General features: G+C 38.4%; 6 protein-coding genes and 5 long non-coding RNA genes across 23 annotated transcripts; 4 read left to right on the top strand and 7 right to left on the bottom strand.

The window, feature by feature from the left end:
- Positions 1-12886: 12886 nt before the first annotated feature.
- On the bottom strand, positions 12887-16560 carry LOC129744314 (lon protease homolog, mitochondrial). Of its 2 annotated transcripts, none has more exons than XM_055736787.1 (8): positions 15989-16560; positions 15601-15865; positions 15203-15527; positions 15009-15138; positions 14637-14941; positions 14147-14569; positions 13898-14085; positions 12887-13833 (listed from the first exon to the last, which is right to left on the bottom strand). In XM_055736787.1, the coding sequence occupies exons 1-8, from the start codon at positions 16409-16411 to the stop codon at positions 12962-12964; spliced, it is 2931 nt and encodes a 976-aa protein (XP_055592762.1). In that variant the 5' UTR covers positions 16412-16560; the 3' UTR covers positions 12887-12961. The 2 variants fall into 2 exon arrangements, with proteins under 2 accessions (XP_055592762.1, XP_055592763.1); XM_055736788.1 differs by having other exon boundaries at positions 15203-15479.
- A 544-nt stretch (positions 16561-17104) lies between these two features.
- On the top strand, positions 17105-23504 carry LOC129744313 (uncharacterized). 3 transcript variants are annotated; one of them, XM_055736784.1, is made up of 12 exons: positions 17105-17251; positions 17392-17537; positions 18233-18667; positions 18966-19069; positions 19149-19322; positions 19714-19898; positions 19957-20126; positions 20202-20304; positions 20516-20657; positions 20724-21130; positions 21452-21764; positions 21828-23504. In XM_055736784.1, the coding sequence occupies exons 3-12, from the start codon at positions 18466-18468 to the stop codon at positions 22980-22982; spliced, it is 2955 nt and encodes a 984-aa protein (XP_055592759.1). In that variant the 5' UTR covers positions 17105-17251; positions 17392-17537; positions 18233-18465; the 3' UTR covers positions 22983-23504. The 3 variants fall into 3 exon arrangements, with proteins under 3 accessions (XP_055592759.1, XP_055592758.1, XP_055592761.1); XM_055736783.1 differs by having other exon boundaries at positions 19957-20304; XM_055736786.1 differs by lacking the exons at positions 20516-20657; positions 20724-21130 and having other exon boundaries at positions 19957-20304.
- Positions 23505-24723: 1219 nt separating this feature from the next.
- LOC129744327 (uncharacterized) lies at positions 24724-29321 on the top strand. 4 transcript variants are annotated; one of them, XR_008736889.1, is made up of 8 exons: positions 24724-24874; positions 25226-25631; positions 25696-25834; positions 25893-26005; positions 26065-26351; positions 28518-28711; positions 28775-28995; positions 29062-29321. It is a non-coding gene; the product is annotated as an uncharacterized LOC129744327 (long non-coding RNA). The 4 variants fall into 4 exon arrangements; XR_008736888.1 differs by having other exon boundaries at positions 26065-28428; XR_008736887.1 differs by having other exon boundaries at positions 25269-25631; positions 26065-28711.
- A 1723-nt stretch (positions 29322-31044) lies between these two features.
- Positions 31045-32526, bottom strand: LOC129744319 (gamma-glutamylcyclotransferase-like). The gene is made up of 4 exons (XM_055736797.1): positions 32231-32526; positions 32134-32165; positions 31879-31994; positions 31045-31609 (listed from the first exon to the last, which is right to left on the bottom strand). The coding sequence occupies exons 2-4, from the start codon at positions 32135-32137 to the stop codon at positions 31175-31177; spliced, it is 555 nt and encodes a 184-aa protein (XP_055592772.1). The 5' UTR covers positions 32138-32165; positions 32231-32526; the 3' UTR covers positions 31045-31174.
- Positions 32527-36547: 4021 nt separating this feature from the next.
- Positions 36548-37475, bottom strand: LOC129744322 (uncharacterized). Its single transcript, XM_055736801.1, has 2 exons — positions 36974-37475; positions 36548-36897 (listed from the first exon to the last, which is right to left on the bottom strand). Exons 1-2 carry the CDS (start codon positions 37155-37157, stop codon positions 36668-36670), a joined length of 414 nt encoding a protein of 137 aa, XP_055592776.1. The 5' UTR covers positions 37158-37475; the 3' UTR covers positions 36548-36667.
- Positions 37476-38332: 857 nt separating this feature from the next.
- Positions 38333-39014, top strand: LOC129744326 (uncharacterized). The gene is made up of 3 exons (XR_008736885.1): positions 38333-38600; positions 38667-38767; positions 38833-39014. It is a non-coding gene; the product is annotated as an uncharacterized LOC129744326 (long non-coding RNA).
- Positions 39015-40885: 1871 nt separating this feature from the next.
- On the top strand, positions 40886-42014 carry LOC129744317 (39S ribosomal protein L2, mitochondrial). The gene is made up of 2 exons (XM_055736795.1): positions 40886-41484; positions 41559-42014. Exons 1-2 carry the CDS (start codon positions 41010-41012, stop codon positions 41975-41977), a joined length of 894 nt encoding a protein of 297 aa, XP_055592770.1. The 5' UTR covers positions 40886-41009; the 3' UTR covers positions 41978-42014.
- Positions 42015-43495: 1481 nt separating this feature from the next.
- Positions 43496-50148, bottom strand: LOC129744324 (uncharacterized). 6 transcript variants are annotated; one of them, XR_008736880.1, is made up of 12 exons: positions 49642-50140; positions 49277-49586; positions 49093-49202; positions 48557-49035; positions 48151-48329; positions 46316-46717; positions 46113-46260; positions 45942-46054; positions 45596-45882; positions 44213-44418; positions 43929-44149; positions 43496-43862 (listed from the first exon to the last, which is right to left on the bottom strand). It is a non-coding gene; the product is annotated as an uncharacterized LOC129744324 (long non-coding RNA). The 6 variants fall into 6 exon arrangements; XR_008736881.1 differs by having other exon boundaries at positions 44508-45882; positions 49277-50148; XR_008736884.1 differs by having other exon boundaries at positions 45942-46044; positions 49277-50139.
- Positions 50149-50936: 788 nt separating this feature from the next.
- LOC129744328 (uncharacterized) lies at positions 50937-52919 on the bottom strand. Its single transcript, XR_008736891.1, has 3 exons — positions 52631-52919; positions 52491-52570; positions 50937-52429 (listed from the first exon to the last, which is right to left on the bottom strand). It is a non-coding gene; the product is annotated as an uncharacterized LOC129744328 (long non-coding RNA).
- Positions 52920-56579: 3660 nt separating this feature from the next.
- LOC129744320 (uncharacterized) lies at positions 56580-62124 on the bottom strand. 2 transcript variants are annotated; one of them, XR_008736878.1, is made up of 5 exons: positions 61946-62124; positions 61830-61882; positions 61340-61434; positions 56763-56930; positions 56580-56702 (listed from the first exon to the last, which is right to left on the bottom strand). XR_008736878.1 is itself a non-coding variant. In XM_055736799.1 (4 exons), exons 1-4 carry the CDS (start codon positions 62071-62073, stop codon positions 57454-57456), a joined length of 552 nt encoding a protein of 183 aa, XP_055592774.1. In that variant the 5' UTR covers positions 62074-62124; the 3' UTR covers positions 57435-57453. The 2 variants fall into 2 exon arrangements, 1 of the variants encoding a protein (XP_055592774.1); XM_055736799.1 differs by lacking the exons at positions 56580-56702; positions 56763-56930 and adding an exon at positions 57435-57729.
- A 489-nt stretch (positions 62125-62613) lies between these two features.
- On the bottom strand, positions 62614-63402 carry LOC129744329 (uncharacterized). The gene is made up of 3 exons (XR_008736892.1): positions 62996-63402; positions 62807-62923; positions 62614-62738 (listed from the first exon to the last, which is right to left on the bottom strand). It is a non-coding gene; the product is annotated as an uncharacterized LOC129744329 (long non-coding RNA).
- Between the last annotated feature and the right edge of the window lie 5454 nt (positions 63403-68856).

Below are 68856 nucleotides of genomic sequence, written 5' to 3'. Positions count from 1 at the left end.
ATTGTTCAAATTTGTATAAGCTTTTATCGGAGATAGTGTTTGATTCTAAGTATTTCAATAATCAATACAGCTTTCCAGATAAATTTTTTCAATATAATTTTACGCGACTGCATTCACAACTCGAAAATTCCAACAAACCGTCAAACGGGGCATCATGCAAAAGCAGGGTTAGATGTAGCATTTGTATACCACAACACTCATTAAATTTTTATTTAAATATGGTGTAGTAAAGTTATTATTGAATGATTACAAATTGATGATGACATAGCTTTTAACATCGTGAAAGAGTTTTTAAAAGTTTCTGATTCTCATAAAAAATTTAAAAAATCGAGCAATAAATGTACAAATTTTAACATTTTTTGATGCCGAAAAAAAACTTTACCCAGTATGACGGATTAGCTTAATGATATCACCTACAAAATTTATATTGCTTTGAATATCCTGTACTCTGTTGGTGCAAAAATATTTTTCGAACAATCACCAATTATTTTCAAATAAATATTTTTATAATCCACTTACCTTTCTGGGGCAAAATGCAACAAAATGAAAAACCTCATGAATCTCGTTTCCATATGCTGGGATTTGATTGTTTTGCATTAAGTGTTTGTTAACATTAAAATTTCATCCATCCTGAGATTTATTTCCATGATTTATGCTAATAGAATATTTGTAGTACTTTTTTACCCCTTACTGTATGCAGCAAATTTACACTTTTTCCTTAAAAACATTTTTTATAGAAAAATGTAAAATTCAATTCGAACAAAACAAAAAAATACTGCAATTGGTGCTTTATGCGTTATGACATCACAAATGTATCAAAAACTATAAATTTCTAAACGTTTTCATATGATTTTTCATTAATAACAGAGTTTGTTGCAACTTACCCCTTTTTCTCAGTAGGGTGAAAATCGCATGTTTTTGAAAATTTAAAAATAACTAGTAAAACCAATAATTTTTTCTGACCACGTCAATTTGGTGTCCCATCAACCTTAAAACTTTTGATGTACGAGAGGTATGATTATCTGAAGGCATTAAGATTTTAGAAGCCATTGAAGTTGAAAAGTGTTGCATGTTGCCCCAGTTGACGCCGGTACCAACTTGACGGTACCTTTTAAAAATTTAAGCTGGTAGCGGTAAGCTATTAAATTAGGAGGAAATTTGTAAAATGATGATAAACAGCGAATCGGAAAATTAAAAAAACTTTGTAACTTTATTGTTTTATTGTGAAACCGGGACAATACTAGGAAAATTCAGCACATGTCCAAAACAAATTATCATGTTTTGAAAATCTTATACAGAATAGGACAAACTAAAGTACGCACTCGCCATCAAAATTTGCAAATCCCCTATCTTTTTTTCGCATAAGGAATATTATTTAATTCAAGATATTCTGACGAATTGTAGTATTTTTGTCAAAAAAAATTAATATGTTCTTCACACTTAAGCATAGTTAGGCAAAATAAAGTACGCACTCTTAATAACATAACCAGATTGCCATTTCTTTGCTTAGAAAATGCTACCGTCTTTTTTGAAGTCAAAAAGGATTCAATTCCCTGCACCAGTCGAAACTTTTTATTTTATTAACATGGTTTTCCGTTTCACGACATCAGCTGATGAACATAATTCCTCCAATTCACTCGGTCCATGGCAAACGTTCTCCAATTTCTCGGGCATCCCACATTCGCCAGATCACGCTCCATACTTGGTCTAACCACCTCGCTCGTTGCGTCCCTGCTCGTCTCGTTCCCAACGTATTCGAGGCGAACACCTGTTTTGCATGACAGTCGTCCGACATTCTCGCAACATGTCCTGCACAGTGTATCCGTCCAGCCTCAGCCACCTTCTGGATATTGGGTTCGCCGTAGAGTTCCGCGAGCTCGTAGTTCATCCTTCGCCTTCGCGTTCTTCTGCACGCCGCCAAAGATGGACAATCGGTCTAATGAGCGTCATGTACAGGTTACACTTCGTGCGAAAACTAAATCTTCTCGACCCCAGTTTCTTGTAAAAACCATAGTGTAGAAACTCCCTCCCACCAGTATGTTGTGCTCTGTTATAGAACTGATTCCGTTCGCTTCTCGCAGTCAACTGCCTGTAATATTTCACTCTCTTCGGTTTAACAAATTCTCTCTTTCTTCGAATATCTCACGGCCGCGAGCGGTAAAATACAAAGTCTCGCATAACATTTGATATCGACTCTACATCTCATCTCTCCTCCAAAAAAAATATGAACTCACGGATTTAAGATTATTCATATGCTCAATAAAAATAGAACAAGTTTCCAGTGTATGCTTCAAAGGAAAATTCAAACATTTTTCAAATGTTATTCTTGATTAAATTTGTCAATTTATGTATCACCCAGTCTGAGCGTGCAGAGATCCTCAAATGTAAACAAACCAAACCAGAAACAAAGTTGAGGAGAAATCTCCTACCAAGTTACGGAGTTTTGCTGATTATGCCGTTTCGAAAACGCACAAACCAATTTCGGACTCACTGGATCTGGTCAACTGAATTCTAAGGGCCCTCCCAACGGTTCAGGCGTAAATATTGGTTTTAAGTATACCAGTTTAAGCACAATTTGAAATTTTAGAATCGGCTAAAACACCCACTCCCCACCGGTGTAGGAGCAAATTTAAAACGGGAACACTTTCATTGCAGACACTCAATAATTGAGAAGAAAAAACCCATTTTATTAGAAAAATTGCATAAGTTTTGAGTTTCACGATTAATTGTCTTAAAATTATTTCTACGAATATTCTTTTTGGCTGAACAATGATTTCAACGATTCTACCAGGATTACATTAATTTAAAAGCAAACATGACTACACAACGAGGAAAAAAGCTCAATTGAAACAATTCTTCAATTAATTCAATCAAATTGCTTTGAATCAATGGAATAAGGTTTTGTTAAAATGAAATGAAAAAGCAATTTTTTTTTCAAGTTATTGCTGACATTGATAAAGGAAATGAGAAATGTTTATCCCAAAGTCAAAGGAAATTTTCCTTTGATTTGTCGACATTTTTGTTTGACAAAAACTTGTTTCACTTAGTAAATTTATGTATGGATACAGAAAAATATGCTGCTATTGACGAAAACTCCGAGCAATCTATACAAAACTAAAAATCTCTCAATATCTCAAATAAAACAAAAATTATAGAACAAACAATAAACATAAACAATTAAATATTTAATTTACCTCATCGAAAAAGTATTGAAATTTTCTTTTCGTTTTTTTTTTCAAATTTTAGAACGCTGACTGGATTCACTAATTCGTCGAGCCCAAATGAAAAGCTTTTTATTTAATTATATTTAATCGAGAATAATGTGACATCTATTATTTATACTTTGTATGGTTTTTATAAACATCTATTCTCAATTTATGTTACGTATAGGCTGGTTGAAGCGAAAAAAACATTCAAATAATATCTCAAAAAGAAACTATTATCACACCCAATGTTACCCAAACATGTGTGAAAGAAATCATTGTTGGCTAAAATTTTCTCACCGTGAACTAAATCGGTCTGTCGTATATTTTGAAATCCTGTTCCAAATTTGCATGAATTTGGAACAAAGGCGTATAACTGTTGGGAATTTTGAAATCGATAACTGTGCTAAAACAGCAATTTACGCCACCGGTGCCAGCCGAAATGTTTTAGCGTGGTCGAAAACCGTGTTTTGCATCTACCGTTGGGACAGCCCTAAGAGGTGTAGGTTGGAAACCATCTAAGATGCATGCATCTATCCATAGTGGCAACATGTTTGAACCAACAAGAGAGGTATTCTCACTTTAACCAACCCTCGTGTCACCTCCAGTAAACCATCACACGTCGGATTCAGTGTGAACCTCTCAGCAGAACGACATGGACAGTTTTCTCAAAGGAACACCACCGATTGATAGGAACTCTTTAACCTCGGAAAATAAAGCATCCAAACGATACGCAACTGTGAAAAAGCAACAACAACTCTTGAACATATTCCTGACATCGCCCTCAATGAGAGCCACACATTAAGGCTAGTATATTCTTGCACTATGCACGTTGCTACCACTGCGCAACACCACAGATGTAAATCACCACAGCAGAAAAAATACAAGAAAAGAAATGTGCACCACTGGAAAACAATCACGTTTCCCATCAGGGTATGGTGATCAATACACTCTACGAAAATCTGCTTGATAATTCTTTTAATTCCAGGACTACTCGTACCACTCTGGCGCTCCCATCGACCTGATACATGTCTAAATTGTCGAACCACTTCACACTATCATTGGATCAAAGATAACTACGATCCCTCCCCTTGGACAGCATGCTTCATCGTAGATTCAACCTATGTTCCAGTGTCAGCAGTATATTCACCTTTTCCAAGGGCTTCCGGTGCTTCGTCCCTGTAAGCCAAAATTTTTCAATAGGCCATGCCAAACGCTGCCTTGCATAGCAAAACTATGCCAACCCATTGCTTGATGATACCCTGTCAAAGGCTAACTCCAATTGCCAAGCATTGATATCACCTCTCGAACCAACCAAGTCAAATGACTTCGGAACCTTTCCGAATGCCCTGAAAAAAATGGCATGCAGATCCAGTGAGCTGCGACCCAGCCCTCCAGAATTCCTCAAACGCATCCTTTTCAGACCAGTTTGAAAGAACTACACCAATGAATGATCTACTAATTTCAATTAGAACCTATATGGCATCATCCATCTGGGATTGTTCAGGCAAGACTGAATAAAGAAAATAAGGACCTTAAAGGGGCGCTTTCGGAATTACACATTACAGTTGCTCATTTTTCATCGTTTGTAGAACCGACAAAACTGTTTTTTGTAAGATTTCAGCGAAGCTAAAAACTATTCTAGTTCCTCTCGAAGTTAACAGTTATAAAAAAAATACTTTTAACAACCTGGAACATAAATACACCCACTTGGAATATTCGCTATTTCTAAGCAAATAATTTCAAAGTACAAGTTTCTCAGAGGATTAAAGATAGTTTCAAATCCCACACTCAAATACCGGAGCTTATTAGCTGAACTATCTATCATTGATCAGTTTCTTAAATTTGCTGAAATACAACATCAAATATAGTTTATTTATCTGGGGAAAGAATGTCAGCACTTTACTAAAAAGGCTTGGAACTCATCACCTCATTGAGCCTGACATCAAAGAGAGCATTCAGTCTACATGCTAAATATGATGCAATCATATCATGGCACCAATTCTCATTAACATAACAATACATCCTTTCTTCATTTAGTTTGTTAGCAAAGCAACCTCATTCAATCATGATATGTATCTCCTTTCTGACTTCTACAATACACATATCCACCATGTTTCCATCCTTCTCATTCGAACTAATTCAAATCAGTCATCTTTCAGTCATCATTCGGATTCGAAACTGTTCATCAAACCTTCTCTTTTCGCACAACTATGGGTTGTCAAATTGGCATCTTATTTCTTATTTCGTTACTCACTTCTAGCGCTTCTTTGTTTTGCTGCTACGGCCCTCAGCCGGACTCTTTCTCTTTTCTAATTTGCCGCTTCGGTCTTCAACCGGACTCGGATCTTTTATTTTACCTCAAGCACTTTGCTCTCCTCAGTTTTCTTTTTGTGTGCCGCTTCGGTCTTCAACCGGACTCGGATCTTTTCCTCAAGCATTTTGCTTTTCTTTTCTTTTCTTGCCTCTTTTACTGTGCCGCTTCGGTCTTCAGCCGGACTCGGATCTTTTTTTTTTTTTCTCACGTCAAGCTTTGATTTTGTTCTAACCTCTTTTTTTTATTTTGCCGCTTCGGCCTTCAACCGGACTCGGATCTTTTAACATTGCCTCAAGTTTTTTTTTTTGATTTTGCCAACGTAGTACCAATCGGATCTTTTCCATTTACCAGTTTATTCTGTGTTTTGAAACGTAAACATTCAACCTCAATCAGCCTTCAACTTTTTCTCTTAAATTTCCAAATTCAACACTAAACTCTCGTCACACAAACAAGAAAAAATAGCCGCCATTTGCAAGGAGCTAGCTATCCAGTTTCTTAACACTTACCATCGTACCGGCTGCGCCAATTGTAGAAACTCCCTCCCACCAGTATGTTGTGCTCTGTTATAGAACTGATTCCGTTCGCTTCTCGCAGTCAACTGCCTGTAATATTTCACTCTCTTCGGTTTAACAAATTCTCTCTTTCTTCGAATATCTCACGGCCGCGAGCGGTAAAATACAAAGTCTCGCATAACATTTGATATCGACTCTACACATAGTGGGTACGACTTCCGCTAATTGTCTGCGGTCACCGTGATAGACAAAGTCTTCAACTATTTCCAGCTCGTCGCCGTCGATCGTGACCTTGATATTACTGGAAAAGCGGACTCGAACGGTTTTGGATCCGCAGGCCAGCTTATACTTGAACGTATAACTCATCAACCCAATCCTTCCTGCTTCACTTTTCAGTTTAGGTAGATCTCCTTCACTGCCGCAGATGATCTGCCAACTATGTTAATGTCGCCGGCAAAGCAGATAAGTTGACTAGATCTGTTGAAAATCCTGCCCCGCGTTTTGCCCACCACTCGTCAAATAACACTATTTAGCGCCACGTTGAACATCGTGCAGGATATACCATCGCCATGTCAATGCCCCCTGCGTGATTAGAATAAACACGACAATTCATCACCCGAAATCCACACATCACTGCGTTCCATAGTTCCAACCATCGTTGCCTTAATCAGTCTGATCAGCTTCCCGGAAAAGCCGTTCCCGTCACGGTCGATCGTGTCGCATGCGGCTTTGAAGACGATGAATTGAACGTTTTCATTACACCGATGAATACACTATTGGCTTCATAGTTGTTCCAGTTGTTCAATCGAATGAGGACATACAGTTGAAGGTTCTGGTTTCTCAGTCCAGGGGGTCTCACACTAATAGGAATAGCTTCCAGTAGCGTAGTACAATCGATTCGCGATGTCAGCAGATCGGCGACGAAAGAAGCTCGTGTTGCATTTCTTCGGGCTTGAGAGTATCCATGTCTATGAGACGACAGCGATACTCGTAGCTTGGCATGTGGAACGGGTCTTGCCAATTAAGGTGTCTGAGGGCATAACGCAAAAAGCGCCTCTGAATAGCCTCGAGCCGCTCGTTACCGTTCTGGTAGTAGGGACACCAGACAGCTGATACGTATTCGAGGATGGATTGAACTATGCAGCCATTCCCTGCTCTTCAGGCAGTGCACGTCCTTGATTTCCTTGGCCACTCGAAATAAAAATCCGAGGCTTCTAGAAACTTTATCGACGACGTAGTTCGTATGTGTTTTGAATTCCAGCTTACGGTCGAGTATTACGCCCAAATCATTGATGTGGTCCACCCGCGCAATGGACTGATGACTACACATTTACTGCGATTCAAAGGCAGGCAGTTGATGTCGCACCACTGTGCGAAAAGATTGAACTGGTTTTGCAGAAAATAAATGTCGTCCTGACGTACAACAGCATAACCAGGTTTCGGGCCCTCGAGAAGTGAGAGCACATCGTTAAAATAGATCAAGAAGATAATCGGTCCTAAGTGACTACCTTGGGGTTCACCGGAGGAGGCAGAGAACTGGCTGGACAGAGTGTCCCCAGTACGAACTGGGATAAAATAGATTAAGAAGATAATCGGTCCTTGGTGACTACCTTGGATCTCACCGGAGGAGGCAAAGAACTGGCTGGACAGAGTGTCTCCAGTGCGAACTGACAATTTACATCCAGTTAAGTAACTGCGGGACCAGCCAAGTAAAGGTCCGTACAATTCTAAGCGTCCAAGCTTACCAATGGCGATTTCGTGGTTCACCTTATCAAACGTTGCTGACAAATCGGGATAAATGGCGTCAGTTTGAGACTTAGCAGCAAAACTTTCTTGTACATAGGAGGTGAAGGTCAACAGGTTAGATGCCGTGGAGCGTTTGGGCATAAAACCGTGCTGATCGATTGAAAAATTTCGCAGACAATACAAGAAAATCGGATTCATGACGATTAATTCGAATAGTTTGGAGATTGCACATATAGCAGAAATCCCTTATAGTTGTTGATTTCTCTCCGATCTCCCTTTTTATGGACTGGAAACATGTAAGCTTCCTTCCACAGTGAAGGGTATGTAGCTCTGTCAAGAGAAGCTTGAAAGATGAGTCTCACAGGAGTCAGTAAAACAGGCATTAATCGTTTTAAAAAGGTAGATGGTATACCGTCTGGACCAGTGGATAGGGAGTTTTTGAGCTTTGCCGCTGCTTTAGATATGACCGCATCTTCTACTACAATCGTGCTCATGCAGAACCCGAGTGGCGAAACATTCCTAACAGCACTCTCCACATGTTCTGGGATGTTGAAGCAGTAGCAAAGGTAGGTACTCGAGAATTTTTTAGCAAAGAGAGCACAGATTCCGCAATCAGAGTCGCAGTGTTGCCATCCAGAAACATTTGAGTTGGAATACCAGGTTCATTTCGCTGACTTTTGACATACTTCCAGAACAATTTTGGGTTGGACTTGAGGTTACGTTGTACTCGAAAAAGATAATTTTGGTAACAACGCTTACTGGCCTTTTTATAAGCGCAGTTTAGTCCTCGATATACATCCTTAGTTGGGAGGATTTGATCTTATGGTGATTTCTAAAGCACATCTCTTCGCCGTCTTCAGTCGACGCAGTTCTTTCGTAAACACGGGATTCCGTAAATTCCTGGAAGTCGTTCGCTTTGGCACGTGGCGGTCGATGAACTAATTTAAGATATGCGAAAAGGTTTCGGCCGCAGCAGCAGATTTTTCGACAGAAGCATGCAATCCAATGACCTCGAGCGAGACCAGTAAAGCTGGATGGTGCTGAACTGCCTTAACGAACGGAGCAGGAGCCGAATCAATGGTCGGAACACGAGACCCTTCGCTAGCAAAGCAGAAATCCAACATACGGCCGTTTTCGCTAGTAACTCTTTTAATTTGACGCAAGGTTGCCGTACTCAGGGAGTCTAGTGTGGTGTTTGAAGGCGCCGAGAATGTAGAGCGCAAATGATCCGGGTACAAAAAGCTACCATGGTTGGAGCACCACTTCAAACCGGGTATATTGAAGTCACCAATGACGAGAATACCGTTTTCGGGGGCGCAGAGAGAACTCACTTTGGATATGCAGCGAGAGAAAGACTCCGCCAGGGCGACAGGGGGCGGGTACAGCACGCATACGTAGAGTTTTCGGTTGCCAAGATCGATACGGGTCCACACAAGTTCCAAGGCGTGCCAGGAGTCATCGTCAATGAGCAGTGCATGGAAATTGGATTTAATAGCAATTGAAACTCCACCTTCAGTTTTCTTCTTGTTATTACGGGGACTGCGGTCACAACGAAAAACAACGTAATCTGGTCAAAATATCTGACTCGAGATGGTACGGTCGTTCAGCGCCATGTTTCCGTGAAAGCGACGATGTCGTAGCAGGAACAAAAGCTGGCGAGCAGATAATCTACTAAACAGGAGTTTATACCCCCGACATTCTGGTAGTACATGGTGAGTGAATCATAAGATTCCATCGCAGAGCTAGAGCCTCGAACGCTGGAAGGGGAGGAACCATCAGGCGGAGGAAAACGGTCAGGAGGGCCATACTCGCGGGAAACAGCGCGACTGAGTCGAAGGGAATACGCACTCATATCTCAACCTCCACGTGGTGCAGGTTGGGATGCGAGTAACCTGAGAAGAAATCATGCAGGTATCCAACCCCGGTCCGGGATGTCGATGAACACCTGAACGGCGCACATGCAGGAGATCAAGACGGTGGGGGAAGGTACATCGCCGGCGTAGCCAACGACGTAGAGGAGCCACTCCCAACGATGAGTGAAGTTAGGGAAGCCATTCGCCAGCTGAATACAAACAAGTCGGCTGGGAAGGATGGCATCGCAGCTGAACTCATCAAAATGGGCCCGGACAAGTTGGCCGATTGCCTACACCGGTTGATAGTCCGGATCTGGGACATAGAACAGCTACCGGAGGAGTGGAAGGAGGGGGTAATATGCCCCATCTACAAGAAGGGCGACAAATTGGATTGTGAGAACTACCGAGCGATCACTGTCCTCAATGCCGCCTACAAAGTGCTGTCCCGAATCCTACTCCGCAGCCTAACGCCACAAGCAAACAGATTCGTGGGAAGTCATCAGGCCGGCTTCATGGAGGGACGGTCTACGACGGACCAGATATTCACATTACGACAAATCCTCCAAAAATGCCGTGAACACCAAGTCCCTACGCACCATCTATTCATCGACTTCAAAGCCGCATACGACACGATCGACCGTAACGAGCTATGGAAAATCATGGACGAGAACGGCTTTTCCGGGAAGCTGATCAGACTGATCAAGGCGACGATGGATGGAACGCAGTGCTGTGTGCGGATCTCGGGTGAATTGTCGTGTTCATTCGAATCGCGCAGGGGGCTGGTGTATCCTGCATGATGTTCAACGTGGCGCTAGAAGGTGTTATTCGACGAGCGGTGGGCGAAATGCGAGGCACGATTTTCAACAGATCCAGTCAAGTTATCTGCTTTGCCGATGACATTGATATAGTCGGCAGATCATCTGCGGCGGTGGAAGACATCTATCGCAAACTGAAACGCGAAGCAGGAAGCATTGGGTTGATGATTAATACGTCCAAGACGAAGTACATGCTGGCCTGCGGATCCGAGACCGACCGAACCCGCTTGTCCAGTAATAACAAGGTCACGATCGACGGCGACGAGCTGGAGATAGTCGAAAACTTTGTCTATCTCGGCTCACTGGTGACCGCAGACAATGACACCAGCCGTGAGATCCGGAGGCGAATTATCAGCGGAAGTCGTGCCTACTATGGACTCCACAAGCAACTGCGGTCGAGAAGACTTAGCCTTCGCACGAAGTGTAACCTGTATATGATGCTCATTAGACCGGTTGTTCTCTACGGGCACGAGACATGGATATTGCTCGAGGAGGACCTGCGTACACTCGGAGTATTCGAGCGACGAGTGTTAAGAACCATCTTTGGCGGCGTACAGGAGAACGGAGTGTGGAGGCGAAGGATGAACCACGAGCTCGCGCGACTCTACGGCGAACCCAGTATCCAGAAGGTGGTGAAAGCTGGCCGGATACGCTGGGCGGGACATGTTGCGAGAATGCCGGACGACTGTCCTGCAAAACAGGTGTTCGCTACGAATCCGGTAGGAACAAGACGAGCGGGGGCGCAACGAGCTAGGTGGTTAGACCAAGTGGAGCGTGATCTGGCGAACGTGGGGTGCCCGAGGAATTGGAGAACGGTTGCCATGGACCGAGTGAATTTTAGGAATTATGTTCGTCAAGTTATGTCGTGAGACGGAATACTATGTAAATAAAAAATAAAATAATCCAACCCCGGTAAATGCTTTGGTCGCATGCAGACTGAGAAGGTAGCCGCACGCGTCTCTTTTCCAGGTCAGGGGCGGGTGTAACAGCAACCAGCAACCGAGCGTCTTCTCCAGATCGGGGGAGGGGGGGGGGGGGGGGTACTAAAACAGCGTCTGTTTCGCAGCGAACGGCTGATTAAATGAAATGTGGCTCCAGCCAGCTAAGTCCAAAGTGACAGTTCCATCGCTGGATAAGGACCTTAGGCAACCTGATAGTCCATCCTTAAGTAACTCAAACTATGAAAGGTCGTATTAAACTACATTGAGAATACTAATACCGTATTCGTTTTCACCACCCGAAAGTGTTGCACCTTCCAAGCTGAAAACGAGCATGAATCGAGTATTGCACTCATCTTTGTTGGTGTGCGTGAAATCGGCAGTGTCAACAGAAAACATCAAGCTGTCAAAAATCCATTACAGCTGGTATTTGTTTTCGTTTGACTTCGAAAATGAAATGAAATTTACTTTAGTTGATCATTATCTTTTAAATAATATGAAAATTTTAGCATGAATTTATATATCATGTTGAATTGTGAAGATTTCAGATTTATTTTGCTTGGTAGATTCGCCTCTGGCTCTGATGATAACTGAAATACCGGCTGATTCTGGGCGGTCTATGTTTGCTGCTGCTAGACTGCAGTTACCCCAGCTTGAAGGTTCCGGTATTTTGAACGGTTATTCCTCGCAAATCTCATCTTCGTTCGAGTACCGAAGTCAAATTGGCGAACTCAGATCGCGGAAGTCGGGGGAGAAAATTTTGCTAACAGACCGAAACGAACGAAATTCAAGCTCCCAATGCGGGCGTAGTCTCGAACTACCGTTTTTGAAGGGCAACGGGTGGGAATCCGGGACTTGGCGCAACCGAGCATCGTCACCCTAAGGCACAGCTCGAAGCAGAGTAGCTTCAATGCAGCTGAACGCTTCTTGCTGTGGAGACCAACTTATAGGACCCTCCCGAACAAGAAAACTTTTCGGTTTGGGCGATTCCACCAGATCTTTGGGTTGGCCTTTTTGCACTCGGATTTGCTGCTCTTTTTCGGCATCGCCTGGAACCGATTGCAGCAAGCCTTCTGGGCACATTTCTTCTTGGGAGCGTTGTTTGCTTTGGAACGTGCCATCCAGGTGAAATTCTCCGCCTCTGTTGGAAACGGCACTGGTATCGAATCCGGAACAAGTTTCCGTTCTTCGGGATAATGAAGAGAAACAAACAGCTCGAACCCCATTTTTGCGGTATAGAAATAAACCAACCAGCTGATATTTGTTTACATCGGGAAGCACGTGCTGTCAAAATTCATGATAGTATTGGTGAGAGCGCAAGCAACACCGAATATTTTCAGAGTGTTCCACCGTCCACTTTATGGTGCACTACCAGTGGACTACCCATCCTGAAAACGAGCATGAAAACAGCAAAAAGTGCACTACCGGTAGTGCCCCGGTGCACCACCACACGAAAACGAATTCTCTATAAGTGTCATCAGAAATGAATTTGATGCGCTAAATTTTCAACGTTTATAGCAATAAATCTATTTTTTACAAACTTCACTGAAGCAGAATACCAAGTAACGTCTTTATTTCTAAGAGAACACAATTTTGTACACGTCCTTGTAGCTTTCTACGAAATGCACTTCCAGCCCATCAGTGATAAATTTAGGCAGATCTGTGAAATCCTTCTTGTTTTCTTCTGGCAGTATAATGCAGTTCACACCGCTGCGCTTGGCGGCAATAGTTTTTTCCTTAATTCCACCGACCGGGAGGACAACACCGGTAAGCGAAATTTCCCCCGTCATCGCTACATTTTGACGAATTGGTTGGTTCTTTGCCAGTGACAAAAGAGCCGTCACTATCGTCACACCTGCGCTAGGGCCATCCTTTGGAGTTGCTCCCTCGGGCACGTGCAAATGAATGTGATTGGATTCAAGGAAATCGTTCTTCGCGTCCAATTCTAGCATAAAGTTTCGAGCAACTGTGAGAGAAATGCGAGCCGATTCTTTCATTACATCACCAAGATGTCCGGTAACTTCCAAAGAACCGTCTCGAGAACCTTCTTTTTTACCAGCCTCTAACAATTTCCGCTTAGCAGTTTCAATGTACAATGCTGACCCACCCATTGCCGTCCAGGCCAGACCCATCACAACACCAGGAGGCGTATTTTTGTACATACGATCGTGTGTAAAGATGGGTTTTCCAAGTAACTCGTTCAAATTGTTTCCCGTGATTTCGGCAGATTCAATTTCTTTTCTTACCACTTTGTATGTGACCTTTCTAATCACTTTCTCAATTTGTTTCTGGAGGTTTCTTACGCCCGATTCCCGACAGTAGCTTCTAATGAGAACATGCAACGCGTCGTCAGTTATGTTGATGTGTTTGTCCTCGAGTCCGCATTCCTTTTTCGCCTGTGGAATCAAATACTGACGGGCAATAGCCATTTTTTCTTCCGCTACATAACCTGAAGACACAAGTTATTTGAATCATTAGATATGAATTCTGTAAAAAAAAGACTATTAACGTACCAGACATATCAATCATTTCCATGCGATCTCTTAATGGTTCCGGTATAGTATCAATGACGTTGGCAGTACATATGAAAAGTACCTTAGATAAATCTACTGCAACATCCAGGTAATGGTCCAAAAAATTAGCGTTTTGTTCTGGATCTAACATTTCTAACAGTGCAGAACTAGGATCTCCTTGATAACCTCTGAAAGAGAGAACAAAAGATTTGAGGTATCAATTCTCAGAAATGCACAAATTTTTCTTACTTTCCAATTTTATCAACTTCGTCAATCAAAACCAAAGGATTCTCTGTTTTAGTTTTCTTCAAACATTGTATAAGTTTTCCAGGCATGGCACCGACATATGTTCGCCTGTGACCTTTAATTTCAGCAACATCTGTCATACCACCCACGCTGAACCGAAAATATTCCCTATTCAGCGCTCGAGCGATTGAACGTGCGATACTGGTTTTACCAACTCCTGGAGGCCCATGGAAGCACAAAATTTTGCCCTGGGTGGTTCCTTTTAGCTGACTTACTGCTATAAACTCAAGTATACGCTTTTTAATGTCCTCCATGCCATAGTGATCTGAATCCAGAATCTCGCTTGCACGATCAATGTCCAGATTTTCCTCACTCGTCACACCCCAAGGCAGCGTCGTTAACCAGTCAAGGTAATTGCGGGTGACACTATCAAGAAAATCAGACACATTATTAATATCACAAAACAAAAATCTCTCCGATGAAGGTAACTTACTTGAACTCAGAACTGTGGCTTTCTAAGAAATTAAGCTTATTCAGCTCTTCGTCTATTACGGCTGCTACTGCTTGGGGTACAACTTTGTCTTTAATTCTTTCGCGGTACTTCTCTCCAATAGCATCCTTGTCATCCTTCTCGATTCCAAGCTCTTTTTTGATAACCTTCAGTTGCTCCTGTAGTATATATTTGCGATGCTGTTGCTTTACTTTTTCCTCCACCTCGCGACCAATCTTGGCTTGTAGCTTGGACAGTTCTAGTTCTTTTTTTAGAAGTGACAATGCGAGCATCAGTCTTTTTGGAATCTGTAAATATCAGAGAAAAGTCATGATTCTTAATCAAATCTACAAACAAAGCATAACGCTTCCTTACATCTAACTCTTCAAGAATTTCCTGCAACTCCTGCGGTTCAGCTGACGAGAGAGAAGCTCCAAGATCACAAAGGTACACGGGATTATCAACAACTCGTTGATTCTGATTAAGCATTTGTTGTAGACTCTCTCTGCAATGATTTATTGAATTGTAATTTTTAAAACGAATTATAAGCAAAATGATATAAAGAATACCTGTAGAGCGGATTCATCGTAATTATATCACGTATTGTCTTGATGACCTCTTGAGTAAGTGCCTTGACCTCTTCGGTGTGTTTAAATGTATCGTGTTTGATATTTTCAACTTCCACCATCAACACTGGTTGCTGTTCACCCACGTTCAGCAAGCGTCGCTTGGGAGGTTCCTCAATAGGTTCGCCTTCCGGTGTGCTGTCATTGTTGGTATTGCGAACCAATTTTTTATTGCGATTCTTGTGCTTGCGTCTACGCTTCTCTGCATCCGTTTCATCAACTGAGACATTGATTTGTGTTTTAAAGAACGGATATTTTATTGTCATTTCTATATTCAGGGGGATTCTTCATTGAGATAATCCAGAAAATGAAGTGCGCAAAAGCGCTGAATTGATACTTACGCTTGCCTTCTTGGGGTGCTTCTAGGTCTTCATACAACTGGCCGGTAATTTTGATCCTCCGATGGGCTGTGACTACCAGTCGAATTTTATCACCCAAATCCTGCATTTCCTGGATTTGAGCAAATGTTCCCACATTGTAAATTTCGGTCAGATTGTCCATAAGTTCGTTGGGGTTATCATCGTCTTTTTTCAGAAAGATACCAACGTAAGGTTGATTAAGCTTAACCTTCCTTCGAATTAAGTCTATCAGCATGGGGTTCGTAATCTAGAATGATTATCAAAATATTATCCAATCAATTGAAATTGTTGATATATAAATGTACGAAAACTATTCAACACAGGCCTTTTTATCAAGTCAAGGAAATAAATTAATAAAAAAGGTACCAACCTCTAATATTTTCATGAACCTGGGAAATACCGGATTTCGTTTGGCAGCAATCACCGGTAGATGGGGCCACACTTCCGGAATTGCCACTGTTGCTGGAAGTTGGGTACCGAATGAGTTAGCTGCCGGTTCCGGCGTGTCCAGCATGTCATCATCCTCAGTATCGTTTTTAGCGCAAAATAACCGAGCACTGATCACCATTGGCGAGTGACTGATTTTTCGAGTACGACTAAATGCAGAAAATTGTATCCACGATCGTTGGGTGGCACATGATTCCTGGTGAATGGTGCTCAACAATCTTTCGCTTCCAGCAACCGAAGCTACAGCCGTGTGTTTCGGCATTCGATTTCGAATCAACTGTGACGATATACTTTTAACTCCATTCGATCTCCCGAAGCGAGTAGCTTGGCAAAGTATTTGATTCATTTTTGATACTTTTTTGTTCTGTACGGTTACTCGATTTGAGAAAAACAAATGTATGCTTCACAATCACGAATTCGGAGCTGCACTTGACGATGTTACATCAGATTGCATGTTTCTCGAACAAACCGGGCCGATTAGTGATTTTCTGGAGGATGACATTAGCGCAACACTATACGAAAGGGCTTACTTTATATAATATTTATTAGAGTTTTCCTAAAATTGAAAAAAAAAACCAAAATCATAAAAAAGCTCTGCATTTTCAGCAGTTATTCGAGATTTCAATACTCATTTCATTCGGATTAAAAGCAATTAAAACATGATAATTATTTTCAAGAAAAAATAAAGCAATAATTTCCCGAGTTCATTGATTCCAGAGGCCAGAAATTTTGGGATTTTTAGCGTTTTTAGCTGAGACAGTTGGCTCAGTACTGTTTTCAATTATTTAAGTCTGTTGTAACTCGTAACGATCGTGTTGACAAAAATGACCGGTAAAATGGGTAAAATAGTAAAATTTGTGATTTATTTATAAATCTCCCAATTTGGTAACATTTGATTGTTTCGTCCATTCGAAATGGTTCGCAACAAATATTGGGATGGTAGCCATATTTCTATCAGTGGGCTGTAACGAAAAAAGGCCTAGTAATTTTGATGGTTCCTCAAAACGGCTCGGTAGAATCAATCAAACGCGGACCTTCCTCTCATCAATCGCGAGTTTCACTTCGTACAGCGCTGGATTGCGTCTTTTCGGTGGTGCGGATATTGTGGTTAATTTTCGTAATAAATTCATCAATTTCATCGTCGTACCCGATTGCAAATGGTGCAAAAGGCAGTGAGCTGTTGATTGTGAGTGAATTTTTAACGAAGCACAAGCTATTATGAACGGAAAATTGAATAATATCGTTCGCAGTGATACATGAAGACGGGAGGGAATGTTGAAATAACCTAACTTATCTCGTCTGCTTTGTATGCTAATCTTTTCCTAGGTATCTCATAGCCTTCGTTTTAAGTGAGTGACTGAGTGAATAAAGCTTGAGTGCTTTTTTCCACGCGGGGGAAGCGGGATTATGTTGGGAAAAAGACACTCATTGCAGTGGTGCCAATAGTTAAAATTTTACTGATGTCCTTTCAAGTAAGTATTGTAATGTTAAGAAAAGTGTTTACAATGTATGATATTTCGGAAAGGCGATTGCCTCAAAGTAAAACAAATCGATTTATCTGCTGAGTAAAATACTACGTTTTGATTGTACACACTCATCAGAGGGATATTTTGTATTCGAGAAATAAAGAAAATTAAGACTATTTTTGAGTATGTCTAAAACAGGTTCTAGACGTTCCCGCTTTTTTTCAAAACCTCTCCGAGGTAGCTTATCGTTAAAAAAAGTGGACAGGAATGGTCACTTAGAGACTCTGTTGTGTTTGTAAATACACGAAAGATTTCGCGTTACGAATACTTTACATTTGTATACTCCAACTCTTAAATCTTTTGAAACATAACCTCAAAACAAATGATTTTGGAGTCAAAATCCTCATCCTGAGCCCCAAATCAACATTCGAAAACTTTAAAAAAATATATTATACAAAAAGTCTGCTTTGGTATGTTATAGGGATTAATCAAAATATTTTGAGTTACTTCTGCTGTCATATGAGCGACTTTTTATTGAAAATGAGTGTCCTTCAGTTGATGCGCTTCAAAACAAATACGCTTTAAGTTTGAAACAGTGAAATGAAACGCGACATTATATCACACTGTACACACAACGTTATCCTCAACATCTCCTATTTCGAGTGAGTTAAATGAAAAAAATGTTCTGATCTTCCAACTAGACTTCCGGCTTGTCCTGATTAGAACTGGTTCCCATCTGTGCTATCAATCACTGGACCTTGAGGCAGCTGTGCTTGTGTTAGTACTTTTGTCACTCGACAAGACAGCTACAAGCAGGATTTTCTGCGAAAAAACCAGGCTTCCGGACGGACGGGCAAATAAACGGACCAAGCGTACATAAGCCACCGATAGACGTGTGTTAGTGCAATAGGTGGTGGCCCCGAAAGCAGTAGGAATGGCCCAGCAACAAAAGCTGGCTCGACGGGACTACCAACAGCAACCGCTGGCCACCGAGGAAAATAATTCCAAGCTACTGACAGAATCTACCGGAATCGGCAATTTCGGTGAAAAGCGCAAACACCAGGTACTGGACTTTGAGAGCGATGATGACGATGATTTTGCTGGATTCGACGACGACGCTACCAGCAGCGAAAACGGTAAGTACCTAATCGATTTCATTTTATTTGCGCGAAGTATGTACGTACTATGCTTTTTGCTGCTGTGTTTTTGAGATACCGAGATTCGATTATGGATGGTGCCTTGCGCTTCCATTTTAATTCTCATTCCCGTGGCAAAATCCGATAAAGGTTCGCAGTGAAACTTGCGGTGCGGAAAGTGTCGATTAGCACAACAACGTTTGATTAATTATGTAATTTTGTTTTCTTTTCGTATCGTATATGATTCCCGCTATTCCGAAAATTTCTGTGATTATCGATCGACGATTCGCGGCAACAGGAATATTAAGCCCTCCCAGATCATCAAATTCAAATGCAAAAAAACCATCGCTTTCTGCATCTCCATGTGAAGAAAATTCGTCCCATTCAACTTTGGATAAGCAGGTAAGTTTTTGGGACTATTCGTGTTTAAAACCATCGACCAACTTTTTTTTTTACTTTCCATGCATGGATCCGAGAATAGGAAGATATGGAGTCCACAGCGAGTTGTGGGCACACTGGGTTGGGACCGGTTCTATTTGATTTAAATAAGGGAGCTCTAATGGCGGCCTCAGTCAAGCGCAAAGTGGTTCCGCCCGTCAATGCCCAAGATGAAGCTTTCCGAATTCCGTTCAAATATGGTTGGAAACGAGAACTGGTAATTATCATTTTAATTTTTACACAATGAAGCTAAGTAGTGCTTGTAAACCGGGTTTCATTAATTGCCTTGTATTTTTGATAATTCATCAACCTTTATACAAAGTAAAAATCTGACCTACGTATATTCGATTATCATTAAAAATATTTTAACGAGTGAATTTGAAGCTTTTGGTAATTGAATATTAATTGAATTTGATAGGTATGTGTTTTTCGAATATTAAAAAAAGAAGTAATGAAATTAAAAGTTGTTCCTGTTGAAAATTTGGAATATGTTATCTGTATACAATGATTTAATATCGACTAAAATATGAATGAGATAGTGTAAATGATATTAATGTGATGCAATTTTGAGACTTCAAACCCACTAAATAACTTTCTTTGATCTCAAGGTATACCGCGCTAATATGGACGGCAACAGTAAAGACAAAGGAGAAGTTTACTACATCACCCCTGCCGGTAAGAAGCTGCGCACGCGAAACGACATTGTTATGGCTCTACACGATGGACTGACTATGGACAATTTTACATTTATAAAAGATCCTGTTGGAGGTTCGCCGGACGAGGAGATCATTCGGTAAACTGAGTGTTACTTTTAAAGTGGAAGATGGTAAAGCTCATTGATTTATTTACAGAAGTGCCAAATCTTATGGAAGCACCCCTAGACGTTCAACTAATTCGTCTCAAGCGACGATGCAAACTTCAGCCCCGTTAGAAATACCGATCGAAAACAATAGCCTTGGTAAACGCATTCCAAAACCGAAAATGCCCAAAGGGGCGAGTCCACCCCATGCTTCCTCATACGGTCGGTCATCTATTGGGCAAGCCCGCACATCTCCATCTTGGCGCACCAATACTCAATCGTCTTTAAAATCTACAGGTTCGGTGCCAGTTGGTCGAGTTCCATCACAAGGAGGTGTATCTGGATTCAAACCTAACGAGAATGCATTTAGCGTAACGAAGCCGCCAAAATTCAAAAACAAGTAAGTGCAACGTATTGATGATATTGAAAGATCATCATATTGTATCCTGTATACATTGAGTTTCATTATTCTCCCACTCATCCTTCATGTTCACTGTAACCCAACACTTTCAATCCCTCTTCACCTCTCTCTCTGTGCACCTTTCAAACGAACAATAACCGTTTTGTTGGGATCTGATGAATGATGACGACTGTTGTCTTGTCCGGTTCAGAGTCGACACATGTACTATCCAGTGCCTACCGGCAATGGGAATGATTCCACAGTTGCAGTGCACCTCATGTTTATGTATGTATCATCCGGAGTGCGTTGAAGTAACTACAGCAGAAGCTCTAGCTCGTCGATTCACTTGCAAGGTGAGAATTCATCCCATACAAAATGTCTCTTGTAATAGATGGTGATCATATGTCCGCTTTTTCAAGATCTGCCTGGAAGAACAATCCGCTGTTCCGAATGCTGACGGTTTCGCCTCTACACTGGGGAAATTGGGCGGTAGCATGGCTCAATTGCAACCGTTAGCTACTCATTCTATGAACAACACATCGGCGATAGTGGACAAGCAAAAGAAACAAACGCCACCGCAGCCACCGCCCAAAATAGGCCCAGGTACACCGAAAACAAATATCAAAGAACCTCCTCCACAGGATGTCATTGTCGTTGGAGGCCATCAGTTCATTGTTGTGCCGAAAGGCAAAGTTTCAACTAACAAGAATAAAAAGCCAATCAACAAACCCAATCAGTCTCAACCACCACATGTACAATCGGCACAACCGGAAGTCACTCAACAACCACAACCAGCAGCTTCAACGGCTCAAACTGAACCCGCTATGTAAGTATCCATCTGCGAAGACGAAACGTGCCGTTTGATCTTATCAGTTCTTTCTACAACTCTCACTCACCGTCTTCAAATGGATGTCATTTCGAAATTACCAGTTGGTCTCTTTTTCTTTTGATTACAGGCCCGTTTCCAGACATTCGTTCCCATTCCACAGATCCCAAAACTGGTTATTCTATAATATATCCTTCTATGTCATCCTCATGAGTCCATCATTTGCTACCTTTAAATTTCGCTTCCATTATATTTTTGTATTCATTCAAAGACAAAACAAACCTTACTAACGTGAAGCATTTATCTTTTATTTTGTTCCAGGCTGGAAGAATCACGAAAATCTTTAACCAACTCAAGGGCGCTTAGTTCCAGTAGTCAACAGATGCAATCGGCAAGCAGTAATGGTAATAGTAGAAGTTTCATTGCCGCAGATTTGGCAGCTATCAGAAGTGAAAGTGGAACAAATGCCGGCTCTTTAACAAACAATGCTGCTGGAAATAATGCTGGGCAGCGTTCTTTGTCCTCGGTTGTGGCTGGGCTTGAACAAAATCGTCTATTTGCATCGAATTTCTTTTCCAATGTTTCAATCGGCTATGATGTACTTCAGCAAACTTTCCAGTATCTTAAAGTACAGGTGCGTATTAAGGTTATGGGTCGTTTCTATGATTATTATTCCTAAAATATTTCGATATTACAGGAGCTTCTGCGAGCTAGCTGCGTCTGTCGCATGTGGAACCAGGTTGCTAACCACCCTAGGCTCTGGAGAACAGTACGAATGAAGAACTCGCACGTCAACGATTGGGCAGGATTGGCCAGCACATTACGCAACAACGGTACGAAACATCTAGATCTTCGGAAGATGTTGATCTCTGGCAATAGCGATGAAATGTGGCAAAATTTTATCGACAACATTGAACAGGTGGACCGTCTCGAGAGAATCGATTTATGTCGGTGTTCTTCTACAATAGTAGGAAGTCTGTTAAAGTCAAATCCATACCTGAAAGTAATCAATGCTTTGGCTATCAAAAACGATCCAATTGATTTTGCCAATTTCGAACATGGACAGCACTTGCAAGAACTAAGACTAAAATCATCAGCTCCAGTTTCAGTTGATGGTGATCTTGCCCAGCTGGGGCATTTACAAAGTTTGCGTCATTTATCATTGACATCCATTCTGAAATTGGGATCAACGTCGATAGAAGCCTTGGGCAACCTGAAAAACCTAGAATCGCTTGAACTAGGTGAATGTACCGAAATAGGTCAAAATCTAGCCTCTACCATGACTAGTTTAACCAATTTACAACGTTTACGGTTGGAAAAAGGCCAAGAAAATTTCAATATGTTCACCGTACTAGACGGTATTTCGCAATTGCCGAAATTAACACAATTAGAGCTTATCAATTGTGACGTTAAGGTGGGATTCGATAAACAAATCCACAAATGCCGTAACATCAAAAAATTGCTGTTGATCCCAACGTATGTTTCACAATCAGCTGCTACAAACCATATGGTACTGAGCGGAGTAGCTAAACTTTGTGATACACTAGAAACCTTTATCTGGACAGTGACGGTTGAACTGCTTAGGGTCACTGAGTTGTACATCGACCAATGCGACACCAAAAATCGGGAGGACAAAAATAGTCCTGGTGAAAGTATACCCATTCTTAAGCCTGTGCCCGGGGCAGAGGACGCATCGCCCACAAACAGTACAGTCTCAAGCGACACTCCTGCCCAGGTGGAAATTGTACCTCTAACGACGGTTACTAATATCCTCGATCGATCTCTCCCGAAAACCAAGTTAAAAATTCTGAAAATACCTTTCGCCAGTACTTGGAAGCAAGGTATGATTTAACTACCTTAATAGAACAGTGAAGTTTCTTCCCCCCTGTGAGAAGAATATCGACAAATTATGCATAGCTTAGAATATAAAAATCTAAGGCCATCTTATTTGTGGGTGAGACCATTAATTTCATCAAATTCAGGGCGAGGAATTTGTGCTAAAGTATCTTGTAAATACACAGACCATCGATAATCGTCGAAATATTATTCATTAAATTGCGTGCCGGTTGCAAATTTTAGGAATAACGATTCGCCACCTGTTTCATCTACCAATCATCCAAACACTTAAAGTGTCACTTTTTATCATTACATTCGACGCCGATTGTTTAAACGTTACGGTAACAGCTTATAATTAGATTTTAACTGTTTATTATGTACAGCCACATTTGCTCTAATATATACATACATTAAGGTATATGATGTTTGTGCTTCTTCTCTCTCATCACGCGCAAATGTTTCCACTGTAGTTTAAATGATAAGCTCATTTAGAAAATAGAGAAATCAATTGATAATACAATTAAAAGACCATTTAGAATTGTGTAAATTTATCTTTTCGAAAGCCGTCTATCGGGGTTTGGGTTTGTCTTTCCCTGTCAGGAACGTTTGCTCAATCGGGCCGATTGCAAAACAGACATGGCGGCACTCGAATTCTAGCGGTTAGAATTCGGTCGGTTTTCGGCTCGATTTCCATCCGCCTGCTCGATTGCTCGAAAACAGACGATATTTTGCGCAGTGCTGCGATGAACAAAACGAAACACGAGCAGTTTCCAATCGCAGCAATCCGGGTGCGTGTTCTGTTTTGGTGTCTGTTGTTGTGAATAGGGCGTTTGCACAGTACATTAGTATAAGTAAGCCGTTGGGCAAACAAATGTGACAGCCCCATGTTAAATGAATACAAATCGACTAAAAAAAGATATTTTTTTAAGAATTAATGAAAACTATTGAAAAGTTTCTTATGTACAACACATTTTTCGAAAGCTAGATCATTTATTGACTTGTTTGTGATTTTTTTCTAATATTGAGTGGAGTTCTTTAACAAAAATGAAGACTTTGTACAGGTTATGAGCGTTTTTAGTGAAAGCAGGACAAATATTGCTTAAGTTTATTAATCAATTTAGTGACGAAAACTCCTAACATCATCTTCCTGGTTCTAAATTTTATATGATAGACCCAAAAACGTGAACAAAGGATCCGGGGGAACCGTTTAATGTGCTTTACAATGATGGTTGGCTTGTTTTTCATTTTTTGTTTTGCTTGGTTTCCCACTGATATCCAACAAAATAATTGCAGAATCGTTTCCACTTGTTAGCAAATGATCCGAAATAAACTTTTTGAATGTTTTTTAGAGAAATTTAGCATTCATTTAAGGGAAAATCAACATTTTGGTAGAATTTTGCTTTTTTCGTATATAAAAACCTCTAATGTGTGCCCAACAGACCTCTTGTATGTGTGTGTAGCGAACGCCCTATTGTGTTGTGGAATTTGATCGCAGTTGTCCGGCGATAATTTAATATTAAGCAAGGTATGTTTAGATTGATTGAATTCTAAATAATGAAGTTTTATTTACAGCGTGTTCGTAAACTGATTTTTTGGGTGATGCATCGATATTTTTTGGTCAAATTACCTTCCAATGCTTTTGCATACAGTTTGTTTGATTTTCAAACCGGCGTTCAAAAATCACTACGATAGAATAAATCAATTTACGAGATCGCCGTTATATAATTTTCTAACCCATTATCGTACCCACAGAAAACATCGACCCCTGCAAACAAAGCTTCCAAGGAAATGTCCCGTGTGTACGGGCTTGGTGGAATGTCATCGCGGACATCGGATCCGCGAGGTGGTGGCTTTACTTGGATTACTTTTAATTAGTTTTTGGCGTGATACTTCAAAGTGAAAAGCAAGGTGAGTACCGTTGTCATAATTATTTACTATTGGCTTTTTAAACTGATCTTTTCAAGATTTAAAATTTTATTCTTGTGAATCCAATCTACACAGCAAAAAAATCTGAATCCTTGAAAGCACTGAAAATGATAACTCCTAATATTACATGATATAGAACGCTATTTTGTAATGTAAATTTACAAAATCAAAAACAATTGAACCATTAACAGCACTGAATTGAATCACACTAATTTTCATGGCCAAAGAATTATCCCTTATTTATCGGCTGAATTATCCCTTATCTTTATCGAGAAGGCAGGCTAAATCACTAACTAATGATGCTTCTTTTTATTTCCATCATATATCCTATAGATGATGCAATTTTACAACGTTCCCCTTACGCACTTTTCCGCAGACTGTCGAAAACAGGCGCAAACAAATTCTGTTAGGGCGTCATCCCGGAGGACTCCGAATATCCATAGAACAACGGGTGCGATTCTGGGGGCGACCCAAGTTCCCTAATTTGATATGTTATGAAATCAAATACCAAACCAATATGAGCACGAGTAAAATATTGCTGGGCATATGAACTCGATAACGATGCCATCGGAACAGATGCGCATCGATGCATGCAGCAAAAAAGAGGAGGAAAAAGTTCAAAACCGCAAAGTTTCGCCGTGTTTTAATTCCGCCGGCCCGAAATACATTTGCTGAACCGGTAAAATCTTTCCATCAACTTTGGCTAGTTGCTACCTACTTCTGTTTTGTACTTGAAAAGGTAAGTTCTTCAGCATTACGGTTTTTAATTGGTTTAATTTTGGTTATTAAAACAACTTTTTCAGATAAGTTCGGAAATATTTTTTTCAAGTATTGGTATCATGATCCAGCTGTAGAATCTTTGCTGCAGTCTACTGTCGGTGGGTGTGCTGGAGACTGAATCCAAGCATGGAGTTGCGTGTGCTGACCGCTAATTTCATCCAGGTAAGTTTTTATTGTCAATCATAATATAATATTCGATAGTGAAAGTTTCACATTCCAGCTTTCATTAGATCTGGCTCAAGTGAGGCGATGCGGTCCAAAACAAACAAAACATACGCCTCTTATTTGAGGAGGGCCAACATTTATTAGCGCATCAGATAAGATATTGTTAAGGTAAGATAAATAATCTATTTGTAAAGCCCGATAGTAATTGTGTTCCATATCCGTTACAGGTTGCCTTCACACATCATGAAATTTAGGAAACACGAAGTAGCCAGACCAGCCTCCACCCCGAAGCGTCGAAAATGGACGAAGCATCTGAAGCAAACTTTCACGGAGAGGGCTGGCGGTCCACGGACACTTCAATGACAACAAAGAATCTTCTAGCGACAGAAAGCCCATGGAATGACAATTTACATCGCAGTTTCTCATTGCGAAGCTGGAAGTGGAAAACGGTTCTAAGATGATTGTGAATCTGTCCAGCAATTTCGGTAATTTCCTACTCGTGTACCTAGCTTGGGTAAGTTAAAGTTTTATGAAGGATTTAATTATTAAACTATCATGATATTCTAAGAGGAACGATTGCATTTAAAATATGTAAACTAAATGCAATCAAAATAAGGAAAACTAAACATAATTATGTATCGAGAAAATTTTGGCTATTTTGCGACAAGCATCCAATTTGATCGTATATGTTAATCAGTTCATTTTGAAACAGAGATAAACTTTTTTGTATAAGGTACACCGGGGTAAGTGGAGACGATGGCTATTAAAAAAACTGTGAATTTTTTTTTTAACTTTTAATGAAGAATGTTAAATTTACTTGTAATCTATCCAATAACTGTAAAAGAGATACGGTTCCGACAACAGCGGATGATTACGGTGATTTTTTGTTAATTTTCTATTTTTAACTACGATGTGGAGTTGATGTGCATCTTTTTCAATCGCAAATTTCTCGTAAACTAGCTGACTCTTGACGAAAAACTCTACATTGAAACAATCCTTACAACCAGTTAGAAAAGAAACGACGGTTTCAAATTAAGAAAAAGGAGTTTGTTTGCAAAAATCTAAAATTTTGTCTCCAAACCCTACGTGGGGTAAGTGGGAACGGTTTCATACATACTTGATATTTACACATTTTTTTGTACTCTACCAAAGCGAGAGCTTTTGCAAGCATATTTGGAAACTGCACAAAACCTGTATCTTTCGTCTCTGCCCTACCAGATGTATTGTCATTGAAGTTGAAATCCGAAGTTTTCGCGCTGGTGATCGGCAACCTTGCCAACTAGCGACGTTGTGAAATATCATTACTGGCAACGCTTTTGTAAAGCAATAACCAGCGTGCCTATACAGCTACGGGTGGTTGCATATTGAGCAACAGTAGGCAAGGAGTACCAAAAGTTTCTCATTGGTGGGGGGTGGAGACGGAGCGCTTTTTGACAGCGAATTGTTCGCCTACCATGCCTATGATTACGATTGCCTGTCACAAAATGGACGATTCCGTGTCGACGGATAGATTTCCAAGTCTCTCGAACATGGAGAAAGCTGCGCAAAGTAACACCTCCCCAAATCCCGCGGTCGTATTTTTTCGGCCCAATCTTCAACGGCAATCACCAGTCGGACCAGCCAGCAGCTGGAGTGGCTTTCGGAAGTTTATTGACCGGCCCACGGAGAATGCGAAACTTTGTCAACGATATCAAGGACCCTACTCGGTTATAGTGAACCAGTGTTTTATGTGTTTGTGAATAAAAAAGAATTTAAGAACTAAAATTGTATATTTTTATTATTCAAACTCCTAATAGGAACTTCGAAACAACAGGGTAAAAATCTTCCAATTGGAATAAATGGAAAATGGTTCAATGAATAAATGCTTTTAAATCTTTATCTAAATTACCTTTGAGCAAAGATAATAACTTTAAATCAAATGAAACTGGTTTTTGTATCAAAGCATTAATATTTTGAATCTAAGATTTTTCAAAAGAAAAAATCTTTGAAACAGAGGAAAATGCATTTGAACCAAAGGATTTTTTATTTATACCAAAACCAAAGGAAATCCTTTGTTTTTGCGGCACTTTCCTTTGAAATAAAAAATCTTTGGTATAAGAACACACCCGAAGTTGTACACGTCCTGATAATAACTTGTCGCCAGTGAGTGTCGCCAGTAAATGTCGCCAGCGCTCATTGACGATAACTCCGGTTTGGGGATTCAGCGACAATATTTCGGATTGGGCATTGAAGATTTGTCGGAGCTAAAGTACAAATCGTTTGGAGGGTTTAATTTTCGATCAACTATAAGGACAACTGTAGCATAGAGACGCTCAATCAACTGAATGTGAACTCATTTATGTACTGTGCTATTCTGGTGGCGCAGTGCTTTGGAAAGCAAACAAAATTACAATTTAAATTTTCGAGTTTATCAGAAAAGAATATGGCACAAGCCACAACTGTGATCAGTTCGACAGCCATCACTCCGCTGCCGATCGAGAAAGCTCCTCCCGTATATGTAGACATAACTAAATCCGACTAACATTCCCACGGCTACCACACAACCCACCTACAGCGTTACCGTTCCTGCACAAAACATCAAACACAGCGTGGTAGGAAATATTCCGGACCAACAACGGCCGTCATTCCCTCGGTGGTTGCGTCAACAATTTCAGGATTAATATTCAATTTTCTATTGCAGTTCTGAAGGCCACCACTATTCCTTCCATCGCACCAGGAATGTTCGTATCAGCCACTGCTTATACCTTTTTTTCTGCCGCTGCCGATAAAGAAGCAGAAGAGGCAAACAGCTGCACAAAATTGCTGCGAATCATTCGATTGCCGGAACTGTTGATCAAAATCATGGAGAGTTGCACTTGAAGTGGTTCTTTCTACGTGAGGAATTATTTGAAACATTTTTGTTAACATTTTTACCTTTTAATTTTTTAAATCTTTCAGATTCTATCGCATATTCATAAACTGCGCTTCGAAGGCCCCACCCTAGAAGAACCCAAGGTAGATTGTTTGAATTGTCTCATTTCTCACCACTCCCAACAAATTGAATTGAAAAAAAGGAAAACCAGTAGCGTCCACGATTAATGAAGAGCCGTCATCTGGTGGTGGAAACGGCCCCGACGCCATCGCAGTCATTCCCTCGGTGGTTGCGCCAACAATTTCCGGTATAGAAAACATCTCCTCACCAGCCGGTCAGCCATCAACGATTAATACTAAATTTCTTATTGCAGTTCCAATGGCCACGACCATTCCTTCCATCGCACCAGTCATGTTGGCTCAAAACATCGTATCAGGCGCTGCTTATACCTCTTCTTGTGCCGCTGCTGATAAAGAAGCGGAAGATGGTGACGACGATGACACGGGCTTCGTTTCCAGTCAAAATGAGCGGTGAAAATAAGTTCAAAGTTTTTCAGGACTGCAAACAGTTGAAGAGGCCTCGCTGAGTTTTGCGCAATGACTTATAGCCGGAGAGGCAGCAAAGGAATAAAATAGAACAACAAAAACTTAAAAATAAAATGAAAACAAATGAAAGTCTAGCTTTTTGTAACAAAACCGAAAATCCTGAATGAATGGCAACAATGCTAAATGGCCCAGAAACGGTTCGGAAAACCGTTCGGTTTTGGTCCGAAATCGGTCCTTTTTTCGGATGGAGGCTATAGCAATCGGCCCTGAAACAGTTCGAAAAATCGTTCGGATTCGGTCCGAAATCGGTCCTTTTATTCGGATGGACACTATGGCAATCGGCCCAGAAACGGTTCGAAAACCCGTTTGGTATCGGTCCGAAATCGGTCCTTTATGTCGGAGGGACGATGGCAATCGGCCCAGAAACGGTTCGAAAACCGTTCAGATTCAGTCGGAAAACGATCCGCTTGTTTTGACATTTCATCTGCTCGAACTGGTTGAAAAAACTTAACGTCGTCCGAAAAAGTGTTTCATTTTCGCGCGATTTTCTACTAAACTCGGCCCGATTTCTTATACGATTTCGGACCGATCGAGCAGATGAACGGACAAAAATCGGCCCGATTTCGGGTGATTTTTCCTGTCTGGGTTGTTATGCCGAAAATGTCTGAAATGTAGGAACACCAAAATACGCATGAAGCATGATCAATCGACGGTAACCCGTAATAAGAACAAACCCGCTTAACAAAATGAATGCTTGGAATGCTTGAAAGAATGCTTGGATTTCAAGCATTCTTCAAGCATTCCGCCCATTGAATTCAAGCATTAAATGGCCCAACCGATTCTACTTGAAATGGTTTTCCCGGTTCAAAATGACAGCTTACGCACACATGCCATGCTCGGTTTGTTTTGATTATGTGCATATGTGTTAGTGAACATGACAAAATTTGCGTGTGTATTTGTGAGTGCAGCTCGTAAATGGGAATTCGGAAATGTTTTGAAATTTCGGAAAATTTAAAAAAAATTGAAATTATTCCAAAAACATATATTTACATAAACTTTATTTCATAATTGTATCCTTATTTCACATTCATCTTTTTCTTCCCCTGTTTTTAAACACAATCCACTTGTTATGCTTCATTTCTTTTTTCACTTGTTACTACACTTAATTTATAATTTCCGGACGGCTACTCCAATTGTTATTCTTTCCGGATCAGGTCCCCCGGAGTTCGTAATGTATGATAACTCCGATAAACAGTGCCTTCCTGATTCAACCGAATTGAGCATCATTGCACCGCGCCTACTGAAATCTCCTGCAAGGAATGTGATGAAAACCGCTAGGAGAAAAGGTTGTTGCAGCAGCATTAGACCACCAGAAACTGAAATAAAAGGGAATTTAATCGACGAGTGCTACAATTATTATTGCTAAGCTTACCTATTCTGAAAGTAAAAAATTCCGACGCTGCTCTTGAAAAAGCTGGTAGCAAAATGGCCGTTGGAAACTCGGAGATTTTTCCAAGTCTAGTTAGACCACAAACACTCACACGCATAAAACATTCAACAGAATAACAGAAAAAGGATTTGTCGGTTTTGTAATTTATGCTTATGGATATGTGCAATCGTCGCCATCAGCTGTTTGCACTGATGCACGTTTAGAGTTGAAGCCCCAATTTATGGCTTTGAACGCAACCCTACGCGCGAAATAGTTCGCTCAAGGTTTTAAAAAAACCTGCGGGAATATACTCACAGAAAACGAACCAGCATCTATAATAGTAATCAAACAATTTCAGGAACATGGTTAAGTATGAAAACTATTTTATTTGATTCAGATTATCTAATTTTATAAAAGTATTTTAAAAACTCTTCCAGGTTATCATCTAAAAGCATTCATCTTATGTTGTATGAAAAAAACCTTTTTATTCCAGATATTAGTGCTGTCTAATGCTAAGAGTCCTGTACTTCCAAGTCTTTCTCGAATTGTGGATCGCCTGCAAAACCGTTGTGCTTAACAGCTTTCAATATTTGCACATAATCTTCTGGTAGTCCAGTTTCAATTGCTCCACTGACAATGTATTTCATGTACGATTGAGAAGGTTGCCGTTCAAATGGACGATCAGCTTCTTCAAAGTCCTGCACTGGTGGATTTTTCACTAGTTGATATACCCGGCACTCTATTGTGTTTCCGTTCGGTAGATGTACGGGAAGAGTGAGTGCCTTGTAGACTTGATTGTGAACCCCTTCCTGTTTATCAAGATCAGGAAGATTGGTAGTATTAATTTGCCACAGTGCACCCCAAACTCGGTGGCCTTCAGATTCCACAATTGTTGCCGGAGCCCCGCGCCATCGAGCAGCGTAATGAAAAAAATCCAGACGATAGCCCTATTTGACAAGAGAAGGCCATATAAATTAGAACAATAGGCCTTATCCTGCGCCGCGCGTGAGGAGACGACAGTCGAGTCACCTTACCGTCTCGGAACTCTAGTAACCCTATTCCGATAGTCGGTTCAAGTAAGGTGAAAAAGGCTCATTCCAAAAATTAATCCGAAGTTACGTTCCTCGCCTAGAGTGACCATGGTGACTCGAATATCGTCACCTTACACGCGGCGCAGAATAAGGTCCAATACCTTGCAGATGTATCAATTACGCACCTCTAAATAACCGATGCCATTTCTTACAGCAGATGGGCTGCCCATATGAATACGTTTAGAGTACAGATTACTTCCAAAAGCAAAATAATTGAAGGTAGTGCATGATTTCGCGACAGCTGAAAATATTCACATAAAAAATTTGATACCGATGAGCACAAAAAGGTACTTAAGGTATGTAAATCGTGTCATTTCTAATTTTATAAAACATGTACAAGTTTTTGTACTTTTCAAGTCTTTTTCTACATAAAAACATACCCATAACGAAGGCACAGAACCAAATAATTAATCTGCAATTAAAATCCATTAGAATAAAATTAAGGCTGCCAATGATTGTATTCTGTATAATGCTTACTTTTTCGTTTGACTGTCTCACAATTTCAAATTTCTTCAAGCTGTGATTTCTTTATGCACCTTAATAAATAGCGAACAATCTTTTTGGCTTTATACTGTCCGAAAAACATAAATTGTGTGTGTATTGTTATCTATAAATCTGTGTATTAAAACTGCTTTTAGGCGCTTGCAACCAGCTGTTTCGCCTTCGCCAATATTTTGTTTTTTTTTATATTCTAACAAGTAGCTGTGTCCATTTATTTAAAATATTTAATTTACAAAAAAAAGCTGATCAGACGTAGGTGCACTGAAATAATTCGTAATCTAGTTGTTGCAAGCGCGAGATGTTGAATTTTTCTTAAACGTTTTCTAAGAGCAACCGCATCAATGTGTAATAATTGATAAATAAAAAAAATGTTCAGATGATTACTTTTCTTTGCTTCATCCCTTTCCTAGAAAATTTAATATATTTCTACAAATTGGAATTCGAAAAAAAGAATACGCAGCTAAACGCGCTCGAGAACGGTCGACTTTTTCTGCTGTCGGGTCGAACCAACATTTGGCTGCCATAAAACAAAAAGCATGTTTTCGACCTATATCGAAGTTCTATTGCAGCCATAACATTTATGAAGCATTCAAATATTTATTTTTAATTTCTAGCCCACAAATGTAAATTTGTAAAAATGAAATGCCTATAAAAAAAATTAGTACAGACCCCGTTCGATTTTGGCAACATCCGAGCAAAAACCGTTTGATTTTGGCAACACCCAAAAAATACGTTTTTTTTGTATTTTTTTTTATTTTTTATTTTCATTTCAAATTAATCAAAATTAATGTAAAACGTAATATTAGCATGAAATTTTTCAATTTGGCTTATTTATAATAGTTTTAAACTGTAAAAACACGAATTTTTCCATGTTTTACTGCTTAAAGCTAATAGAATTGAGACAAATTGAAAAATTTTATGCTAATATAAAGTTTTACATCAGTTTTGAATAATTTGAAATAAAAAAGCGACAAAAAACCGTTCGATTTTGGCAACATAAAATTTACGGGCGTGTTGCCAAAAACGAACGGGGACTGTATCAGCAAATTTGCCGCTTTGCAAGTTTCCATAGAAGTGCACCTGAGTGAATCAAAGCTGTTTAAAACCAATCTTTTGAAGGCCTATTTAATTTTATAAAGTGGTTCCTTTTCAAACACATTGATGAATTCATTAAGACAAATAGCTATAGAATTTGTGAAATAGATTTTCGTTTTGCATCTCTTCAGTATAAATTGTTATTCGTTTTTTTTTGCAATTTGAAATTGAACCATCTAAATTTTGTCATGAAACAAATTATTTCCCGAAGATATCTACAGTAATATGAAAGTTGCTAATTTTTAAGGGAATTCCACACGTGAAAGTTGCTCGGAGTCAATAAAGAAAGTCATGCAAACAAGAACTCACTACAGTGTCAGGGAAGAGTTGATGAAAAAAGTTATATTCGAAATTGAAAATATAAAAAAGGTGCATAAAAGACACTCGAATCTTAAGCGGGCCATAGACTACACCACATTTGTACAAAATGCGATGATTGTTTGATATTCTATGTTCGCCCACAAACGATACAAACATATTTCGCGACAACACAAACGGTGCTGACGAAAACAGCAACATCAACAACGAAAAAACCACCTCCACCCCTGGGCTGGGGCTAAGTAAATGACCTGAAGTTTGTACGAACAGCACCATCATACACCATGCCACAGAGGGTTTTTTGTACAAATGCGATAAAATTCTGTCACTGGTAAATACGATTTGCATCGTGTATGGCACTGTTTGAACGATCGCGCAAACGGTTTGAGTAAAATCGGTGGGGATCGAAATATTTTGTACAAACCACCCTCTGTGGCATGGTGTATGGTGCTGTTTGTACAAACTTCAGGCCATTTACTCGGCCCAAACTGGGGCGGAGGTGGGTTTTTGCTGATTTCGCCAGCAATCGTTTGTGTTCGCGCGAAATATGTTTGTATCGTTTGTGGGCGAGCATAGAATCAAACAATCGTCGTGTCATCATCGAATTTGCACAAGCCATTCGTGTAGTCTTTGGCCCGTTACTCAGAACTGACTAACAGCCCTTTTCGCGACAACTGGGTCATGAATGCGCGAATAATTCTGATACGATTTTTGGCCGCTTTTTCCATGCCAGAATATTTAAAACCTGTATTATTATTCAGACAAATCAAGCGTGAGTTTTCAAAAGGACGTATGTAACATCAGACAAAATCTGAGAAAAAGAAGGGACAAAATTATGTTAATATAAATAAATGCTATTTAAAGCTGTTTGATCTAGAATCAAGTTTTATCATGGCAGCTGTAGGAAAAACAATAATGTTTTAATTATAGGTTTGAGCATACTGGATTTTTTGCTGTTTCCTAGTGAATTTGTTAAAAAAAATATTTTACACCGTATTGTTGAGTTTTTTTTTTCACATACGCCATAATGATTCGTCGTTGTGACAGTTTAATATTTACATACACCCTTTATGATTCGTCGCTTGGACAAATTGTTTTCATTATGCGTCAAATCAGATACGTCGGTTTTTTCACATCATTGCAGATGCGTCAGTTTTAAAATAATAATTATTTTAAAACTGACGCATCTGCAATGATGTGAAAAAACCGACGTATCTGATTTGACGCATACGACGATTTGCTGCGATCCTCTGCTGTGTGTGCGATATTATTTGTTTTGACAGATGCGTCGTTTTACCAAAAAGAGGTATAAAGAAGAATTTCGAAAACACTGAGAAAAGATGACATGGTCGTTTGTATATTTTTTTAGCTAACGGCATATTTTTTTTTTTTTGTACAAACAGTTAATTCATACAGAAGAAAATAAAATTTACCATACCGTGCAAACAGTAACTCAATTTGTTTACTTTTGCGACATACGTCCTTTTGAAAACTCACACGGAGAAAAAAGTACAGTTATTCCAACAATATTCCGCCTATATTGAACTATATTTCTGATTATTTCTCGGCTAACTATAAATCTGAAGATTTAAACTATATATATAATTGATTATCTGATTGATATTTTGCGTTCCATATTAGTTATAATAGAGTCAATTATAGTTGTATGATTGATTTTATGCATTCAACTATAAATATAATAGATTCAACTATAATCGAATGATTGAGGTTGTGCATTTAACTATAAATATAGTAAATTCAATTATACTGGTACAATTCTAGAGTTTGTTTTGATTAGGTCGTATGAGCCACATTGCATGTTCCGAGAAAATCGCTGATGAAAGTATTAAACACATTTTTTATTCTAGTATTTTGAATAACACCGAGAGCTGTCTGGAAAACTGGTATGAGATGTGGAAATAGTTGGAGAACATGCTAATGTATAGAATATGGCTATTCGTTTAGTTCTAATCAGTGAAAATGTACTTACGACATTCTGCATTACCTACTTGGTGCTAACGTCGTTATGCAGATGAACATTAATTCCATTTTAAATTGATTGGATGTTTCTCAATATTTGCAATTTCCATCGAAATTAATGGAAAACTGATATTTAACTTAATACTATGCAGAGGTGTTACCTGAAAGTTCCCGTACAGTGATAACCGGAATCAGTGCTGCGAGGGACATGTCCATCACGGTTGATTGTAGTCGGCCGACTTAAAATTGATGGCTTGCTGTTCTGTTATTCCAATGATCGTTCCCAGGAGTTCGGAAACGTATCCAAATAGCTGCTTGTTGTTTTGATTACCTCTGTAAAATATGAGACTGATAATTTGCGATTTTGCGCAGCATAAATTAACATTAATTGAACTTACCTAGTTACATATTGAAGGCCTCTATTGTACCAAGATAGTAAAAACTACCATTTATCACGATCTCCGTTTAATATTTTCACTTTTGTACACTTCCCGGGGCACTTTACGGAAAAATGCAAAAGGTCGCTTCAACCACTACGCCGAATTGTTGTTTTGCGACTTATTGCATGCACGGCAAATTAGCGCGATGCAAATAGTCGTAAAAACCAAATTGCACTCGAAAATGAGAAAGTTATTATACGTCTTAATTTTAATTCATATTCTAAAATTTATTTATTGATCAAATGAAACCAAATTTTTACCTGGCGTAGATAACATGTTTTTCAATCGTTTGCAGTAAATAACTCAATTTTGACTATGTTGGTTCATACGACCTAATCAAAACAAACTCTAGAATTGGTTTAATTGTAAATATAATAGATTCCATTATATTTCTATGATTGATTTTAATCGTTCAACTATAGATATTGTAGAATCAAATTACGTTTATTTTGGTAGTCATCATATTTATTGTTCAAATTATAGCCACTTGCTAAAATTATTCTATCAATTTCAAATTTTGTATTTATTTTTTTATCATAAATGCCACCTACAATTAACAAAGATCCGCGCGTTTCTGTTTTTAACTTTCGCCAGCAACCTGCCATCGCTGTCCTCGGATAGATCCTCGCAGGTTGATACTTCTTGGCTCCGGACACTTGGGCTGGGTTCCCGGCTCCGTAAATTTCGAGGTAGCAGCATTTCGAGCCCTTCCGGCCAACACATTTTTTTTCGAGAGCCTAAAAGCGGTCTGCTGTGGTGAAATGATATGAAATTTCCTTTTGAACGGCGTAGAATCCCATGGAATTAAATCTGTTGGAACAACAGAGATGGGAAAAAGAGAAAATAGAAAGTTATTGAAAGAAAAATAAAAAATAAACTATCTCACCCGTAGTTTTCCTATTTTTTTTGCCACCGGTAAACGCCAGCAGGCCCTCAGATCGATGACGTTTTCTGTACTCGGGGGCTCCCGGTGGAAAATTGCGCTCCTCACGAGATAATTTGTTGATACCTTCTTCAGCTGCCAGCAGATTACACCAACCGACGCACATATCACTGGAAGGGCAAACCATATCACAGGTCAATCCGACTGGGTTACCCACTTTAGACAGCGAGCTGCCTCACGAAGGGCGGCCCTTTTCGTCAGGGTCGTGTGCTTGATGTCCGCGCTAGGAGGCTCTTAATATCCGGCAGGTCCTTTCGGGCCAAAACACTAGCAAAACTCATGCTGAGATGTTTTCCTTTCCTCGAAGTTTCGTCGGTCGTTTGGCCGATGCCGACGGGCTTGTTCCTATAGGATTGGTTCCTTATCGCAGCGCAGCACTTGAACTTGGACTCGAGGTAACGTGAACAATATAAATAAAGTGGCAAACAACTAAAAACCTGTTCCGGTTCCGAATCATAGTTTTCTTTATCTTTTATGAAGTTGTATTCGCTTTAAAATGTCGAATCAGTGACAAAGACTATATGCCGAAGAATATAAAGTCATAAAATTCAATAATACATACATTTGTTGGAAATATATTTCAATTAAATTTCAACTTAACTTCGATGTTTAGTATAGTTGAAAACCAAAATTCAATCATACAATTGTAGTTGAATCTATCATATCTACAGTTGAATCAATTATACCATTACAATTGAATCTATTATATTCATAGTTGATTGCATAAGGTCAATCAGCAGTTTGTAGTTGAATCTATTGTATTTATAGTTGAATGCATAAAATAAATCATACAGTTGAATGCATTATATTGATAGTTGATTGCGTAAGGACAATTAGAAGTATGTAGTTGAATCTATCATATAAGTAGTTAAAAGCGAAAAAATCAACCGCGTTTCGATAATTGGTATAACAAGCTGAAATAATTGTAACAACTGTCGTCTTTTTTCTCCGTGCACGCTTGAAATGATGGATTTGTTGATTTGATAAATAACAAAAGTCAAAATATTGTGCATACACCTTTATTTAAAAAAAAACCACAAACTGGCCGGGGCCCCTTATGCCTAGATTAGCATTGGCAAATTTATTTGGACCATCATCACTTCGTCACAGAAACCTGTAATATGAATAAAATCGGATTATCTAGAAATTACCTTTAAAATGAATATTCACCATGGCCCTTATTCTGCGCCGCGCGTGACGTGATGATTGTCACCTCACCTCGGAGTCACCGTGAGATTTGTCACCTTATTCCCGTAGTCGCTGTGGGTAAAGTGACAGAGGTTCATTCGTAGGTGAGTGACTGAGTGAGCTCATGTGTCAACTAGCTCGGTTTGTTTTGTTTTGCTCGCGTTTCCGAATTTTAAAATTAGTTTTTTAATGAACAACTGCGAATTTAGTTTCGGAAAATACCACAATCCAATTTTAAGGTGTTAGCAAGTCGTCCAGGCCGGATTTGGAGCCGAAATTTGCAGCGGATGAGCCGGTAAGCTGACTGATTGGAGTAAAAAAACTAACCGCAAGTTATTTTCCTACACCGTAGCCACCACAAGGCCGCTGTGGAAAAGCAGTAGTAAGCAACCGAGGAAGGAAAGTTTTCAACTTTTTGTACCAATTGTGCTTGCTTTCCATTTTGCAGTGAGGCGGTGCCCATTTCTGAGGCTACGTGTTGTCGGAAAATGTAATCGTAGAGACAATTTCGCACCAACATCCGGAAATGTCCAATCGCCACGGAAAACCGTAAGTACAGTGAAGGAACTTCAGAGCAACATAAACAAAAATTCTAAAAGTGTTCGAATTTCCAGCTGGAAACTGCACCGAGCAGCTGCGGAAATCTGCCACAAGCGGAACATGATAGATGGTTTCCAATATGCCGCCTTGCGAAGTAACTGCCCCTGATGCTGGATGATTCAACGCAGCTGTCTGAAATGTGGCAGCTCTCTGAAATTTGCAACAAGCAATCCGGGAAGCAAATTAAATTTTTAATAATTTTTGTCGGCTACCTTATAGTCATATTATGCACCGAATAGGGTGATGTAAAATCTACACGCAGAGAAAACTTGGATTTTGGAACAAAACAAAACTGACTTTGATTCAAAACATTCATTTTTTGGAATCAAACTCCTGTTTTCTTTGAATCGATGAATTATAGATTTGATTCAAATGAATAATTTTTGAAAGGAAAAAATAATTTTTCGAATCGAATAATTTTGGACTTTGTTTTTAAAGAAATTCTTTGATTCAAAAGACATTTGTTCAATTGCATATTTCTTTTGAAACAAAGTAAATTTTCATTTAACCGAAGAAAAATGTTTCCGAAGGAAAGGAATAATTTCTTTAAATAAAAACTTCAAACTTAGAGTTATTTTGGATTGAGCAAGAAGAGTTTCAAACAGAAAAATATAATTAAGTTTGGTCGGTCGTGTTAAAAATCTTAACCAGTTATTCGGAGTTAGCTATAGGACAATTCAGGATGAAGAATGGTAAGTGTATCAGTTCATAAAAAAATTGAATATTTTAAATTTCTTTAAACGCTTGCATTGTTGCAGGACCACTGCTGATTTCGCCCCAAATTCAGCGGTTAGATTATCTTCGGCCCGATCTTCCGCGGCAACTACCAGTCGGATGGCGAGGAAAGCCAGCAACGAGACTTGCATCCGGAAGTCAGCCCACGGAGAAATGCCTTTACGCCAGACTAGTAAACTTTGTCACCGAAATTTAGGATCGGTCATTCAGTTATATAGTAAAGTGAAGTGTTGGTGTTAAATTTGAGAATAAAAAGAATTAAAAATGTTATATTTTTCTTTTAATTATTTAAAATTCCTAATAGGAACTTATGATCAACAGAAAATATTTCTTCCAATTGGAATAAATGGGAAAGGGCTAATTAATGAATAAATGCTTTTAAATCTAAATCTTTGTTTCATTGTAGCAAACGAAAACAACTTCGCATTAAATGAAACTGTTTTTTGTTTCAAAGGATTAGGATTTTGATTCAAAGATTATTCAAAAGAAAAATTCTTTGAAACAAAGGAAAATATATTTGAACCAAAGTAATTTTTATTTATCCCAAAATCAAAGGAAAAAATCCTTTGTTTTTGCGGCACTTTCCTTTGAAATAAAAAATCTTTTCGCTGCGTGTACAAATAAATTTATATATTTGACCGTTCAATTCGCAGTACTGGCTCTTTTATGAATTATTCCGAAATACTCAGAATCAGATTTCAAATTTCATATTTTTCCCTAAAATCATTTTAAAAGCTCAAAAAAAACGACAAAAATTTTAAAATCGTTTCAATTTTATGCAATTGTTCTTGCTTGTCCCACTGGATGCAAATTTTTGGTTAAATTATTGCCGAGTCGGTACCTGAATCGGTACCGACAATTGTCACCTAAAATCGTCACCCGAATGCGACGATTCTCACCTACGGTGACTACGAGGATAGGGTAAGAACTCACAAAGTTCATCCGAAGTGACGTTCCTCACCTAAACCGACTACTGGAATAGAGTGACTTGGGTGACTCGACTATCGTCACGTCATGCGCGGCGCAGAATAAGGGCCCATGTAAATTTTCTAATTTTCGCTACACGAAAACAAACCAAGTCCGACCGCCTCGCACAAACTGATCAACAACTGGCATAAGCTGGATCACGTTGGTTCTAGCAAAAAAAAACACTCAAAGGAAAAAAACTGATTAACATTTACTCAGTTGTCGCCTTCAAGCACTCGTCGAGTTCTCTGAGTGCCGAATTTTTCAGATGTCTGAGTAATTGTTCCGCTGATAAATATTTGTGGCGACGTCTGAGTAAAAAGGTAGCCAGCGTAGCCAGGCTCTGGGTATTTCAAATTTAGCGAGTATCCCCTCTCTCCCCTATAAACGCGTTACGTAATTTTTGAATGGTCCCGAATTGATGCGAATGTTTTGATTGCATAAAGTAATTTCGTGGTGCGGATTCCGGGATTCTGGAGTTGTTTACAAGATGGCTTTTCTGGCTCGATTATTGCAAAATGTTGCTGTGAAAACATTTCCTCATGATGTACGCTTTGTTGCCGCAGCCAGTATAACGACGGAAAGTTTAGCACGTGTTATGAACAAACCGAAACCGGGAACAGGTAAAGCTTATCGTCGAATTGTGCACTATCCGGAGGAGTACACCATTGAGCCATTAAAAGTGACTAATTTGGCTGGTAGAGATCCGGAAACTGGTCGACTGGTTGCTAAAGGCATTGGCGGGGGAATAAAACACAAATATCATTGGATCAAATGGAACCGAGATGGTCCTTTGGAAGGTCCTCCACAAATTGAAAAAGTCATCGATATCATTGATGATGGTTGTCGCACTGCCAAAGTGGCCCTCGTTGCTGTCGGAGATCAGTTGAAGTATATACTAGCTACGGAGAACATGAAACCAGGCGATTTAATCAAAACATCCAAGTTCATACCGAGAATTCCAGGTAAAAAAATTAGGACATTCTACGTTTTTGTGTAATTGGTCCAATCAGAGTAGAATGTTTTTTTTTTATTCCAGTTCGTGCCAATGAAGGCGATGCTTATCCTTTGGGAGCCCTTCAAGTTGGGACTCAAATTCATTGTTTGGAGAAATATCCTGGTCAACCATGCCATTTGATACATGCCGCTGGGAATTACGGAACCATACTGCGTAAATTCGGAGACCTAGTTGTAGTACAGCTGCCATCAAAACAGGAGTTTGCCTTCAAGCAAACGTGTATGGCTACTGTTGGACGAGTTTCGAACATCTACCACAACAAAACACCTATAGGATCAGCCCAGAAAAACCGCGAACTTGGAAATCGGCCTCGATCAGGACTATGGCAGCGGAAAGACGGTCGCCATGGTAGAAAGGTTCGCCGGTTGCCACCGATGAGAATTATTTCCGCTCCATCGGAAAAACCAGCAGAGCCTATCAAATTCACTTTAAATTTGTAACTGAATAAACGTTTTGTTCGCATTGCTTAACAAAATATTCATATTTTGTGCATTTATCATTCTCAATAATTGTGTAAAATAACAACAGTTCACAAACCACGATCAGGGAGGAAGAATTTAACATTTGAGACAAGCGAGCGGAAGCACAGGAATTAAATATGCTTCGCTGGTCACTTAACACGAATTTGTTTCATTCAGTCAAAAAGTAAAAAATAAAATGTTCAAATTTGCACCAATCTAAGATTGAGATTTTAAAATGCTAGGTTAAGGCACTTAATTTAGCCTTAAAATCATTAATAATTAATTTCAAGTATTGATCACGTCTTTGGAACATTTGATACCTGAAACGCCTGAAACTTTTAAGAGCAATATGGTGGAAAAGAAGCAAAGAACGTTGCCGAAAATTCATATAAGCATGCCAGTTATCTCCACTTAAGTACAAGGGCGCCAATTCCACCACAACGAATGTGACGAAATGGGCCCACGTGGTGGGTTCACCATCAGCAGTTGGTCGGCGCAGCAGACTATTATAGTACACAGCAAATTTTATTTTGTTTGAGGGAAACCAGAAAAATTTTGCTGCACACAAAACTTTCGAGGCCGAAAATTAGCAAAATTTTGCTCAAATTTGACCAGCTAAAAAATTAGCAATCAATCTAGCAATTTTTTTGAACTAAAATTTTAGCAAAATTCCCAAAAGTGTCCTGACTAAATGTTTACTAATTTTGTAGTAAAAAAAAACATTGTTTGCTAAAGTTTTAGCAAACAATTTTTTTCTAAAAATTACTAGAATTTTAGTAAATTATGAATTTTTAAGGTGCCGTTGGTTGTGAATTTTCTTTATGAATAAAAAGAAATTTTGTAATTACGTTTTTAATTTATTTCAAGTCATTTAGTCCTGCACTATAGCTCATCGTGTCCAAATTTAGGAGAGCAAAACATTTTTGCTTCCGCCGCTTATAACAACCCAGACAGGAAAAATCACCCGAAATCGGGCCGATTTTTGTCCGTTCATCTGCTCGATCGGTCCGAAATCGTATAAGAAATCGGGCCGAGTTTAGTAGAAAATCGCGCGAAAATGAAACACTTTTTCGGACGACGATAAGTTTTTTCAACCAGTTCGAGCAGATGAAATGTCAAAACAAGCGGACCGTTTTCCAACTGAATCTGAACGGTTTTCGAACCGTTTCTGGGCCGATTGCCATCGTCCCTCCGACATAAAGGACCGATTTCGGACCGATACCAAACGGGTTTTCGAACCGTTTCTGGGCCGATTGCCATAGTGTCCATCCGAATAAAAGGACCGATTTCGGACCGAATCCGAACGATTTTTCGAACTGTTTCAGGGCCGATTGCTATAGCCTCCATCCGATAAAAGGACCGATTTCGGACCAAAACCGAACGGTTTTCCGAACCGTTTCTGGGCCATTTAGCATTGTTGCCATTCATTCAGGATTTTCGGTTTTGTTACAAAAAGCTAGACTTTCATTTGTTTTTATTTTATTTTTAAGTTTTTGTTGTTCTATTTTATTCCTTTGCTGCCTCTCCGGCTATAAGACATTGCGATGTCTGGCGCAAGCTTATTCAATCGAATGGTTGGCAGCAATTTTATGCACATATTCGCTTGCATGACAATTCAAAATTTGTTTGAATCAGTTTTGCTACGCAAAACTCAGCGAGGCCTCTTCAACTCTTTGCAGTCCTAAAAAACTTTGAACTTATTTTCACCGCTCATTTTGACTGGAAACGAAGCCCGTGTCATCGTCGTCACCATCTTCCGCTTCTTTATCAGCAGCGGCACAAGAAGAGGTATAAGCAGCGCCTGATACGATGTTTTGAGCCAACATTCCTGGTGCGATGGAAGGAATGGTCGTGGCCATTGGAACTGCAATAAGAAATTTAGTATTAATCGTTGATGGCTGACCGGCTGGTGAGGAGATGTTTTCTATACCGGAAATTGTTGGCGCAACCACCGAGGGAGTGACTGCGATGGCGTCGGGGCCGTTTCCACCACCAGATGACGGCTCTTCATTAATCGTGGACGCTACTGGTTTTCCTTTTTTTCAATTCAATTTGTTGGGAGTGGTGAGAAATGAGATAATTCAAACAATCTACCTTGTGTTCTTCTAGGGTGGGGCCTTCGAAGCGCAGTTTGTGAATATGCGATGGAATCTGAAAGATTTAAAAAATTAAAAGGTAAAAATGTTAACAAAAATGTTTCAAATAATTCCTCACGTAGAAAGAACCACTTCAAGTGCAACTCTCCATGATTTTGATCAACAGTTCCGGCAATCGAATGATTCGCAGCAATTTTGTGCAGCTGTTCGCCTCTTCTGCTTCTTTATCGGCAGCGGCAGAAAAAAAGGTATAAGCAGTGGCTGATACGATGTTTTGGGCGAACATTCCTGGTGCGATGGAAGGAATGGTGGTGGCCTTCAGAACTGCAATAGAAAATTGAATATTAATCCTAAAATTGTTTGCGCAACCACCGAGGGAATGACGGCCGTTGTTGGTCCGGAATATTTCCTACCACGCTGTGTTTGATGTTTTGTTCAGGAACGGTAACGCTGTAGGTGGGTTGTGTGGTAGCCGTGGGAATGTTAGTCGGAATTAGTTATGTCTACATATACGGGAGGAGCTTTCTCGATCGGCAGCGGAGTGATGGCTGTCGAACTGATCACAGTTGTGGCTTGTGCCATATTCTTTTCTGTTAAACTCGAAAATTTAAATTGTAATTTTGTTTGCTTTCCAAAGCACTGCGCCACCAGAATAGCACAGTACATAAATGAGTTCACATTCAGTTGATTGAGCGTCTCTATGCTACAGTTGTCCTTATTGTTGATCGAAAATTAAACCCTCCAAACGATTTGTACTTTAGCTCCGACAAATCTTCAATGCCCAATCCGAAATACATCTGGTAGGGCAGAGACGAAAGATACAGGTTTTGTGCAGTTTCCAAATATGCTTGCAAAAGCTCTCGCTCTCGTAGAGTACAAAAAAATGTGTAAATATCAAGTATGTATGAAACCGTTCCCACTTACCCCAGGTAGGGTTTGGAGACAAAATTTTAGATTTTTGCAAACAAACTCCTTTTTCTTAATTTTAAACCGTCGTTTCTTTTCTAACTGGTTGTAAGAATTGTTTCAATGTAGAGTTTTTCGTCAAGAGTCAGCTAGTTTACGAGAAATTTGCGATTGAAAAAGATGCACATCAACTCCACATCTTAGTTAAAAATATAAAATTAACAAAAAATTACCGTAATCATCCGCTATTGTCGGAACCGTATCTGTTTTACAGTTATTGGATAGATTACAAGTAAATTTAACATTCTTCATTAAAAGTTTATAAAAAAAATTCACAGGTTTTTAATAGCCATCGTCCCCACTTACCCCGGTGTACCTTATACAAAAAAGTTTATCTCTGTTTCAAAATGTACTGATTAACATATACGATCAAATTGGATGCTTGTCGCAAAATAGCCAAAATTTGCTCGATACATAATTATGTTTAGTTTTCCTTATTTTGATTACATTTAGTTTACATATTTTAAATGCAATCGTTCCTCTTAGAATATCATGATAGTTTAATAATTAAATCCTTCATAAAACTTTAACTTACCCAAGCTAGGTACACGAGTAGGAAATAACCGAAATTGCTGGACCGATTCACGATCATCTTAGAACCGTTTTCCACTTCCAGCTTCGCAATGAGAAACTGCGATGTAAATTGTCATTCCATGGGCTTTCCGTCGCTAGAAGATTCTTTGTTGTCATTGAAGTGTCCGTGGACCGCCAGCCCTCTCCGTGAAAGTTTGCTTCAGATGCTTCGTCCATTTTCGATGCTTCGGGGTGGAGGCCGGTCTGGCTACTTCGTTTTTCCTAAATTTCATGATGTGTGAAGGCAACCTGTAACGGATATGGAACACAATTACTATCGGGCTTTACAAATAGATTATTTATCTTACCTTAACAATATCTTATCTGATGCGCTAATAAATGTTGGCCCTCCTCAAATTAGAGGCGTATATTTTGTTTGTTTTGGACCGCATCGCCTCACTTGAGCCAGATCTAATGAAAGCTGGAATGTGAAATTTTCACTATCGAATATTATATTATGATTGACAATAAAAACTTACCTGGATGAAATTAGCGGTCAGCACACGCAACTCCATGCTTGGATTCAGTCTCCAGCACACCCACCGACAGTAGACTGCAGCAAACATTCTACAGCTGGATCATGATACCAATACTTGAAATAAATATTTCCGAACTTATCTGAAAAAGCTGTTTTAATAACCAAAATTAAACCAATTAAAAACCGTAATGCTGAAGAACTTACCTTTTCAAGTACAAAACAGAAGTAGGTAGCAACTAGCCAAAGTTGATGGAAAGATTTTACCGGTTCAGCAAATGTATTTCGGGCCGGCGGAATTAAAACACGGCGAAACTTTGCGGTTTTGAACTTTTTCCTCCTCTTTTTTGCTGCATCGATGCGCATCTGTTCCGATGGCATCGTTATCGAGATCATATGCCCAGCAATATTTTACTCGTGCTCATATTGGTTTGGTATTTGATTTCATAACATATCAAATTAGGGAAATTGGGTCGCTCCCAGAATCGCACCCGTTGTTCTATGGATATTCGGAGTCCTCCGGGATGACGCCCTAACAGAATTTATTTGCGCCTGTTTTCGACAGTCTGCGGAAAAGTGCGTAAGGGGAACGTTGTAAAATTGCATCACCTATGATGGAAATAAAAAGAAGCATCATTAGTTAGTGATTTAGCCTGCCTTCTCGATAAAGATAAAGGGATAATTCAGCCGATAAAGATAAGGGATAATTCTTTGGCCATTAAAATTAGTGTGATTCAATTCAGTGCTGTTAATGGTTCAATTGTTTTTGATTTTGTAAATTTACATTACAAAATAGCGTTCTATATCATGTAATATTAGGAGTTATCATTTTCAGTGCTTTCAAGGATTCAGATTTTTTTGCTGTGTAGATTGGATTCACAAGAATAAAATTTTAAATCTTGAAAAAGATCAGTTTAAAAAGCCAATAGTAAATACACGCAGCGAAAAGATTTTTTATTTCAAAGGAAAGTGCCGCAAAAACAAAGGATTTTTTCCTTTGTTTTTGGGATAAATAAAAATTCCTTTGGTTCAAATGCATTTTTCTTTGTTTCAAAGAATTTTTCTTTTGAAAAATCTTTGAATCTAAATCCTAATCCTTTGAAACAAAAAACGGATTCATTTGATACAAAGTTGTTTTCGTTTGCTACAAGTAACAAAGATTTAGATTTAAAAGCATTTATTCATTTAACCCTTTCCCATTTATTCCAATTGGAAGAAATATTTTCTGTTGTTTCGAAGTTCCTATTAGGAATTTCAAATAATAAATAGAAAAGTATAACATATTTAATTCTTTTTTATTCACGCGCTTAAGAAAAACACTGGTTCACTATAATTAAAGATTCGATACTAAATTTCGGTGACAAATTTTACCAGTCTGGCGTAAAGGCATATCTTCGTGGGATGACTTCCAGAAGCAAGTTCCGTTGCTGGCTTTCCTCGCCATCCGACTGGTAGTTGCCGCTGAAGATCGGGCCGAAGATAAACAAACCGCTGAATTTGAGGCCGAATCCGCAGTGATTCTGTAACAATGCAATCGCTTATAGAAATTCTTAAATATTCACTTTTTTATTAACGGATACACTTACCATTGTTCATCCTGAATAATCCTTTAACAAACTCTGATTAACTGGTTTAAATGTTTAACACGACCGGCCAACTCTATTCTATTTTTCTATTTTATTCTTCTTGCTCAATCCAAAATTACTCTAAGTTTGAAGTTTTTATTTGAAGAAATTATTCCTTTCCTTCGAAAGCAGTTTTCTTTGGTTAAACGAAAATTTACTTTGTTTTAAAAGAAATATGCAATTGAACAAATGTCTTTTGAATCAAAGAATTTCTTTAAAATCAAAGTCCAATATTATTCGATTCAAAAAAATTATTCTTTCTTTCAAAAATTATTCACTTGGATCAAAACTATAATTCATTGATTCAAAGAAAACAGGAGTTTGATTCCAAAAAATGAGTTTTTTGAATCAAAGTCAGTTTTGTTTTGTTTCAAAATCCAAGTTTTCTCTGCGTGTAATTATGACAATGGTACTCACTTTGCTTTTCACTTTGAAGTTTCACGCCAAAAACTAATTAAAAGTAATCCAAGTAAAGCCACCACCTCTGAGTTGGTCCGGGATCCGGATCCGGTTCCGATGTCCGCGATGACATTCCACCAAAGCCCATACACACGGGACATTTCCTTGGAAGCTTTGTTTGCAGGGGTCGATGTTTTCTGTGGGTACGATAATGGGTTAGAAAATTATATAACGGCGATCTCGTAAATTGATTTATTCTATCGTAGTGATTTTTGAACGCCGGTTTGTAAATCAAACAAACTGTATGCAAAAGCATTGGAAGGTAATTTGACCAAAAAATATCGATGCATTACCCAAAAAATCAGTTTACGAACACGCTGTAAATAAAACTTCATTATTTAGAATTCAATCAATCTAAACATACCTTGCTTAATATTAAATTATCGCCGGACAACTGCGATCAAATTCCACAACACAATTCACAACAACAGACACCAAAACAAAACACGCACCCGGATTGCTGCGATTGAAAACTGCTCGTGTTTCGTTTTGTTCATCGCAGCACTGCGCAAAATATCGTCTGTTTTCGAGCAATCGAGCAGGCGGATGGAAATCGAGCCGAAAACCGACCGAATTCTAACCGCTAGAATTCGAGTGCCGCCATGTCTGTTTTGCAATCGGCCCGATTGAGCAAACGTTCCTGACAGGGAAGGTTCTGCATAAGAATCCAGCACTGAATGATGCATGGGGTCGAATTAGAAAATAAGATGATTGTTTCAATTGCCCCGCATGTTGGCGTAGGGTGATAGAAGCTAAGAATCTAAATTTGGCACTTTCTTTTTCATTTCGGAAATTCGTGGGTGGTGAAGATTCCACCGTCCTCTCAGGTCTCAAACAGTGGAACTGAAAAGAAAAAAGTTGGGTTACATTTGGTAAGACTGTTATGGATCGTGCTGTTACCGAAGTTACCGAGACCGAATCGAAATAATGTTTTTTGGTTTCTTTTGGCAGCGGCTTCGAAAATGGCAATTCTTCCTCCGTTCCTCATTGAATTTCACTCAAACGAAAATCTGAAAAAATACGTAAATAAAAATCGCAAAGAATAATCAAATTCATAACAAATCCAAATATTCGTACTACTTACCGTTTGATTAATTATAGCTTTCACGCCTCTGGATCCCCGGGTTCTATTACTGCAGCACGCGAGACAAATCAAGCTAAAATCCTTTTAGCTGCGCATCTTCTGAACTGTCCAAGTAGAAGATCCACAGAGTCTACCAGAATTATCCAACAGCCGGAGTTGATAATCTGCTTTTCGGGTACAAGTTCTCATGCACGAAAGGTTCAATAAGTGTGAACACACAGGTGTCCCAAACGAGCGGCACAATCGTTCCCGGATAGCCCGCTATCAACACAATCTACTATTTCCAAACGGCTACACCCAAACGGGGTATCTGAAAAAAAACCAAAAAAGTTTCCTTTCAAATTCAAAACAAATCTTAAACTCACCAATATTAAGGAAGAGCGAACGAAAACCACTGATGGTTGCTCCGGTTGGTGGGAAGTTGAGCCGCGGCACTGACATTTTTCTGCTCCGAAATTTTGCAACGTCCGAAAATAAAAACAAAACACAGCCTGGTTTGAGCACACGCTAAAAGTTTAAGTCCCTACTACCGTAAATAACTAAATGCAGTAGCAAATGGGTTTTTTTTACTCAACTTGAGCAAAACACATAACAAAATGGGAAAGTACTAACTCATTAGTAAAAAAAAAATTTTGCTAACGGAAAGTAATGACCTCTTTTTGCTAAGTTGAGGCCGAGAAATTTTGTGTGTGGGTTTTGTCCTGTTGGCTTTTTAGCAAAATATTCAGCAATTTTGATTACTGAAAAATCCAGCAAACTAAATTACTGAAAATCAAGCAATATCAATTGCTGGAAACTAGAGATGTACCGAATATGCGGTTGGTCGAAAATTCGGCGCCGAATACCGCCCAAAAACCGTTAGACCGAATATTCGGCGCACCGGACAGTTGAGCTAAGTATTCGGCCGAATAGATCGAATATCAGTTTCCTCTCAGCCTTCGGCTAGATCGGTCGTTTTCTTTTCACGCTCTACTACTACTATCCAAAAAGGCTAAAGATATTTTTTTATGATTGCTAAAGTTCGGTACGTGGTGAAGTGATGAGTCCGTCCCCCGGAGACTACCCGGGTCGGACCATACCGGAATGGCTCGACCCGAAGAACCAGCATGGCCGCCTTTTCTACACGCAGAAAAATAGAAATTAGTTTCAAAGGAAAGTGCCGCAAAAACAAAGGATTTTTTCCTTTGATTTTGGGACAAATAAAAATTACTTAGATTCAAAAACATTTTCCTTTGTTTCGAAGAAATGTTTTCCTTTGAATCAAAGAATGTTTTTTGATTCAAAATCCGAAATACTTTGATTCAAAATCTCAAATCCCTTGAATCCATAGCATTTTCGTTTGATGCCATAAAATTTTTCTTTATTTCCAAGTTATTTTGATTTTAATTCGAAAACATTTTTTCTTTGGTCTCATTATTTTCTTTCGTTTCTACCAAAAAAGTAGGTACCACAAATGTTTCATTTCGAAAAATAATAATACATTTTATTTTTCAAATAATTTATTTATTTAAAGTTTTGCTACTTCGTTTTCATTTTGGACCAAATTTCTGGAAGTCTACCTGTAAAGAAGAGAGGAAAATAGAAAAAAAAAATCAAATTAATAAAAAACAAATTAATGACAAAAATACGTTCAATAAAACATTGAATGAAATGTGGGGAAGGTAGTTAAGCACTAGCAATTTAAAGATCGTAGTTCAACAGTATATAATATTGAAGGTACTCACTTTTCAACATGCTTACATTGATCTGCAGACGAATTTTTGGCCAACAAGCGGATCATATTATAAATTGGGCAACTTGAAATTTCACAGCTTTCAATTCGCTCTTTCTTTAGAACTAATCGTCGTCGGCTGAATACCTAAAACTAATTTAAAAATTTAATAATTCACTTCAGATAAATTTAAAGAAAACTCACCAAAAATCTTCCACGGTATTGAGAACTTTCCGCCACAGTGTTTTCCATCGCTGTTGGTTTCGAAGAAAATTTAAACAAAATCAAAGAATTTTTTCATTGACTGTAGCACGAATTTATTGTCTTTTGATTTTAAGTACAGTACGTCAAGTCAAAATTCCTGTACATTAACTCAAAATAATTTTCTTTCCTTTTGATAGAAAAAAAATTTAAATAAAAAAAATAAGGTTTAGATTCAAATAACACTAGAACCTTGATTCAAAAACGTATTTCTTTTGTTTCAATGTCACGTTTTCTCTGCGTGTACCTTTTCCTAACCTTACACCAACCTTAGTCCTTACTATAAGCAGTACGATCATCCCCGAGTTCGTGGATTTTGGTCTTCTCCGAGTCCGAAGTCCGAACCCGTGTCTACGTACCACAGCCATTGCTATACCGCCTTTGCTTCTCATATGGTCACCCGAAGAGCCGATGTCCGAACAAACGCGCGTGTAGTGTTTGTTCTAGCACAAATCACGACAGCGGCAATTGTCCAGGGCCCAAATTTTGTCATACTTGCAAATCACACGATCACTCGCTGTCATGTCCGGATTTATATTCTACACACTGTAAATGAACTCTGAAAATAACTCATAATTATGAGATCTTTCACGATCCAATCGAACGACGATCGTGATCGCCCTTTGACGGAAAAGAGTAGTAGGACCACTAGAAAGATTAGTAGGAATCCTACTTGCCACCTACTAGCCATCTCATTGTTTTCTAGTGGAAAATGGCCCAAGCTAATGAATTTTAATGATTAGAAATGAATTTTTAGAATGACAGCTTGTTTGACATCTGTCAGTGTTTGATTTTCTTGGTGTGAGTCGTTTGTACATTTGTGTGCGTGTATTGACAAGCATTGCGTATGTCTGCGTGGCAACTTCATTTGACATGTGATTTCCCAAATTTAAATGATGAAATTCAATTTTATGATTAGAATTTTAGGTTGTTTTACTTTTATTAAGCCATCTTATAGTTACACATACATTACACATTTTGTGTACCAGTGAGAAATAAATATATTTCTCACTGGTACACAAAATATAATTTTCTTTCCTAGTCCAACTTTTTTTCAATACCGGAAGCCAGGGCAATTAGACAACCACACGTCGAAACCCGTATTCCCGTCTCCTTAGCTATCACATTTGGTGAAACCTCTGATGCTGGATATCTTTTTGCGATTACGCCACTCCACAACCCTGAAAATATAAATGCTGAATTTAGACATAGGTATTTTTTCAAAAATAAAAGTCAACTTACCCGGAACATTCCAACTCAAAATAAAACTATGTCCGAACGGTATTTCCTCGACCTTTCATTCTCTGCAACGCGCGATAAATCTGTAACAAAATAGAAATGATATGAAGCAACATTTTGAGAAAAATCATTATTTATTTTACCTGTTTCTCCGAACAGCACTCGCAGGAGCTCCGCGCAGCGTAGACCCCACCAGTCGCCATTTCAATCGGAATGATTTCTAGCGTAACATTTCAAAAGGGCGAAACTACCAAATGTAAACAAATCGAGTTAACGGTTATTCCGGATGCACGCGGTTGCACTTTACCTATTAAACGCGGTTTCATCTTAAAATTACTTAAAACTTTCAAATAATTGATAAAATTCAATTGGGCGAAACTTCATGTTGATGCATTTTCGTTGGAACATGAAGTTACGCCTATTCAATATGGAGTGAATTTTTCTATCCGTGTAGGGCCAAAAGGCGTAACTGAGTTGACCGTGTGTAACAAAACGGCCTACTTAGTTTCTGCGTGTAGGACGAATGGGCGAAACTTCAAAACCAAAACAAAAACGGCCGATCAATTGGGCGAAACTTGCAGGCGTAACTGGAATCGAAAACAATAAAAGGGCGAAACTCGAAAATCTCTGAAATTAAGTGAAAAAAGTTAAAGTTCTTGATAACCATCGAACAATAACTGAATATAATGCACATTTATTTATTTTGTTGGACAAAAAGTGGTCGATTTTTTAAATAGAATTTGAATAGGTGTTCCGAAATTTCAAACGCGTTTTTCTCGTTTCGAGCTAACTGCTAGTTTCGCCCTTATGAAATGTTACGCTAGATTTGTTCTCGATGGGGCAGTGATGCCAAATATGCAGTTTAACTATATTTTTTCTATTTAAATAATTATTAATAAATACTCCCTGCAATTTTTTTAATCAAAGATTTTGTTAATCAAATAGTAACAACCGAAATGTATAATAATACTTAGGTTTATGCTTTTCAATGTCAAACTTATAATTGATCGTTTATAATTAAAAATGATTTAATAAATATATTAGTAATTTAATTTTATAAGAATTATTCTTATTAATAAATTAAATTATTTATAATATGATAATTCCCGTTTATATAATTTAAATTAATATAAAGCAATAACAAAGTGAAAAATTGCACTGAGTTCACATATTTGCCAGTTCGTAGATCTACACACTTAATCTTTTCTCCTGTGGTCGGGACGATTTTGTCCTGTATTTTCAACAGCTGAAATTACAGGACAAATCTCGGGACAGAAAAAGTGCTCAGGAAAACAACTGTCAAATTGGCCTGTATGCTCGAATCCGTGTTCTTCTGTAATTTGCAGGACTTTTGAAGTTTTTCTGTGCGTTCGAAACGGCTTTCCCCTGGGATTTTCTGTGAATTTAGGCATCCTCCCCCTGCTTCTTATTTCTTTTTATAATTAAAAAAACACAATTGTCACAAAAAAATGAAATTTATTTTTAAATATTTTTATTAACGCATTACACATTTTTACGTTCCGAATTTTAAAAAAAATGCCACACATAAACAACCGCAACAGAATACACAGGCAGGACACTTTCTCTGTAAAAAAAAATTTTCATGTAATATTCACTAAACGCCTGTTGACAGAGAAACCTACCGATGGCCATGAAAACCTGGAATTCAAGATCTTGCGTTCCGGGGCCATTGTGAGCAAGCCGATCAACCAAAATACCAAAACGAAGGAAGGAATCTTAGGGCCTCGTTCGAATAGCGCTCCTGTTGATTATCCATTGCTGCATCAATAATTTTCCCGGTCCCGGTTGCCCATAAGCACCACACTAATTAGGATGTGCTGTTCACCGGATTTACTTTTATCCAAGAAATTATAACTATACACGCGAGTACCGGCCACCCGATTGAAATAAAAACGGTACATGCAAGAAAAAACGTTCCGCGATTTGCACTGGTGTGAAAGAGAAGAAACCAAAACAACCGCAAAAAAGCGCAAAAGAAAACGGTTGACAGCTGAAGTTTCCCCGTGCTACAGGATGATTGTTCGAGTACCTGTGCATTCATGGAATTTTTGTCCCAGATTTCAGGAAAAGTCGAGCGTCTCGAGATTCGAGAGGGTTCCCTTTCGAAGCTCGTATGAATTAACCAGTTTCCCTGTGGTTCGGAGAGTCATTATCCCGAGGAGAGAAATTGCATTCTTAGTGTGTATATTAGTGCTCATTCGAAGCTAGTATTAAAATGAAATCTCGCTGTACTCAATGGTGTGATAGTAGAATTATTTTTCGATGTATGAAATTTCAACTAAAAATGTTTTATTTGGCGAGGCAGTATACGATTTCATAAAAGTTTCAAACTTGATTCTAATTTTTTTTTTTAATTTAATTTTCATTGAAATATTCTTGAATAAAAATGAAACTTTTAAAATGTAGATAAAAAGTATTAAGGGGGGGTAGGGTCTAACACTTTCAAAAAATCGATTTTTTTATTTTTTTATTTTCTTATTGGAAAACATTTCAAGAATGTTGTGTCAAATTTTCAAGTCAATTGAAGCAAAACTGTAGAAGTTATGGGCCTTTATCTCCTCCTATCTAATACTGCAAGAAAGCAAGAGCAGAAACTTCAAACGCGTTTTTCTCGAAAGCACATTTTTAAAGTCCGTGGACATCGTCATTTGAAAACTACTTATCCGATTCTTTTCAAATTTGGAACATGTTTTCTACATATAAAATACCAGACCCCAACGTTTTTCTTTTTCGATTTTTTTACTTTGGGGAGATTTTACAGGTGAAAAATGGCGGATTTTTAGGTGAAAAATCGTAGTTTTTACTTCAAACAGCCACAAAAATTTCATAAAAATATTTTTAAGTTAAATAAAAACGTTGGGGTCCAGAAAAACATCTATTAAAAATATTTTGCTCTGATTTTTTGACTTCAGATGATTCTGTGCTGAGATACAGTGTCCACCGCAAATCTTGTTTTCTAAAAGGCATCCTCGAAAATGCTCCGTCACCGGCTCATTTTTCAATATTTTTTACGAAAAAATTACTAAATGTTCTTTTAACAATGCTTTGTATAATGCAAAAAATTTGAATACATTTGTTTAAACGATAGCTCTAGAAAAAAAATCGTGAAAATGGTGTTTTTTTATACCCGTTAGACCCTACCCCCCCCTTAAGCCGAGTCAAAATAAAATTTCATACAACTTTCAAATTTGCTGAAATTTGTTTAAAAAAATGTTACTGGAATCACGGCACAAGCAGCCATGCTTTTTCTGAAACTGGCAATATGGCCGAAGTCTGCCAAGATGAACATCGGTGTTGTACACGGGGGCGGTTCATCTTGTTTCGTATATAATACAGGCATGAACTATCAAATTTATGATAATATGTGGAACGCGCTGATTTGGCGCCAAAAAATATTTCACGGTCATTCAATTATACTCAAATTTGACAGTTGTTACGCTGTGAATAATTTGTTCTACAGTTTATGGCAGAGTCTGGGCGATGTCGAAATAAAAGATCATTCTATTCTTACCCGTGGTACATAGCGGAAGCCTTCTAAACGCGTGTTTGTTTTATTAATTGGAAAATCCCATTTCTTAATTTTATAATAAGGGTTTTAAGTCAAGTCGTGTGATAAGGATATACATTACACTCGCCATCCGAACGCACTTGTCCGAAGTGGATTGAAGAATCCGCAGCTCTTACCCGCTTAATAAAAATTCTACAAGGGCTACTAGAATTCTAGTAGCCATTCTAGTAGAATTCTACACACAAAATTTCTGAGGCCGAAATTTAGCAAAATTTTGCTCAAATTTGACCAGCTAAAAACTTAGCAATCAATTTAGCAAAAAAAAATTACTGAAATTTTAGCAAAATAGTCGAAAGTGTCCAGACTAAATTTTTACTAATTTTTCAGCAATAAAAATTATTATTTGCTAAAATTTAAGCAAAAATTTATTTACCCTCAAAAATAACTAGAATTCTAGTAATTTTCAATTTTTGAAATCACCGTTGTTTTTCTTCTGATATTGATTTATAAATAAAAAGATCGTTATATTCAATTGCTTTGAATTTATTCAAAAAAAAAACTGCATGCGGAAGCAGTAGCATTTTTATTACTTACACTCTACGTCGGTTATTTTGTCATCGGTAGTTTAGCGGTTTTAACAGTCTCGCATGTCGCATGTCAACACTTTGGCATCCGGAGTTTCCATTCTATAATTAAAAAAAAGTTAGAATGAAATTTATTAAATCATTAACGAATTTTTAACTTACAACAATTAGCTAGATCTTATTTCGCCATAATACAATGGTGGTTTGCGGAGATTTGTCTTAACGTCATCAAGACAACCAAAAGAACAGCTTTCCTGAACGCGCAAATCAAATGAGCGCAGTGGACCGTGCTGGGTAACCTATCAAAGAGGCGAGATACAGGGTTGATAGCTGAAATTTTATAATAGGAAAATTTTTCAGTACATAATTAGAATTGAAGTAATTGTATCGTTAAGCGATTTTATTGTCGCTGAATCCCCAAACCGGAGTTATCGTCAATGAGCGCTGGCGACATTTACTGGCGACACTCACTGGCGACAAGTTATTATCAGGACGTGTCCAACTTCGGGTGTGTTCTTATACCAAAGATTTTTTATTTCAAAGGAAAGTGCCCCAAAAACAAGGATTTTTTCCTTTGGTTTTGGTATAAATAAAAAATCCTTTGGTTCAAATGCATTTTCCTCTGTTTCAAAGATTTTTTCTTTTGAAAAATCTTAGATTCAAAATATTAATGCTTTGATACAAAAACCAGTTTCATTTGATTTAAAGTTATTATCTTTGCTCAAAGGTAATTTAGATATAGATTTAAAAGCATTTATTCATTGAACCATTTTCCGTTTATTCCAATTGGAAGATTTTTACCCTGTTGTTTCGAAGTTCCTATTAGGAGTTTGAATAGTAAAAAGATACAATTTTAGTTCTTAAATTCTTTTTTATTCACAAACACATTAAACACGGGTTCACTATAACTGAGAAGGGTCTTGATATCGTTGACAAAGTTTCGCATTCTCCGTGGGCCGGTCAATAAACTTCCGAAAGCCACTCCAGCTGCTGGCTGGTCCGACTGGTGATTCCCGTTGAAGATTGGGCCGAAAAAATACGACCGCGGGATTTGGGGAGGTGTTACTTTGCGCAGCTTTCTCCATGTTCGAGGGACTTGGAAATCTATCCGTCGGCCGTGGTCCTGTAACTATACAAGCGTTTTATTATTATTATTATTAATTTAATTTAGGACATTTTACCAACTTTTGGCATTCGTGTCCGAAAAATAATTATACAAACTAGTTCCTAAGTCTATTAAATTTTGTTCCACAAATCAACACTTTTTACAAATCGTAGGAGGGCTTTTTCTCTATCTGGTTCGTTTCTAAGAATATCGCAAATGTCACCGGTGAGATGTTGGTCTATCCTAGCTTGATCGTAACCTCTACAATCAACAAGTATATGCTGGACTGTAGTTTGCTCTCCACAATATTGGCAGACAGGTGGCGGATTCTTTTCGAATAAGAATGAGTGGGTCAAACGAGTATGACCTATTCTCATTCTACTTAGAATTCTCTGCTCGGTTGCGCATCTGCGATCCGTTGGTTTGGAAGTGCATGTTTTAATTCTCCTCAGGAAATTTGTCGAGCATCTCCAAGTATATTCCCATTTTTCTCGTATTTTCTGTTTAACGAATCGTTTTAGATCTTGAGCGGGAACAGCAACATTCGTGAGAGCTTCATTACAACCGGATTTGGCTAATCTATCAGCTCTATCATTGCCCGGGATGCCTGCATGGCCGGGTATCCAGGCTACGGTTATGTTATCATTGGCCATCATTGCACGGGTCTGTTGAATCCATGGGTGTGTGGAGGTCCCTAGTTGCAATGCATCAACGCAACTAGCAGAGTCAGTCAGAATAATTGTGTTTTCATATGGGTTCGCTTAGATACTGCATGTTTCAAAGCAAAGGCCTCAGCCGAAAAAATGCTGCACATAGCTGGAAGGCCAAAGCATTCCTCAACGTCATTTCTTAAGATTCCTGCTCCTACTTTGTGATCTTCCTTCGATCCATCAGTATACATTTTAATATGGGTATTGTATTTTAAAATAAAGTTGGAAAAAACTGGACGAACAATCGAGCTAGCAGTACCAGCTTTAATGTTTTTTCGAATATGTTGGTCGATATTGATGCTGGGGGAATACCATTTTTGCATAAAGCGGTACTCTACTTTGGAGACTTCCGGTAAAATCACATTCGTGGTCAGTTGTAATAGTTCTTTAACCCGACAGTGCAGGGGAATATTTTCTGGGATAAATTCTTTTTCAGACAGACGTATAGATAAGGTTGACAGACGTTCACCGATAAGCAAATTAAAAGGCAAACAACCAGATTCGGCTAAGATCGAATCCACAGGACTAGAACGAAAGGCTCCTGTAGCCAGTCTTACGAGTTCATTATATGTTGATGATAAAGCGCCATTCATTCCGTCGATGTTGAGGCTAGTAAGTCCAATGCCATACAAGAGTTTAGAGACAATCAGTGACATACCAGCTTTAAGGAGGATGTCTCGGTTACTTCTGATTAGGTTTTTGCCAAGTATTCTGATTATATTAAGCCTTTGTTGACAACTTCTTTTAACTTGTTGAAAGTGTTGTAAAAAATTAAGTTTCTGGTCGACAAGGAGACCTAGGATGTTCATTTTTCTGACTCGTGGAATCGGTATGTTGTTTATTTTTATCGCACGTCTTTTCCTGGGATGTTTCATTGAACAGATGTGCATTAGTTTTGATTTTTTAGGTGCAATAGAGAAGCCTACGTTGGAAGACCATTTGGCAACAGCAGCGACCGCAGTTCTTAATCGCTTTCTGACTGTCATTTTACAAGAACTTTTAGAGGACAGAAGGATGTCATCTGCGTATAGAAGGATGGAAACATCGGGTGGGATTTCGTCGAATATCGGTTGCATAGCAACTAAAAACAAGGTTACTGAGAGAATTGATCCTTGAGGCAAACCTATTTGAGCAACTCTGTTAGAAGAAAGCGTGCCATTAGCCATTACACGGAAAGATCTATTGCAAAGAAAGCTGACAATAGTCGTGAGTAAACGACCGGAAATTTTCCATTTTTTAAGTGTTTCGATTACGGCAAGACGGTCCGTTGTGTCATAGGCTTTTGATACATCTAAGGAGATTAATTCCACATGTTCATCATCAGCTGGTTTAATAAGTGGTTCCAGTTGTGCGAAATAAGTGTCGACTCCACGACCTGATCGGAAAGCATGTTGGCGTTCATCAAAATTCCGGTTATCTTCCAGTTCTGTGATTAGTCGTCGGTTAATCAGCCTTTCAAAAATTTTACCGAAACAGCTTAAAAGAGCTATTGGTCTAAATCCGTCTGGACTACTACGATCCCCATCGGGTTTTGGAATAGGAATGATTTTTCCTACCTTCCATTCATCAGGAAATTCTCCCTTACTCCACAATCGATTGTAAAAATTAAGCAAAGCCATTTTCGAAGTGACAGGTAGTTTTTGTAAAAGTGGATATCCGATGTTATCCAGTCCCGTTGCAAGACCAGTGGATCGATCGAGCGCCCATAGAAGCTCTTTTAGTGTGAAATCTTGGTTGTATTTTTTAGAAGACACAGATCTATTGCAACGATCGGAGTGTAACGAAGGGGTTAACAGGTTGTTCGTAGTAATGGAGCTATTATTGTGGGCAGATCTTCTTTCGTATTCGTCAGCTAGAGTCTCGGCAACTTCATGCGACAAGCGTTTTATAAAATCTTGAATTCACTTAAATATTCAGTATTTATTAACTCACACTTACCATTTTGCATCCTGAATCCTCCTTATTTATAGCTTACTCCGATTCACTGGTTTGATTTTTAAAACGAGCGGCCAAACTTTATTCGATCTTTCGGTTTTCTGTTATTCTTGCAAGTCAATGCAAAATATCTTCTAAGTTTGAAGTTTTTGTTTCAAAAAATAATTCTTTTCAGTTTAAAACATTTTTCTTCGGTTGAAAGAAAATTTACTTTGTTTCTAAAGAAATATGCAATTGAACAAATTTCTTTTGAATCAAAGAATTTGTTTGAAATCAAAGTCCAAAGTTATTCAATTCAAAAAAATATTCTTTCTTTCAAAAATTATTCTTTTCAATCAAAACTATAATTCATTGATTCAAAGAAAACAGGAGCTGGATTCAAAAAAATGAATGTTTTGAATCAAAGTCAGATTTAATTCGTTCCAAAATTCAAGTTTACTCTGCGTGAATACGCGGAATCGTCCATCTTGTGACAGGCAATCGTAATCATAGGCATGGTAGGCGAACAATTCGCTTTAAAAAAGCGCTCCGTCTCCACCCACCACCAATGAGAAACTTTTGGTACTCCTTGCCTACTGTTGCTCAATATGCAACCACCCGTAGCTGTATAGGCACGCTGGTTATTAATTTACAAAAGCGTTGCCAGTAATGATATTTCATAACGTCGCTAGTTGGCAAGGTTGCCGATCACCAGCGCGAAAACTTCGGATTTCAACTTCAATGACAATATAAAAAAGTAGCTCCTTGCTTGAATTAAATGTTAAACTTAGCCCCTCTATAACTACATCATACTACGGGATGAAAATCCCGGAAAAAAATTCAAACTCATCAGGTTTTTAAATATTTGCCTACAACGAACGGATCGAAAAGATTGTACAGGAATTAAGATTTTTCAGTGTGAGTTAATAAAAATAAATTTCTAACTTCAAAAATGAGAGATCAATGGAAGCTTTTGAAAGCATAAGGAAATAACATGAAGTTAAACTTACCTTGCCTGTAAATGGGAGATAATTTAAAAACTGCAGCGCCATGTCCAGCTTCCCGCGCATCCACAGCAGCATGATTGAAGGTGTCTTAACAAGTCCTGAAAAAAAAACACTTTTATGGTTTCTTTCGAATTATATCTGTTGCTTCTGGAACAGCTAGTAGTTCGAATTCGGAACTCATATTTTCAATTGACTGCATTCGGAATCAGATGATACGGAACATCGAAAACCGCTCGCAGTATTTTATACGAGTTTGGAAACCTATTTACAATGTCCATTGATTACAAAGCCTTAGAAATCTCATCATTATCTGAAAGCTGGAACAAAATTTGGAAGTCCGAACTCAGAAGCAGCTTTGCAAACGATATTTCTGCTGTACCGGACCAGCTGTTCCAGAAGGCAGTCAATTGAAAAGTCGATTTTCAAACTAGAACGGAGCACTGTGAACAGTTTTTGCATGTTCAGGTAACTATTTGAACAATTATTAATTTACCTTGTTTCCAATTTTGCCGCTCCGATTGTTTTCGGCCCTGAAACCACAGAAACCTGAAATAAAGAAGCATAATTAAGTTTCTTTCAAGATCAAATTCAATCGTTAATCTTACTTACCAATCGAAATTCCGTTTCAAACAGGATAATTTCAACCCGGAAAAACATCCACCGGAGGTTCTTCCGAACGGCCACCATAGTATCCGAAGGATAAGCCTTCGGAAATCTGCCAACAGCCGCAGCGGCATTACGAAAACGGAATCGAAACATTCCGAAATCGACCGAAAACAAAAATGAAATTCCTGTCAACACAAAACGTTGACCGCGGTTCAAGTACAGACTAAAAGTTCGAGTCCAAGCTACTTGAAATGCTAAAACTAGTAGCAAATGGGTGATTTTTACTCAAATTGAGCTAATTGCAAGGAAAAATTAGAAAGTACTAACTCAACAGTAAATTTTTTTTTTTGCTAACGGAAAGTAACAGCCATTTTTTGCTAAGTGGAGCCTCGAAAATTTTGTGTGTAGTAGAATTTCTGCTGGCAGCCAAGTAGAAAATGGCCCAGCCGATTCTACTTGGAATGAATTTCCCGGTTAAGTGACAGTTAAAATGACACCGATCATGTGTGTGCTTGTATGTGAACTTTGAATGCACTACTACCAATGCATATTTCCAGGCATGCTGTAATGTAATAAGAAGTAGAAGAAAAATAAGAAATTTCTCAGAAATTTGCAATTAAATAATTTAAGTTTCATCATTTTATTTCTTGTTATTAAAACAATATTTGAACACTTATCACAAAATCATTTCAATATGCACAATATGATTAATTATCAGAATCTCTTCTTTTTACGACTGGTAACCAAGGAATTTTCAAAATTGTCTGCGCCGGAGCATTCGTTCGAATATTTCTTCCTGAAAGAAAAGAAATTTAACCATTGTTAGTGACACTCGTAATGGATTTATATGAAACTTTTGCTTACCTGTTTGCATGACGAAATTCCAAAAATTTCAACATTTTGACCTGCTGATCAAGATCTATTTGGCTCGATTTTTATTGCCGCTGGAATCAATGTTTCGGCGCCGCTTTTAACGTACCTCTGAAAAATTTGAAGTAGAAATTCAATGAGTTGAACGGAAAACATAGAAAAGCTCTAGTTTTACTAGTATACCTTTTTTATTTTACTCCTGCAGGCAGCGTGACGCTGTTTCAATTCGCCATCTTTTTTCAACTTGATTTTTTCTGAACAAGATGAACAATCCATGTTGAACAGAAGGACGGTTCACTTTGTTTGTGTAGCATACGCATGAATAATATAAAGTGTAGATGTAGGTGTGGCGGATTTCAGCTGAAGGGTTGAAAACTCACAAACGCAAAGATTTTTTCCACTTGAAACTGTCAGTTTACTGTCATTACGCACACATTCAAGATGGTCTAGTAGAACAATTGCTATCTGGGTAGAATCAGCGTAGAACAAAATTTGACTCTTGCCACAGCTCGCCAACAAGTGAAGAACAACACCAACAAAAACAGCTATGCAAATATCACCCGATCAAGCAACGATCTAAAACCTGCACACCACTCGCAAAATAACCAGCAGCAACAACAGGAAGAAAAAGCAACCAAACATACCATTTCGGTATCCAGACAACCAGCTACTCAGCCGACGACCCCTTCACCTCCTCGGAAGAAGAACTCTACCCATGTTTCTCCACCCGACTCCGCGAACAACGGAGTTGGGCAAGAGAACGCGATATCAACCTCTGCCGTAGAACGGCAATCTAGTGATAAGAATCCTACCCTCCCCTCCAAAGCCCTTCCAACATCCTCAAACCCTTTCCAACCTCCTAGTTTTAAATTTAAATTAAAAAAGAACCCCGGCACATAACAACTTTGTAAAAGTGATCTGGCCTAATAAACTTTAGTTACGAAATAAAAAAAAAAGATCGAACATGTATTTATTTTTGAAATTTATACATTATCATAATTGTCAAATTTTTCAAATGAATTTGGATAATGTATAAAATATCCAAAAGTAATATTGAAAAAGCTACACAATCATCAAAAACTTATGGTTTCAGTTAAAGATCTTACACCCAAAATAATTTAGAAATTTATTCTACGGTATTTTTCACGTAAACGAAGATTTTGTTGCATCCAGAGGTGCAAAAAGATCCCTACATGTAGCATGCAGCGCACGACTTTTAGCCGATTCTAACAGACCGACGTCAGCCACGAAAGAATCGTCTTGCAAAGTTGCAGACTGATTCTTTCTCCCTTATGTGCAGAGCGTCGAACGTGTCTGCAAGTAAAAGTCAACCGCGCGGTAAAATCCTTTGACTGCACGTTCCGAAAATTTCAAACGATTCTCCGAAGTTAGGATCACTTGCAAACTTGCAAGCCCGAAGATAAAATCCCTTGAGCCGAACAAAAAGAATCATTTCCGAAGATAGCTACAGTCTGCAAGTTGCTTGCATGCAGCGCGATGATTCGATGTACGTTTGCAAACTTGCAAGTTACAGACAGACCCAAGTAACCATAAGCATTAAGCCAAAACCCTGAATCAGCATTAAATCAACATTTCTAATGCAAGTTAGCATGAAATCACCATTTCTAATGCAAGTTGGCATTAAATCAACATTCATAATGCTTTTTTGTTTTATATAAGCATTATTAATGCATAGAAGCAATTAAGAAAATTAGCACTAATAATAGCACTATATGCACATATAGAGTAGCTCTAAAGTTAATAAGCATTAGGAGTGGTGTGACCCGAACAGTACTTGAAGTACGGGTTTTTTTCACCCACCTTATCAGCATCAAGAGTGGTCGAAATGGTAAAGGCGCATGGAGAGATAAAGGCTGCTGCGGGATCCTCGGTTCGAGACTCAGAAGAATTCATTAAACAGGCATAATCCTCCTTCATTCAGCAGGTTGATTGATGTTGCAGATAATTATTATTTATTTAATTTTTGGCCATTTTAATTATTCAAAAAATAATAATTAAATAAACAAAAGGTGTTCTAAGCATGCATTGTTAATGCTTTTATACGGCTTGCGAAAAACGACGTTTTGATGGTGCTCTAATTCAGCATTTGTAATGCTTATTAAAGGCTATGTTGTGATAGCATTTAATCAGCCCGCTATTTCGCCTTTTTAGCATTAAATCTGCATTATATACGTATATAGTGCAAAACAAGCATTAATACAGAGTTATATATGGGAATATAGTGTTGATTAAGGGCTATGTTTTAGTGCTTATGGTTACTTGGGGAACCGTCGACCCGTTCTTGTGCGGTTCGATTTGTTCCACCCCAACCCAACCTAAAACCGAACCGAATCCATGGCATGGAGGAAGAAAGTGATAGGCCGAGGTGCCGTCTACTATCCATTCAGTTGCCGTTCAGCCAGCGAAGCGGCATGCCGTACGACTAGAGCAAGGACATGTTGAAGTTGTTGTTGTTGGTGCCTTCGTGTTCGTTTCGTTTTCTTCTAAAAAAATTGAGTGGTCATCCCAAAGACGCTGTCATGATAATTTTACCATTTCAGCGCGCTATAGTATTTTCAACCACGAAAAGTTTAACATCGATTTTGTGAAAGTGCGCATGAAACAATATTGAAATTACTATGTACCTGGTAATTTTCGATAACTCTCAATGTTTGTTGTCGAAAATACTATGGTCATGATAATTTCATCATAATTTCTATCACAACTACCGTCCGCATACTAATTTTGACATTGTGGCACCAATTCATATCAACAAAATACTACGCACATCGTACTTTTGAGAACAAAATATATTTGACTCAAAAACAAAAGTGCGTATGATAATTTTACTATGGTAAACATTCTTGTTGTTTACACTAATTCAGGATCATTAATCATCAAACCCGTTTGTAAAAAAAACTAATTTTGAGCTGCTTTAAAGTTACATAACTTTGAAAATCATTCCAGAGCATCGGGAGAACACACTAACGACGTGTGTCGGAAGTGTGAATTTTCAGGTTTCAAATAATGTCATAATGCATGCATGCAAATAAACAAACAAACATACATAGTAATTCTACTATTTAAATCAAGCTCCTCGCTCCTCCTAATCTTTATCATAACACATACTAGTTTCATCATGAAACATATTGATTTTACTAGGGACGAAGTAAAATAATGCATCATTTCATTGACAATTTTACTAAAACGCAGTCGAATTTACTCACCCTTATTCTTGTTTTCGATCGAATGACATTCGTTCGAAAGTTTTGCATTTTTGTATTCTTGTTTTCGTTCGAACGAATGAAAACAGTTCGATCTTTCGAACATTGTTCGTTCGAACGAATGGTTGCAGTCTCGTTTTCGATCGAAAGTATTTTTACTACCGCTCAACAAACGCGAGTCAGATGCTGCGAACCGGGAACGTTTTTGAAGTTGAATCGTCGTTTTTTTTTCTTTGAATAGACTAAAAACGGCATTTAAAACAAAAGCTTGTAAAGTAAGATGGGTAACAATGACGAAAATAATGATGAGCGTTTAAAGGATCAGTTTTTTTTAAAGAATTGAATAAATCATTTTCTTATTTAAAACTTTTGAGTATATTTTTCATTTGAAAGTTTAATTTCTTCCGAAGCTTGCCTCTTCCTCCCAGCGGGTGAGATTTAAAGCAACGGAATCCGGCATCACTATCACACATAACAAACACCACCGGCTGCTTGCGTCCGGAAAAATAGCTCCTGGGGGATCATCTAGGATACAGCTTTCTACACTGCTTGTCGACTGCACCTAAAGATGGAAATCGTTGCCGGACAAATCCGCTACTGGAATCTCTGGAATCAGACCTTCGACTGCTGATTGCTCTTCTTAGGCTGCTTCTCTGATATTCATCGGTCGTACGGCCCCCGGCAAACGACGGACCAATTTTCTACAATATTTTCTTACCAATTTCCACCAAAAATAAAAACAAAATAACTGCATTGTTTTGACGAGAAATGTCATTTCCAGGCAACTTGCTCTTCAGGGCTGCCCAAAAATTTCGAAGTTGATGTGGTAACACCAACTTCGAACGTATCACATTCGTACGAAAACAAGAATACAGTTTTCGAATTCGTTCGAAAGTATCCGTTCGAACGAAAGTCAGATACGCCGTAAACGAGAATAAGGGTGACTATGCGCAGCCAAATTGAGCACATGGTAAAATAGCTATGCGTAAGGTATTATAAACAACAAAACATATTTGACTCAAAAATATGGTCGCCTGTTGTTCGTTTAAACCACGGATTTAGTAATTTTACTATGCTTTTTTTTTGTGTGTAAGACGGATTCGAAAGGAAGTGGTGCCCAAATTTTATTTGAGTTTTCAATTATCATACCAGGGTGATTGATATAAATCATCAAAGCAAATACAAGCAAATTTGTTTTGATTATAACTTTGTCATTTTACAAGTTATTTATGAACACAAAGTTGTTAATTAAAACTGATCCAAACTCTGTTGGAAAATCATCTATATTGTTTTATAACAGAGCTGCCTTAAAATTCTTTAAAGTTTCGTTCCGAAAAATTCAATCGATTCTCCAAAGGCAGGATCACTTGATTAGTAGGACCACAGATTAAATTGTGTGAATTTCAATTTTAGAATTCAGTTTCATTTGCTTAGACATGTATAAGAATCACGTCATCTTTACCAAGTTATCTACAGTTTTTACAGAAAGTTTTTACAGATCGGTACAAAACTCAATAGAAATTCAGTGCTTGCTCGTCGTCATTCCAACCTTGAACTCAAAAACTTCACACTCTGTTGATTCAAATCTTCTGTCAAAGTTTTATAACTTGTTTTTAATTAATTTCGCGTCCTGAACTCGAATTTTTGGTCAGATTTTGTCTATCGCATCCAGTATTACTGATAAGGCTTTTAAAAATCAGTGCTTTGATAAATCAATCACTGACTATATATTATTTTTTATTTCTTTGCTGAAGACTGTAAAGCGTTTTAAGTTATACTTTGAAAAATATCTATAATTCATTTTGGTATAAAATTTCATCAGAATTTCGTCTCAACAGAAGGAAGAAAAAATTTCTTTTACTTCAAAGCCAAAATTACTTGCAGTCTTCGTAGAAACTTTAATTTTAAAAATCTTACTCAACGGTTGCTATTTATCTCAGATATTACGAAACTGCTTATAAAAAGCTGGACGTTTACGGTTAAACTAACGAGCCTATGGTAAACAAAGAGACGAAATGTCACGATTGGAATTTTTGATTTCCAGTCAGTGTCATTCCTATCGAGCAAAACCAAGCAGTCTTGAAGGCAGACCTACAGCAGGGTTGTAAGCTCATTATTTCAAAAGGGATCAGATTGCGCCTCTTTATTTACTATAGTTTCTTTAGGTTAAACATATCACGCTTTCGCCCATCAATCAGTCAATTGCATAATCTTCAAAATAATAAGTATGGAAACTGAATAAATTATTGATTTATGTTTCAAAGTCAGCAACTTATGTACTTTTTATCAAAATAAATTGACTAAAGGATTAACATGAATGAACATTTTCATACAAATCGGAATTTTTTATTCAAGTTTCTAAAACTGTTTGCGTATCTTTCGTAACGAACTTTTTGAAATCTGCCACTCTTAAGTTTAACTTCGCGAGAACTACTATGAAGAATTTTTGCAAAAGGCTTTGATAAGAATCTCAAATATCAAAGTTTAAATAAAACAAGTCCAAAAAAGTAGATTTTCAAACAACTGCTGAATCACATATTTGAAAAACGCTAAATTACGTCAGTTAAACATGTGAAAGCTGGTCAATCTTTGATACGAAATATGAATAAATGGCATGAAATCATATAACATTGCGTTTAAAGGTTGAAGTGATAGTGAGCACTTAGCTTATTTAAAAGAACTATGAACGGTAATATGTATCAACTCCATTTCATTTTACAACGGTGACCAAAAAAGGCACTCAGCTCGATCATTTTATGTTAACCTGATTTTCTTTGATTTTTATTTTCAAGCTCCTTGAATTTGTGAATGTTGGCAACC

This window comes from Uranotaenia lowii, chromosome 2 (genome assembly GCF_029784155.1).
Source record: "Uranotaenia lowii strain MFRU-FL chromosome 2, ASM2978415v1, whole genome shotgun sequence".
Taxonomy (NCBI): Eukaryota; Metazoa; Arthropoda; class Insecta; order Diptera; family Culicidae; genus Uranotaenia; species Uranotaenia lowii.
The sequence above is the reverse complement of the archived record's forward strand: the minus strand, read 5'-3'. Positions and strand labels throughout refer to the sequence as shown.

Coding starts and splice junctions, on each gene's coding strand:
- LOC129744319 (XM_055736797.1), bottom strand. Junction 31,610..31,878: donor ATGGCATCGGTTATTTAGAG/GTGCGTAATTGA, acceptor CTTGTCAAATAG/GGCTATCGTCTGGATTTTTT.
- LOC129744317 (XM_055736795.1), top strand. CDS start 41,010: ATGGCTTTTCTGGCTCGATTATTGCAAAATGTTGCTGTGAAAACATTT. Junction 41,485..41,558: donor GTTCATACCGAGAATTCCAG/GTAAAAAAATTA, acceptor TTTTTATTCCAG/TTCGTGCCAATGAAGGCGAT.
- LOC129744322 (XM_055736801.1), bottom strand. CDS start 37,157: ATGGTTTGCCCTTCCAGTGATATGTGCGTCGGTTGGTGTAATCTGCTG. Junction 36,898..36,973: donor AAAAAATAGGAAAACTACGG/GTGAGATAGTTT, acceptor TTGTTCCAACAG/ATTTAATTCCATGGGATTCT.
- LOC129744320 (XM_055736799.1), bottom strand. CDS start 62,073: ATGCCGCTGCGGCTGTTGGCAGATTTCCGAAGGCTTATCCTTCGGATA. Junction 61,883..61,945: donor TTGAAACGGAATTTCGATTG/GTAAGTAAGATT, acceptor TCTTTATTTCAG/GTTTCTGTGGTTTCAGGGCC. Junction 61,435..61,829: donor GCGGCAAAATTGGAAACAAG/GTAAATTAATAA, acceptor TTTTTTTTTCAG/GACTTGTTAAGACACCTTCA.
- LOC129744314 (XM_055736787.1), bottom strand. CDS start 16,411: ATGAATCAAATACTTTGCCAAGCTACTCGCTTCGGGAGATCGAATGGA. Junction 15,139..15,202: donor ACGATGAATCCGCTCTACAG/GTATTCTTTATA, acceptor AAATCATTGCAG/AGAGAGTCTACAACAAATGC. Junction 14,086..14,146: donor GAAGTTGATAAAATTGGAAA/GTAAGAAAAATT, acceptor TCTCTCTTTCAG/AGGTTATCAAGGAGATCCTA.
- LOC129744313 (XM_055736783.1), top strand. CDS start 18,466: ATGGCCCAGCAACAAAAGCTGGCTCGACGGGACTACCAACAGCAACCG. Junction 18,668..18,965: donor CGCTACCAGCAGCGAAAACG/GTAAGTACCTAA, acceptor TCGCGGCAACAG/GAATATTAAGCCCTCCCAGA. Junction 19,899..19,956: donor CCGGACGAGGAGATCATTCG/GTAAACTGAGTG, acceptor ATTTATTTACAG/AAGTGCCAAATCTTATGGAA.